The 59,303-nt window shown below is 68.1% G+C and overlaps 4 protein-coding genes and 1 long non-coding RNA gene across 18 annotated transcripts; 1 reads left to right on the top strand and 4 right to left on the bottom strand.

The window, feature by feature from the left end:
* Window positions 1–1,544: 1,544 nt before the first annotated feature.
* TARBP2 (TARBP2 subunit of RISC loading complex) lies at window positions 1,545–7,547 on the bottom strand. The gene is made up of 9 exons (XM_077788576.1): window positions 7,485–7,547; window positions 5,522–5,709; window positions 5,047–5,146; window positions 4,406–4,487; window positions 4,237–4,308; window positions 3,107–3,224; window positions 2,912–3,039; window positions 1,927–2,116; window positions 1,545–1,858 (listed from the first exon to the last, which is right to left on the bottom strand). The coding sequence occupies exons 1-9, from the start codon at window positions 7,535–7,537 to the stop codon at window positions 1,545–1,547; spliced, it is 1,245 nt and encodes a 414-aa protein (XP_077644702.1). The 5' UTR covers window positions 7,538–7,547.
* A 2,845-nt stretch (window positions 7,548–10,392) lies between these two features.
* Window positions 10,393–18,538, top strand: MAP3K12 (mitogen-activated protein kinase kinase kinase 12). The gene is made up of 13 exons (XM_077788678.1): window positions 10,393–10,977; window positions 12,093–12,276; window positions 12,751–12,942; window positions 13,695–13,853; window positions 14,086–14,244; window positions 14,370–14,478; window positions 15,016–15,125; window positions 15,888–16,004; window positions 16,242–16,379; window positions 16,817–17,255; window positions 17,432–17,502; window positions 17,590–17,842; window positions 18,364–18,538. Exons 1-13 carry the CDS (start codon window positions 10,650–10,652, stop codon window positions 18,454–18,456), a joined length of 2,352 nt encoding a protein of 783 aa, XP_077644804.1. The 5' UTR covers window positions 10,393–10,649; the 3' UTR covers window positions 18,457–18,538.
* A 494-nt stretch (window positions 18,539–19,032) lies between these two features.
* Window positions 19,033–32,442, bottom strand: PCBP2 (poly(rC) binding protein 2). Of its 11 annotated transcripts, none has more exons than XM_077788675.1 (16): window positions 32,371–32,442; window positions 30,514–30,631; window positions 30,162–30,185; window positions 30,017–30,049; window positions 29,674–29,790; window positions 28,360–28,491; window positions 27,690–27,818; window positions 27,229–27,303; window positions 25,820–25,906; window positions 25,580–25,645; window positions 24,689–24,730; window positions 23,690–23,762; window positions 23,218–23,256; window positions 22,310–22,362; window positions 21,631–21,800; window positions 19,033–19,588 (listed from the first exon to the last, which is right to left on the bottom strand). In XM_077788675.1, the coding sequence occupies exons 2-16, from the start codon at window positions 30,580–30,582 to the stop codon at window positions 19,552–19,554; spliced, it is 1,146 nt and encodes a 381-aa protein (XP_077644801.1). In that variant the 5' UTR covers window positions 30,583–30,631; window positions 32,371–32,442; the 3' UTR covers window positions 19,033–19,551. The 11 variants fall into 11 exon arrangements, with proteins under 11 accessions (XP_077644801.1, XP_077644802.1, XP_077644803.1 ...); XM_077788667.1 differs by lacking the exon at window positions 19,033–19,588 and adding an exon at window positions 20,098–20,887; XM_077788676.1 differs by lacking the exon at window positions 25,580–25,645.
* Window positions 32,443–33,224: 782 nt separating this feature from the next.
* On the bottom strand, window positions 33,225–33,640 carry LOC110480523 (uncharacterized). Its single transcript, XR_002467122.1, has 2 exons — window positions 33,537–33,640; window positions 33,225–33,460 (listed from the first exon to the last, which is right to left on the bottom strand). It is a non-coding gene; the product is annotated as an uncharacterized LOC110480523 (long non-coding RNA).
* A 9,745-nt stretch (window positions 33,641–43,385) lies between these two features.
* SP1 (Sp1 transcription factor) lies at window positions 43,386–59,082 on the bottom strand. 4 transcript variants are annotated; one of them, XM_077788663.1, is made up of 6 exons: window positions 59,038–59,082; window positions 57,960–58,054; window positions 55,866–57,390; window positions 48,842–49,010; window positions 47,464–47,663; window positions 43,386–46,585 (listed from the first exon to the last, which is right to left on the bottom strand). In XM_077788663.1, exons 1-6 carry the CDS (start codon window positions 59,042–59,044, stop codon window positions 46,269–46,271), a joined length of 2,313 nt encoding a protein of 770 aa, XP_077644789.1. In that variant the 5' UTR covers window positions 59,045–59,082; the 3' UTR covers window positions 43,386–46,268. The 4 variants fall into 4 exon arrangements, with proteins under 4 accessions (XP_077644789.1, XP_077644790.1, XP_077644791.1 ...); XM_077788664.1 differs by having other exon boundaries at window positions 55,866–57,363; XM_077788665.1 differs by lacking the exon at window positions 59,038–59,082 and adding an exon at window positions 58,364–58,602.
* Between the last annotated feature and the right edge of the window lie 221 nt (window positions 59,083–59,303).

Here is a 59,303-nt window from a genome sequence, read left to right as displayed (position 1 = left end):
GTTGGGGGTCCCGGTGTGGGGATGGGCTGTTGGGGGTCACGGGAGGGGTCCCCGGCTCCGGGGGTCCTCTCGGTGCAGGACGGGGGTCCCGGGGGTCTCGCTCCGCAGCCCCGGCGGTGCCGGTTGCGGGGCCCGGGCGGGGCGGGAGGTGCGGGGCTTCCCCGTCCGTCCATCCGTCTGTCCGTCCCCGGGGGCGGCTGTCGCGGCTGCGAAATGGTTTTCATTAACGGCGGCGGGGCCGGGGCAGCTCCCGCCGCCGCCCGCTCCCCCGGGACCCCCGGCCCGGCCCGGCCCGGCTATAAGAGGCGGCGGCGGCGGGCGGCGGCGATGGCGGGGGCGATGGCGGGGCGCCCGGTGCTGCTCCTGCTGCTGCTGCTGCTGGCGGCGACCCCGCGCTCCGCCCGCGCCTGTCCCGGGAGCCCCGGCCCGGCCCCGGTGAGCCCCGGCCCGGCGGAGCGGGGGCTCCGCCTTGTGGGGGGACTCTCGGGGTGGGCTCGGGGGTCGCTCTCCGGTTCCAGGACCGCTGTGAGCCCCGGTCCTCCCCCGCCTCAGGCCGCCGCCGCCGCCCTGGGAGCGCTGCTCCGGTCCCTGCGGCGCCCCGGCCGCGCCCCCGGGAGGTGAGCGGGGACGGGGGCCCGGCCGCGGGTCTGGGGGCACCGAGGGACGGGGTGGGGGGCTTAGGGGACAGCGGGGGGACGCGGGTGCTTCGGGGGGCCGAGAGAAGGGTCAGCGGTGTGGGGCTGGGGGTCCCGTTAAGTGTCCGTGTTCAGCCCATTCCCGTCCATCCCACCCACCCCTGTCCCTCTGTCTGTCCCCAGCGCTGCCCTGTCCCCCCGCAGGTGGGGCTGGGGGCCGCAGGGGAGCCCCCAGGCCCGGCTCAGCCCCCGCAGCTGGGACCCCCCGGTGGCCCCGTTCTGGACCATGGCGACCCCGCAGCGCTTCGGCCGCCGCCGCTGACCCCGAGCCCGGCCCGCGGCTCGGGGCGGCTCCGTGCGCCCCCAATAAACCGGAGACCCCGGCCCGCGGCTCGGGGCGGCTCCGTGCGCCCCCAATAAAGCGGAGACCCCGGCCCGCGGCTCGGGGCGGCTCCGTGCGCCCCCAATAAACCGGAGACCCCGGCCCGCGGCTCGCTCTGCTTCCGCGGCTCCCGCCCCTCGTCCGCCCCCGGCCCAGGAGACGCCGACACCGGGACTAGAAACCCCCCAGCTTTATTCCGTGGGCCGACGGCTCCCGGGACCCTCCGGAGCGGCTCCAGGCCGGGGGGCACCCCGGGCCCTGCGGTCCGTCTGTCCGTCCGCCCGCGGCGGGGGCCGCGTCCAGAGGTCCGAGCGCTGCCCGCGGGCCAAGGGGCACGGGCCGGACGGGGCTCGGTGCCCCGGGGCGGGCTCGGTGGTCCCGGACGGGGCTCGGTGCCCCGGGGCGGGGCTCGGTGTCCCGGGGCGGGCTCGGTGCCCCGGGGTGGAACTCGATGGTCCCGGACGGGGCTCGGTGCCCGGGGCGGGGCTCGGTGGTCCCGGACGGGGCTCGGTGGTCCCGGGCGGGGCTCACCGGTCCCGGACTGGGCTCGGTGGTCCCGGGCGGGGCTCGCCGGTCCCGGACTGGGCTCGGTGGCCGGGGCGGGGCTTGTTGGTCCCGGACGGGGCTCGCCGGTCCCGGGCGGGGCTCGCCGGTCCCGGGCGGGGCTCGGTGCCCCGGGCGGGCTCACTTGCCCCGGCCATGATGCGCAGGTACTGCAGCGCGTTGCGGGCCGCCTGGGCGCGGGCGCCGTCGCGGGACGGGGCGGATCCGTGGCACACCGTGGTCGGCTGCGTGGACAGCTCCACCAGGCACTGGTGCAGCCCGCTGAGGCTCAGCGCGTCTGGGGGCACAGCGCGGTCACCCCACGGCAGCCCGGGCCGAGCGGGGCCGGGGGGCGCAGGGGCTCACCGATGTCCAGGTAGCTGATGGCGAAGCTCTGCTCCTCCGAGAGCTCCTGCAGCAGGGCGCAGGCCCCGCCGGGCGCGGGGTTGCCGCCCCGGCTCCGCAGCTGGCCCAGCTTCTCGCCCGCCGAGTTGCGCAGCGAGTCCCACGTGCAGCCGGGGGCGCGGCCCCGCAGCCCCTCCAGCCGCGGGCACGTCTGGGGAGGGGGCGCGGGGCTCGGGGTCCGGCCCGGCCCCCGCCAGGGGTGGGACCCCCGGGAACGGCGGGGGGCACGGGGCTCGGGGTCCGGCCCGGCCCCCGCCAGGGGTGGGACCCCCGGGAACGGCGGGGGGCACGGGGCTCGGGGTCCGGCCCGGCCCCCGCCAGGGGTGGGACCCCCGGGAACGGCGGGGGGCACGGGGCTCGGGGTCCGGCCCGGCCCCCGCCAGGGGTGGGACCCCCGGGAACGGCGGGGGGCACGGGGCTCGGGGTCCGGCCCGGCCCCCGCCAGGGGTGGGACCCCCGGGAACGGCGGGGGGCACGGGGCTCGGGGTCCGGCCCGGCCCCCGCCAGGCGTGGGACCCCCGGGAACGGCGGGACCCCCGGCACCACCCACAGCCCCAAACGCAGAGGGTGCCCTGGAGCAGGGGGGACGTGGGTGACTCTGGGGGTGACTCTGGGGTGGCTCGGGGGTGACTTTGGCTGACTCTGGGTGGCTCTGGGTGATTCAGGGGTGGCTCTGGAGTGAGTCAGGGTGACTCTGGGTGACTCTGGGGTGACTGGGTGGCTCTGGGGTGAGTCTGGCTGACTCTGGGTGACTCTGGGGTGACTCTGCGGTGGCTCTGGGGTGAGTCTGGGTGGCTCTGGGGTGACTTTGGCTGACTCTGGGTGGCTCTGGGTGATTCAGGGGTGGCTCTGGGGTGACTCTGGCTGGCTCTGGGTGACTCTGGGTGGCTCTGGGTGACTCAGCGGTGGCTCGGGGGTGCCGTGTCCCCCCCAGTGCCCCCAGTACCATGTTGAACTGGTCCTCCTCGCCCTCGGCCTCGCTGCCGTCGCGCGGCTCCATGGGCACGTTGTGGATGCGCACCAGCATCTTGGCGGCCGCGTTGCGCTTGGCCAGCTTCTTGGAGGTGCCGCTGCCTGCGGAGGGCCGGGGGTCAGCCGGGACCCCCGGGACCCCCCGGGACCCCCCGGGCCGGCCCCTCACCGATCTCCACGAATCTCTCCACGCGGCACGTCATGGTGAACTCCTTGCGGTGCGCCGGCCCCGACTCCTGCGTCACCGTGTACTCGGGCAGGCGCCAGCCCTTCTGCACCACCAGCTCCTGCCGGGGACACGCCACCCCCGTGGGGACACGGCCACCGCGAGGGGACACGGACACCACGAGGGGACACGCCACCCCCGTGGGGACACGGCCACCGCGAGGGGACACGCCACCCCCGTGGGGACACGGCCACCGCGAGGGGACACGGACACCACGAGGGGACACGCCACCCCCGTGGGGACACGGCCACCGCGAGGGGACACGGACACCACGAGGGGACACGCCACCCCCGTGGGGACACGGACACCATGAGGGGACACGCCACCCCCGTGGGGACACGGCCACCGCGAGGGGACACGGACACCACGAGGGGACACGCCACCCCCGTGGGGACACGGACACCATGAGGGGACATGGACACCACGAGGGGACACGGCCACCCCCGTGGGGACACGCCACCCCCATGGGGACACGGCCACCGCGAGGGGACACACCACCCCCGTGGGGACACGGACACCACGAGGGGACACAGCCACCCCCATGGGGACACCCCCAAGCTGCCATCAGCGGCCCCACAAAGGGGTAACGGGCTCCAAATGGAGACAGCTGGCCCAAAACGGGGATAACCAGGCCCAAACTAGGGATAACAGGCCCCAAGATGGGATAATGGCTCCAAGATGGGAATAACTGTACTCAAAATGGGGATAATTGTCCTCAACATATGGATAACCACCCCAAAATGGGCATAACTGTCCCCAAAAGTGGGATAAGCAGCCCAAAGCAGGAATAACTGTCCCTAAACAGGGATAAGCAGCCCCAAAATGGGAATAACTGTCCCTAAAACAGGAATTGTCAGGCCAAAGCAGGAATAACTCCCTAAATTGAGATAAGCAGCCCCAGAATGGAGGCAGCTGACCCCAGAACTGTCCCAAGAAGGAGGAAGGACCCCCCCCACAAATGCCATCGTGTTCCCCCACCCCACAAAGGGGTAAGGTCCCCCCACGGTGGGCAGGCCATCCCCCCAGCCCGGGTGGGGGATCGGTGTCCCCGTGTCCTCCCTGGTGCCACCCACCTGCAGAGCCCCCACGGGGTTACACTCGGACTGGGGGGGGGACACCGGCGTCTTCATCTCCAGGGGGGGCCCCTGTGGGGCACAGGGGTCAGGGGGCGCCCGGGGCCCCTCGGGAGGGGCCCAGAGGGGCCGGGGGGTTTGGGGGTGGGGGCACGGTGACCCCCCTTACCTGGGCGAGGCGGGGGGCGCGGCGGGGCCGGGGGGGCACGGCAGGACCGGGCTCTGCCGGGGGCTCCGGGGAGAAAGGAGAGCTGGGGGAAGCGGAGGGGTCAGAGCCGCCCCCTCCCCAAAACCCCCAGGCCCCCCAAACCCCCAGACTCCTCAAACCCCCAGACCCCCCAAACCCCCCAGACCCCCCAAACCCCCCAGGCCCCCCAGACCCCCCAAACCCCCAGGCCCCCAGACCCCCAAATCCCCCAGACTCCTCAAACCCCCCAGACCCCCAAACCCCCCAGACCCCCCAGGACCCCCCAAATCCCCAGACCCCTCAAACCCCCCAGGCCCCCCCAGACTCCTCAAACCCCCAGACCCCCCAAAGCCCCCAGGCCCCCCAGGACTCCCCAAACCCCCCAGGCCCCCCAAACCCCCCAGACCCCTCAAAACCCCCAGGCCCCCCAAACCCCCAGGCTCCCCCCAGACCCCTCCCAGAACCCCCAGACCCACCGGAGCTCAGCAGAGCCCTCACATCGCGCAGGATCCCCAAGCCCCCTCTGGGTATCCCCACCCTCCCTCCCCCCATAGCACCCCAAATCCGGTGCCCCCCAGCCCTGGGCACCCCCCGGTCACCCTCCGTGCCCCCCCAGCCCCCACCTGTGCTCCAGGGGCTCCAGCATGGCCCCCCCCCCTCTCAGCAGCCTCAGGGCCACCTCGGCCGCCTTGTGCTTCGCCGCCTTCTTGCTGGGACCCTGCCCTGGGGGACAGGGGGGTCAGGGACAGCGGGGACAGTGGGGACACCGGGGACCCCTCCCCACCACCCCCCCATCACCCCCAGCACTGGGGGTCCCCAGGTTTTCCCCTCAGTGTCCCCGTCCCAAAGCACGGGGACAAAGAGGGGGGACAGACAGGGCTCTGGGGGGTCCCCTGTGCAGGGGATGTCCCCAGGGGGGCTTTGGGGTCCCCCCAGTGCCCAAGGGGACACGAGGGTCCCTGAGGGGACACAGGGGGGCCCGGGGAGTTTTGGGGTCCCAGCAGTGCTGGGGATGTCCCCATGGGCACAGGAGGGCCAGGGGGGGCCCAGGCCGCTGTGGGGCTGCCCAGGGCGTCCCGGGCAGTTTTGGGGTCCCACCGGTGCAGCTGATGTCCCCGAGGGTGACGCGGAAGGTGAAGTTGGGCTGGTGGGCCTGGCCCTCGGCCTTGAGCAGGTCGTAGCCCGGGGTCCGTCCTAGGCGCGTGCCATACTCCTGCAGCAGGCTGATGGGCGTCTTCCCGGGGCTGGCGGCCACCATCTGCTCCAGGCTGGCAAGCGGGACACGGCTGGCACGCGGGGACAGTGAAGGGACAGGGCTGGGACAGGGCTGGGACAGGGCTGGGACAGGGCTGGGACAGGACGGGACAGGGCTGGGACAGGGACAGGGACAGGGATGGGGACAGGGACGGGGACAGGGCTGGGACAGGGCTGGGACAGGGACGGGGCTGGGACAGGGACAGGGATGGGACAGGGATGGGGACAGGGACGGGGATGGGACAGGGACAGGGACAGGGACGGGACAGGGACAGGGACAGGGACAGGGACGGGGACGGGGATGGGACAGGGACAGGGACAGGGACAGGGACAGGGACAGGGACGGGACAGGGACAGGGACAGGGACAGGGACGGGGACGGGACAGGGACAAGGATGGGACAGGGATGGGGACAGGGACGGGGGATGGGACAGGGACAGGGACAGGGACGGGGATGGGACAGGGACAGGGACAGGGACAGGGACGGGGATGGGACAGGGACAGGGACAGGGACGGGACAGGGACAGGACAGGGACAGGGACGGGGATGGGACAGGGATGGGGACAGGGACAGGGACAGGGACAGGGACAGGGATGGGGACAGGGACGGGGACAGGGACAGGGACAGGGATGGGACAGGGCTGGGACAGGGACAGGGACAGGGATGGGACAGGGACCGGGACAGGGATGGGACAAGAATGGGGCTGGGACAGGGCTGGCACCCACAGGGACACGGGAGTGTGGGGACACGGCCCTAGGTCAGGGGACATGGCACTGCAGTGACACGGGGACAGGGGTGGCATCTGCTGCAGGCTGGGGACACGGCTGTCACCAGGGCACGGGTGGCAGTGCCACAGGGCACTGGGATACGGGCACGGGGGTGGCAGCACGGGGACACCGGGGAAGGGGTGGCATCACCGCACGGCACAGGGACACGGGGACAGGGATGGCACTGCCACACATGACAGGGACACGGGGACGGGGTGGCACTGCCACACAGCGTGGGGACAGGAATGGCAGTGCCACAGAGCGCAGGGACAGGGATGGCAGTGCCACACATAACAGGGACAGGGGTGGCAGTGCCAGGCTCACGGGGACACGGGGACAGGAATGGCACTGCCACACATCACAGGACAGGGGTGCAGTGCCACACATCACAGGGACACGGGGACAGGGATGGCAGTGCCACAGAGCGCAGGGACAGGGGTGCAGTGCCACACATCACAGGGACGGGGGTGGCAGTGCCAGCTCACGGGGACACGGGGACAGGAATGGCACTGCCACACATAACAGGGACAGGGGTGCAGTGCCAGCTCACGGGGACACGGGGACAGGGATGGCAGTGCCACACATAACAGGGACATGGGGACAGGAATGGCACTGCCACACATCACAGGGACGGGGATGGCAGTGCCACACATCACAGGGACGGGGATGGCAGTGCCACACATCACGGGGACACGGGGACAGGGATGGCAGTGCCACACATCACAGGGACGGGGATGGCAGTGCCACACATCACAGGGACATGGGGACAGGAATGGCACTGCCACACATCACAGGGACGGGGGTGGCAGTGCCAGCTCACGGGGACACGGGACCGCGGTGCCACCGCCCCGTGCCCACAGAGCGGCCCCGGGACCGGCGCTCTGCCCCTCCCCCCGCCCCTCACGGATCCCCCGGGCCCGCCCCGCGCCCGGCCCGGGCCGCCCCTCCCCCCGCCCGCCGCCGCCGGGCTCGGGCGGCGCCGGGAGCCCCGGGCAGCCCCGGCAGCCCCGGGCAGCCCCGGGGGCGGCGGGGTGCCGGTACCTGGGGAAGGCGCCGCCGCTCCGCCGGGCCCCGCCCGCCCCCTCCTCGCTCATCCCCGCCGCTCCGGCCGCCGCCCGCGCCGCCAGGGGGCGCGCGGCAGCACGGCCGCGCCGCGCCGCGCGGGGGCTTCTGGGAGCCGTAGTTCCGCCCCCGCGCGGCCTGCAGCGCGCGCAGCCGCCGCCCGCCCCACGGCGGACTACGTTTCCCACAAGCCCCCGCGCCAACGGGAGGGCGGGAGCGCGGAGGAGGCGGAAGCGGGGGTCACGTGGTGCCGGAGGGGCGGGGACGGGGTCCTGCCTCAGTTTCCCCCGAGGGGGGTTAGGGGACAATGGGGACAGTGGGGCGGAGGTGGCACTGGTCAGAGTGGGAGCGCTGGGCTCGCAGCGGGAGCGCTGGGGGCGGAGGGACACCCGTACTGGGAACGCTGGAATAAGAGTGGGAGCACTGGGATCAATGGGACCCCCGAACTGGGAGCACTGGGAATTAAGGGACCCCGGCACTGGGAGCACTGGGAGCACTGGGAGAACTCTAACAGCCGTACTGGGAGCACTGGGATCGCACTGGTGGCCCGTGTGCTGCTGGGGCCGGCCGGTGCCGGTGCCGGCGGGGTCACGGGGGCACCGGTGGTGGGGCCGGTGCTGGAGTCCCGGTGCCGGTCCCGGTGTCAGAGCGGTCCCGGTGCCCGTGCCGGCCTCTCCGGTACCGGGGGTGGTCCCGGTGCAGTATCGGGGTCCAGGTGTCGCAGAGGCCGCCCGGTGCTGGTCTCTGCCGGTGCCCGTGGAAGTCCCGGTGCAGTGTTGGGGTCCCGGTCCCGGTCTCTCTGGTGCGGTATTTGGGCCCCGGTCACTCCAGTCGGTATCGGGGGTTCCCGGTCCCGGTTTCTCCGGTGCGGTATTTGGGTCCCGGTGCCGGTCTCTCCCGGTGCAGTATCTGGGTCCCGATCTCGGTCACTCCAGTCGGTATAGGGGGGTCCCGGTCCCGTCTCTCCGGTGCGGTATTTGGGTCCCGGTGTCTCCGGTGCGGTATTTGGGTCCCGGTCTCTCCCGGTGCGGTATCTCGGTCCCGGTGCCGGTCCCTCCGGTGCGGCGGTTCCCGGTGCGGCACCGACGTTCCGGTGCGGAATCGGGGGTGTCGCGGTGCAGCATCGGGGTCCCGGGGCGCTGCCGGGGGGGCTCCCGGTGCCCGTGCCGGTCTCTCCGGTGCGCGGGGCGGGGCCGGGGCGGGGCCGTTCCCGTCGGGCGGGGCCGTTCTCGCCGCTCGCCCCGACCGCGGCCCCGGCCCCGGTACCGGCCCCGCCCGCCGGGCCCAGCCCCGCCAGCACCGGCACCGCCGGGACCCCCCGGCACCGGGACCCCCCGGGACCCCCCCGGCATCAGCGGCATCCCCGGGCGGGCGGCCCGGAGCCCCCCCAGGTACCGGCACCGGCTCGGGGGGGATGCGCCGGGATGGGGGGGAGGGGGCAGGACCGGGGATGCGCCGGGATGGGGGAGGGGGCGGCGGGGCCGGGGGGCTCCCGGTGCCCCCCCGCCGCCGGGACCCCCGGGCCCGGGGGGCCGCGCCCTCCCCTCCCCCCTCGGCCGCGGGGGGACCGGGGGATGAGGGGGGGGGGGGAGGGGACGCGCGCGGCCGCGTGCACGCGCGGGACCCCCCCCTCCCCCCGGCCGTGCACGCGCCCGTGACCTCGTACGCGCGTGTCCCTGCGCGCGCCCGCGCGTGTCCCCGCGCGTGTCCCCGCGCGTGTCCCTGCGCGTGCCCGCGCGTGTTCCCCCCCCCCCCGCGGGCGCGCGCCCCGTGTCCCCCCCCCGCTCCTCCCCGCCCCCGTCACGCCGCGCCCCCCGCACCCCACGCGTGTCGCGACAGCGCTCCGTGTCCCGACCGGCCGCGCCGCCGGGGGGCGCTGCTTGCCCCGCTGCGCTCCTCCCGCACTGCGCTGTCGCGACACGCGCCCGGCGCTGTCGCCTGTCGCCAGCGGCGCCCGACCCCCGCCTCTTCCCGACCCCCCCCACCCCGGGTCGCGTCCCCCGCTCCTGCCTCAGTTTCCCCGGGGGTGGGGAGGGGGGGAGGCTCCATCCCGTGCCGGGATGACGTCACCGCGTGACGTGATGTCCCCGCGGGGGGACACGCGCGACACCTGGAGGGGCGGGCGCGTCCCCGTCCCCCGCGGGTCCCTCGGGGTGAGCGCAGCCCCTCCCCCGCCACCGACCCCCCCCAATTTTAGCGGTGACATCATCACCGCCGGGCGCGCTGTTGCCATGGCAACCGGCCCGGGGGACCCCTCGTGCCTCAGTTTACCCCGAGCCGCGCGTGACCCGGCTCGCGCACGCGGGGGCGCACGCGCGTCTGCAGAGGGGTCACACGCGAGTTTGGGGGGGTGCCGTGGACAAGGGAGGGGGCTCAACCCCAGTTCAGGGGTGTCCGTGGCCCTGCTGACCACTCGCCCCCAATTCTGTGGCCCACTGACCCCTCGCCCCGTTCCGGGGTGTCCCTGTCCCCGGTCCCCATTTCGGGGTGTCCGTGACCCTGCTGACCGCTGCCCCATTCCGGGGTGTCCCTGTCCCGCTGACCCCTCGCCCCGTTCTGGGGTGTCCCTGACCGTTCCCCTGTTCCGGGGTGTCCCTGTCCCGGGTCCCCGTTCCGGGGTGTCCCTGTCCGCTGACCGCTCCCCCATTCCGGGGTGTCCCTGTCCCCTCGCCCCATTTCGGGGTGTCCCTGTCCCGCTGACCGCTGCCCCGTTCCGGGGTGTCCCTGTCCCGCTGACCCTCGCCCCGTTCCGGGGTGTCCCTGTCCCCGGTCCCCATTTCGGGGTGTCCCTGACCCCTCGCCCCATTCCGGGGTGTCCCTGTCCCCGGTCCCCGTTCCGGGGTGTCCCTGACCCCGGTCCCCATTCCGGGGTGTCCCTGACCGCTCCCCTATTCCGGGGTGTCCCTGTCCCGCTGACCGCTCCCCCGTTCCGGGGTGTCCCTGTCCCCTCTCCCCATTCCGGGGTGTCCCTGACCGCTCCCCTATTCCGGGGTGTCCCTGACCCCTCTCCCCATTCCGGGGTGTCCCTGTCCCCTCTCCCCATTCCGGGGTGTCCCTGTCCCGCTGACCGCTCCCCCGTTCCGGGGTGTCCCTGTCCCCTCTCCCCATTCCGGGGTGTCCCTGGCCGCTCCCCAGGCCCCGGCCATGGCCTGCCTGCACGAGACCCGCACCCCGTCGCCGTCGCTGGCGCTGCCGTCGGACGGGACCCCCGAGCAGGAGCTGACCCCCACGCAGTGCGTGCTGCGGGACGTGCTGCCCGCGCCCAGCGCGCCCGCCGAGCCCTGGCCCCGCCGGGGCGGCCCCCGCGGCCCCGAGCTCGGCCCCGAGCCCGCGGGGCCGCTGGCGGCCGATGCCGCCCACCTGCGCTGCCAGGCCGGGGGCGGCTTCCTGGAGGGGCTCTTCGGCTGCCTGAAGCCCGTGTGGACCATGATCGGCAAAGCCTACGCGGCCGAGCACAAGCACCCCCCCGAGGGTCAGGGACGGGGCGCGGGGCACGGGGGAATGGGGGCACGGGGGAATGGGGGGCACGGGGGAATGGGGGGAATGGAGGGCACGGGGGAATGGGGGGAATGAGGGGAATGGGGGGAATGGGGGAATGGGGGGAATAGGGGGAATGGGGGAATGGGGGGAATGGGGGGAATGGGGGAATGGGGGGAATGGGGGGAATGGGGGAATGAGGGGAATGGGGGGAATGGGGGAATGGGGGGAATAGGGGGAATGGGGGAATGGGGGGAATGGGGGGAATGGGGGAATGGGGGGAATGGGGTGAATGGGGGAATGAGGGGAATGGGGGGAATGAGGGGAATGGGGGCACGGGGGAATGGGGGGAATGGGGGAATGGGGGGAATGGGGGAATGGGGGGAATGGGGGGAATGGGGGGCACGGGGGAATGGGGGGAATGGGGGGAATGGGGGAATGGGGGGAATGGGGGAATGGGGGGAATGGGGGGCACGGGGGAATGGGGGCACGGGGGAATGGGGGGAATGGGGGGAGTGGGGGGCACGGGGGAATGGGGGCACGGGGGAATGGGGGGAATGGGGGAATGGGGGCACGTGGGAATGGGGGGCACGGGGGAATGGGGGCACGGGGGTAAAGGGGGGTGAGGGGTAAAAGGGGGAAGGGGTAAGGGAGCTTCAAAGCAGGGTCCAAATTGGGGTCCAGGGGGGTAGAGGGGGGTGGGAGGGACAAAGGAGGACTTGGGGAGAAAAGAGGGGGTGAAGGGCAAAGGCAGGGCTGAGGGGGGAGAAGGAGGGGTGGGGTGAGTGTGTGCCATGGCTGGGGGTACACCGGGGTACCATGGGGCTGGGGGTGCTCTGGGGGTCCCTGGCTGCTCTCGGGCTGGGAGTGCCATGGGTGGGGGTCCTGGTGGCTGTGGGTGCTGTGGGTGGGGGTCCTGGTGGCTGTGGGTGCCGTGGGTGGGGGTCCTCCTGGGCTGGGGGTGCCGTGGGTGGGGTCCTGCTGGTCTGGGGGTGCCGTGGGTGGGGGTCCTGGTGGCTGTGGGTGCCGTGGGTGGGGGTCCTGCTGGGCTGGGGTGCCGGGGGTGGGGGTCCTGCTGGGCTGGGGGCCCATGCCCACGCGTGCCCGCAGACCCCTGGGAGGTGCCGTTCGAGGAGATCCTGGACCTGCAGTGGGTGGGCAGCGGGGCGCAGGGCGCCGTGTTCCTGGGCCGCTTCCACGGCGAGGAGGTGGCCGTGAAGAAGGTGCGGGACCTCAAGGAGACCGACATCAAACACCTGCGCAAGCTGAAGCACCCCAACATCATCACCTTCAAGTGAGCGGGGGCTGCGGGCACCGGGGCACGGGGACAGCTCGGGCAGGGTTATGGACATGGTATGGGGCATGGAGCATGCTGGAACATGGACACAGCATGGGCATGACACGAACATGGCATGGACGTGGCATGGACGTGGCACAGGCATGGCATGGACAGAGCATGGGAATGAAATCAACACAGTATGGACACGGCATGGACACAGCATGGGCATGACACTGACATGGCATGAGCATGGAATCGACACTGCATGGACACGGCATGGACACGGCATGGACACGGCACGGGCACGGCCACAGAGGTCATGGACACGCCACGGGCATGGGGACCCCCGGCACAGCACGGCCCGGCCCGAGGCGGGCAGGACGCGGCGAGCACTCCGGGCATGGACACCGGGGCCCGGGGCAGCCTGGCGGGGTGGCCCCGGGGGCCCCGGGGGCCCCGGCGGGCGCTGAGGTGCCGCTGTGCCCGCAGGGGCGTGTGCACCCAGGCCCCCTGTTACTGCATCATCATGGAGTTCTGCGCCCAGGGGCAGCTCTACGAGGTGCTGCGCGCCGGCCGCAAGGTCACCCCGTCCCTGCTGGTCGACTGGTCCATGGGCATCGCCGGCGGCATGAACTACCTGCACCTGCACAAGATCATCCACCGGGACCTCAAGTCGCCCAAGTGAGCGGGGACGGGGCTCGGAGCAGCCCGGGTGCCCCTGGGCGTGGGGCCGTGTGTGGGGTGGGTGCACGGCGCCGCGGTGCCGTGTCCTCGGTGGTGCCGTGTCCTCGGTGGTGCCGTGTCCCTCCTGGTGCCGTGTCCCTCCTGGCACTGTGTACTGTGCCCGTGGTGGTGCGTGTCCATGAGCTGTGTGACCCTGGCAGTGCCACTCCTGGTGGCTTCGTGCCCGTGGCAGTGCCGTGCTCGTGGTGGCCATGCTGCGCACATGGTGGTGGCGTCCCCTCAGCAGCACCATGCTCGGGGCACTGCGTGCCCGTGGTGGGGCCACGTCCTCCGTGGCGTCCCACGGGGGCCGTGCCATGGCAGCGTTGTGCCCATGGCAGCGCCACGTCCATTTCGGAATTGTGTCCACGCTGGTGCCATGTCCATGGTGGTGTCCCATGGCAGGGCAATGTCCATGTTGGCATTGTCCCATCTAATCAGTGTCCCACGCAATTCCATGCCCATGTTGGTGTTCCATTCTGTGTCCCTGTCAGTGCTGTCCCCTGTCCCTACTGGCTGTCTCCTGCCCTGTCCGTGTCACCACTGTCCCCTGTCTGTGCTGGCCATCCCCTGTCCCTGCCCGCTGTCCCCTGTCCGTGCCGTGCCGTGCCGTGCCGTGCCGTGGTGCTCGCAGCGGTTGCGTGCCCGCGGCGCCGCCGTGCCCGTGCCGCTGGCGCGTCCTCGGCGCGGCGCTGAGCGCGTGTCCCCAGCATGCTCATCACCTACGACGACGTGGTGAAGATCTCAGACTTCGGCACCTCCAAGGAGCTCATCGACAAGAGCACCAAGATGTCCTTTGCCGGCACCGTGGCCTGGATGGCCCCCGAGGTGATCCGCAACGAGCCCGTCTCCGAGAAGGTGGACATCTGGTGAGGCTCGGGGACAGCGGGGACGCTGCCAGGGGCGCTGGCCCTGGGGACAGGAGACGTTGTGGGGACACCACGGACACGGGGGGGTGGGATGGGGACACTGGGGATACTGGGAGTGACGTGCAGGGCCAGGGGACGTCAGGGAGCACAGGAGCGGGGGACACGGGACACCAGAGCGGTGAGGGGACGGCAGGAGGCCACCGTGGGTGACGGGGGCCGCGGGTGCCCGCAGGTCCTTCGGGGTGGTGCTGTGGGAGCTGCTGACGGGTGAGATCCCCTACAAGGACGTGGACTCGTCGGCCATAATCTGGGGCGTGGGCAGCAACAGCCTCCACCTGCCCGTGCCCTCCAGCTGCCCCGACGGCTTCAAGGTGCTGCTGCGCCAGTGCTGGTGAGTGCCACGGGGACACCGCAGGGGACACCCTGGGGACGCTCTGTGGGCCCCCGTGGCATGAGGGACCCCCCAGACCCGCAGGACTCCCCGAGCCCACCCTGGGCGCCGTGTCCTTCCCCCAGGAACAGCAAACCCCGGAACCGGCCGTCCTTCCGCCAGATCCTGCTGCACCTCGACATCGCCTCGGCCGACGTCCTCTCCACGCCGCAGGAGACCTATTTCAAATCCCAGGTACCCCCCAGCACCCAGGACCCCCTTCCTGCGGTACCAGCACCGGGCCCCAGCCGGGCAGTACCCGCAGTGCCCGGCACCGCCGGTGCCCTGGACGGGCGGGGTGGCCGGAGCCCGGCGGTGGCCGGAGCCTGTAGTGGACACAGCCCGCGGTGGCCGGAGCCGGCGGTGGCCGGAGCCTGTAGTGGACACAGCCCGCGGTGGCCGGAGCCCGGCGGTGGCTGGAGCCCGCGGTGGCCGGAGCCCGGTGGCTGAATCCCGTAGTGGACACAGCCCGCGGTGGCCGGAGCCGGCGGTGGCCGGAGCCCGGCGGTGGCCGGAGCCTGTAGTGGACACAGCCTGGCGGTGGCCGGAGCCCGGCGGTGGCCGGAGCCTGTAGTGGACACAGCCTGATGGTGGCCGGAGCCCGGTGGCTGAATCCCGTAGTGGACACAGCCCGCGGTGGCCGGAGCCCGGCGGTGGCCGGAGCCTGTAGTGGACACAGCCTGGTGGTGGCTGGAGCCCGGTGGCAGCGGCGGCGCTGTCCCTGTGCCGCAGGCCGAGTGGCGGGAGGAGGTGAAGCTGCACTTCGAGAAGATCAAGTCGGAGGGGACGTGTCTGCACCGGCTGGAGGAGGAGCTGATCAACCGCCGGCGAGAGGAGCTGCGGTGGGGCCGTGCTGGGGGCGCTGGGAGCACTGGGGAGGGACCGGGGCACCGCACCAGGGGCTGGTGGGGCATTGAGAGCACTGGGAAGGGACAGGGGCAGGGCACCAGGGGCTGGTGGGACACTGGGGAGGGACCGGGACCGGGCACCAGGGGCTGGTGGGGCACTGGGAGCACTGGGGAGGGACCCGGGCAGGGCACCAGGGGCTGGTGGGGCACTGGGAGCAGTGGGAAGGGACAGGGGCAGGGCACCAGGGGCTGGTGGGGCACTGGGGAGGGACCGGGACCGGGCACCAGGGGCTGGTGGGGCACTGGGAGCAGTGGGGAGGGACCCGGGCAGGGCACCAGGGGCTGGTGGGGCACTGGGAGCAGTGGGAAGGGACAGGGGCAGGGCACCAGGGGCTGGTGGGGCACTGGGAGCAGTGGGAAGGGACAGGGGCAGGGCACCAGGGGCTGGTGGGGCACTGGGGAGGGACCCGGGCAGGGCACCAGGGGCTGGTGGGGCACTGGGAATGGACCGGGGCAGGGCACCAGGGGCTGGTGGGGCACTGGGAGCAGTGGAAATGGATCGGGGCAGGGCACCAGGGGCTGGTGGGGCACTGGGAGCACTGGGAAGGGACCGGGGCAGGGCACCAGGGGCTGGTGGGGCACCGGAGGGCTGCGGGTCACTGTCCGTGCTGCGGGGCCAGGAGATCGCTGTCCCTGCCCCTGGCCGGTGCCGCGGGGTCCCCGGGCTCCGTGTCCTGAGGCCACGCGTGTCCCCAGGCACGCGCTGGACATCCGGGAGCACTACGAGCGGAAACTGGAGCGCGCCAACAACCTCTACATGGAGCTGAGCGCCCTCATGCTGCAGCTGGAGCTCAAGGAGAAGGAATTGCTCAGGTGGGTGGGCGGCCCCCCCAACGGGACCCCCAAAAACAGCCCCCCCAAATAACACCCCCACACAGCCCCGCCGGCACCCTCTGTGCCCATCCCATGGTCACCCCCGGCCGTGGCCAGCCCTTTGTCCCCGCCCCGGTCATCCCTGAGCCCGTGGCCGCTCCGCCCCGGCCGTGGCCGCTCCCCAGGCCCCGCCTGCCGCGGGCAGGGGCGCGGGTGCCCACGCGTGGCCCGTGGCAGGCGGGAGCAGGCGCTGGAGAAGCGCTACCCCGGGCTCTTCAAGCCGCGGGTGCCGCGGGGGCTCCTGCACGGCAACGCCGTCGAGACCCTCATCAAGAAGCGCAACGTCCCCCAGAAGCTCTCGCCCCACGGCAAGCGGTGAGCGGGGCCGGGGGTCCCCTGGGGGGGCACCTTGGGGCGTTTGGGGTGGGGGGAGAATGGGGGGTGCTGGGGGTTTGGGGGGGGGGCACGGACGTGTGGGTGCAGCAGTTTGGGGGGGTCTGGGGACCTGGGTGTGGGGTCCTTCAGGGGACGGGAGGACGGCGTTCTTGGGGGTGGGGGAGTCTGGGCTCTTTGGGGAGGGGGTGCTCTGGGTGTGCAGATGTTGGGGGATCTGGTTTGGGGTCGTTTAGGGGCCGGGGGGTGCCTGGGTTCCTGAGGGGAGAAATGCCTGGGGACCTGGGAGTGGGGGTTCGGGGTGCTCTGCGGACCGGGGTCCCTGCGAGGGACGGCGGCTCCTCGGGGCTGTGGCTGTCCCGGGGTCGCGCTGCCGCGATCCGCACCCACAGCCCGTGCCGTGTCCCTCCCGTGCCCAGCCCCGACATCCTGAAGCCGGAGGTGCTGCTGCCCAAGCTGGACGCGGCCATGGCGCAGGTGGCCCTGCCGGGGTGTCCCAAGGGTCCCCCGTCCCCCGGGCGCAGCCGCCGGGCCAAGGGCCGCCACCGCAAGGCGGGGCCCCGGGGGGGCTGCGCGGAGCCGGGACCCGAGGCCGGGACCCCCCGGGGTCCCCCCGCCACCGCCGCCAGCCCCGACATCCTCGGGGGCACCCTGGAGGCCGCGGGTGCCCCCCCGGCCGCGGTGCCCGATGCGGGACCCGAGGGGGCGACGGGCACCCAAGGGTCCCCCCCGCCGCAGCCCCCCACTCCCGGGGAGCCCGAACGGGAGAGCGGGGCCGGCCGGGGGGGCAAAGGGGGCGCCGGGCAGCACCTCACCCCCGCGGCCCTGCTGTACCGGGCGGCCGTCACCCGCGGGCAGGTGAGACCCCAGACCCCCGCGGCCCTTTGGGGGGGGGCGAGGACACGGGGGGAGACCCCAGGAGCGGGAGGGGGGATGGATTGGATGGATTCCTCCCGGGTCCCGGGCGGGCCAGGACCGGGGCTCCTTCCCGAGGGGCGTCAGCAGGAGCCCCCCACCCCTCCCTGTGCCCCCAGAAACGGGGGGTCTCGTCGGAGGAGGAGGAGGGCGAAGTGGACAGCGAGGTGGAGCTGCCGCTGCGGCAGAGGTGGGTGCGAGCCCCCGCGGGTGCCGGGGGACACGGGAGGGGTCCCGGGGCGCTCGGACCCCCGCGCTCACGCCGCGCCCCTCGCAGGTGGCCGCCGGGGATGAGCAAGCGGCAGTCGCTGTCGACCTTCAGCTCGGAGAACTTCTCGGACGGGGACGGCGACGAGGGCCACACGAGCGAGCCGTCGCACAGTGCCACGCCCGACGTGGGCAGCACCAACACGGACGAGCGCCCCGACGACCGCTCCGAGGACCTGCTGTCCCAGGGCTCCGAGATCCCGCTGGACGCGGCCCCGCCCGAGGGGCCCGGCCGCCGGCTCGGGGGGCTCAGCCCCACCAAGGTGATGCCCCCCGGCCAGGGGCGCCCCCCGGGATGGTCACCGTGGGGTGGGGGGTCCCCCGAGCCCCCCAGATGGGGTCAGCAAGTGGAAGAGGGTCCACAGGGCCCCCCAGATGGGGTCAGCAAGTGGAAGAGGGTCCCCCCGAGCCCCCCAGATGGGGTCAGCAAGTGGAAGAGGGTCCCCCCGAGCCCCCCAGATGGGGTCAGCAAGTGGAAGAGGGTCCACAGGGCCCCCCAGATGGGGTCAGCAAGTGGAAGAGGGTCCACAGGGCCCCCCAGATGGGGTCAGCAAGTGGAAGAGGGTCCACAGGGCCCCCCAGATGGGGTCAGCAAGTGGAAGAGGGTCCACAGGGCCCCCCAGATGGGGTCAGCAAGTGGAAGAGGGTCCCCCCGAGCCCCCCAGATGGGGTCCCCACGGGATGGGGGGGTCCCCGCGGCCCCAGATGGGAGTGGCCAAGGGAAGGGGGTCCCTTCCCCCAGGGTGGGGGGCCGGGGATGTGCCACCCCCGTTTGTGTCCCCAGGTCTCCGAGGACTCGGACTGTGACAGCGCAGAGCTGGACCACTCAGGCAGCGGCGAGGGGCCCCCCCGGCCCACAGCCCCCCCGGGCCTGTGACCTGTGTGCCCCCACGCCCCCCACCCTGCACTCCCCCACTTGTACAGCCCCGAATATTTATATAAATATCTATCGCTCTCTACTGCGCTGCTGCCTTGGGGGGCTCTGGGGGGAAAAGGGGCAGGGGGCTCGGGGCCCCCCCTGGTTTGTGCAGGTGCTGCTGAAACCCCCCCAGGGCAGAGGGAGCTGCCCCCCAGCTCAGAGGGGGGAAATGGGGGGACAGGGAGGGGATTTTGTCACTCCTGTAGGTGCCAGGGGGAGGTAGGGGGAGGGCAGAGGGGGAACAGAACCAACAGCCGGTTCCCATTTCAGACCAGTTTGGAGGGAAAGGGGAAAGATCCCCCAAAAATTCACCTGGAGGGGCAAAGTTCCCTGCCCAGGACTGGTTCATCCCATTCCAGTGGGACTCCAAGACCCAACTGGGCCATACTGGGAGCACTGGGTTGGTCCTCCACCCTCTGGCAGGATACCAAACACCAGCTGCGGTGGTTTGTTCCTCTCCAGAACCAAACTGGACCATACTGGGAGCACTGGGAAGAGCCAGGGGGGTTTCAAATAAAGACTGAGACAGGCAGATCCATTAACCAAAATATCCTGCAGGTTCTATTCACAAGGAAAAGCTCCAGTCCATCTTTTTATTCAGTTTTTTTTTTGAAAAATTTCCTGACGTTACAGAACTAAACTGAAATGGTTTTTTTTTAGTTTTTTTTTTGCTTTTTTTCGTTTTTCTTCCACTCTTACATTTCATGACAAAAACAGAACTTCATGAGCCGAAAAAACTGGGAGAGGAGGGGAGAAGGTGCTGGGGGGGGTGGGGAGAGGAGAGAGAGAAGCTTTATAAAACTAAGATTTGGGGTTCAGCAATTTTAAGAGCTGAACAGAGGAATTAAAATGCTTTTAATTTGAGAGGAGAAAAAAAAAATATAACCCCGAAAAACAGAACAAAAACGAAAAACAAAAAAAAAAAAAAAAATCAAAACAACCTGGTGAGTGGCGCGAGGCTGGAGGAACCGAAAATGTACAAACTAGTTTAAAACCTGGGTCGGTGCTAAGGGGCCGCAGATGGATGGCGAGGCGGGGGGGTCCGGGGCCCCCCTAACTGCTGCCCATGCCCCCGGTCTCCGAGGAGAGCCTGCAACGAGAAAAGGGCGTCAGAGAGACCCCCCAGCACCGAGAGGGGCGGGAGGGACGCCCTGGGCGGGGGCAGGGGAGCCCCTCGGGGCGGGCAGGACGGGGACCCCCCCTCAGCAGGGCGTGGGGGGTTTGCACAAGCAGCCAGGGAAGGGAGGTGCCCTTCCCCACCTGGAACAGCGCTGGGAGGGTCCTGGGGGGGTCCTGGGGGGGTCCCGGGGGTCTGGGCTGAGCGTGGCGGGCTCTGCTCCGAGGGTTTGGGGAGGGGGAGATCCACGGGACCCCCAGGCGGGGGGGAGGAGGCAGCGGAGGAGGGAGCGCAGGGGAGGGGGGCACCTCCAGCAGGGACCCCCGGGGACACACAGACACTGCACAGGGGCCCTGGGCCAGCAGGGACCCCCGGGGCAGCCCACCCCCCGGCCACGCTGCGGTTTGGGGGTGAGGAGACCCCCCCAGGCAGAGGGGACCCCCGGGCCGGGCCCCGCTGCGGCACAGATCTACCAGAGCAGATTCTCACCGTGGCAACTTTATTACAGGTACAGACAGTTAAGAGAGGACAGGTGAGGCCCCCCAGGGCACCGGGGATGCAGTTCCCCCTCCCCCAGAAAAAAATCACAGAGTCCCCTCCCTCCCTCCACCCCCCTAATCCCACCCCAAACCCCACAGCTGCACCCAAACTACTCAAAAAAAATGGGAAAAGGAGGAGAAATGGAAAAATAAAAATTAAAAAAACCAAAAACCTAACGAGCAACAACTACAGGCAGGCAGAGAGGGAGTTGTGACCGCTCACAGGACAAAGGGACACAGTCTCTCGGCCGGCAAGAAAAGCTCTGCTGCTGCAGCGGCAGCGCGAGCGCGGTACGGAGGAAAAGTTACCAAAAATGATAAAAAAAGAGGAAAAAAAAAACCCAAAAAATCTGCTGTTCCAAGTCTCCTCTCCGGGGTCCTGGTGCTGCCACCCCTGGAGCAGCCTCAGTACGGGGAAAACCTTTGCTTCTCCGCTTTGAGTTTGTTAGTGACACAGGGCACGGCGGGCGCCGCGGCGCCTTTGGCCGCAGACACGACATTTAGCGCCAGGAGAGGGACAGGTTTCATGCCAAGCAGACTGGAGACACAAGGGGCGGTCGGAAGAGGGTTGGGGAGGCTGGAGGGTGCGTCGGAGGCCCCCGCGGTGGCGAGCGAGGGGGTGGTGGTGGAGGAGGAAGAAGAAGAAGGGGTGGAGGGTTGAGAGAGGTTGATGCTGAGGTGGTCAGGGATCGTGACGGAGGCTGCCTGGGAGGAGGGTTTAGCGCTTTCTAAACTGTAACAGAGGAGAAAAGGAAAACAACAACAAAAAAAAAAAAAAAAAAAGAAAAAAAAAAGAAAAAAAAATACACGGGTGTGGGTGGGAGGGAAGGAACAGCACAAAATGCGAAAAAAAAGCACAGGACAAACAGCGAAAACGGCGCAGGAGCCGAGCTGGGGGAGGGAAGGAGGGAGGGAAGGAGGGAGGGACTGAGGGAGGGAAGGGATGGTGCTGCCAGGCCTGGCCCAGCTGCACACGGGACCCCCACACCCCCCAGAGGAGCCCGGCCTGGCCCCAAGGGTTCCCCGTGCGCCGGGAAGGAGCCAAAATCCAGAGAGAACCAGCAGCAGCCGCTGCTCCGCGGCAGCAGGGACAGCCCGGGGACCCCCCAGCCCCTCTCAGCCAGGAGAGGGGACTGCCAGCTCCAGGCAGGGATCAGGGGACACCGACGGGGACACCGACGGGGCAGCCCTGGCCGTGCCAGGCTCCCCACGGCCCCCGAGCACAGCCAGGTGCTGCGGCAGCACCGGCAGCTCGCCGGGACGGGGTCCCACCAGGACGGGGCTGGGCAGCCCCTCCTGCCACCCCTCAGGGCGGCACAGCCGAGGGGCAGCTCCCCCCAGCCCCAGCCTCGCCCTGCAGGGGTGGCAGCGGGGACAGGGACAGCAGGCACGGGAGGGGACGGGACAGGGGACAGGGGACAGCCCTTCCCTCATGCGGGGCGCGGGAGGGAGGGCGCGCCAGGCCAGGGCACTCACCTGACATTGATTAGATACTGGGCCAGGCTGATGCTCGCTGCAGATCCAGTTATGGTCACCTGCCTGTCAGTAGAGCCTTCCACGGGGTTGGCAATCTTGATCTGAGCCCCGGACATCTGGCGGATCTCGTTGATCTTGGCGCCCTGACGCCCGATGATGCAGCCAATCAGCTGGGAAGGGAGAGAAGGGGTTAACTCGGGGTTAACTCGGGGTTAACTCGGGGTTAACTCGGCCTCAGCCCGCCCTGCCACCTCCTTGGGGACACGGGGAATTCCTGCAGGGAGAGGGCTGGCCCAGCCCCACAGGCTGCCCACCGGCCTTGGAGGTGTCTGAAATAAATGGGGAGGATGAGGCCCTTGGGGACACAGCTCAGGGCTGGGGACAGCTGCACTTGGTGGCCTTGAAGGCCTCCTCCAGCCTCCACAGTTCCACAAAACCATGGGATTCCTGGGAGTGGGGTTTTCGTTGGAAAGGGGGGGTTCAGGGATTGAAAAAGGGCTTTTCTGCCTTGAAGATCACTGGAATGGGGACAAGGGACGTGCTGGCAGCCAGAGTGGCCTGAAGAGGCCGTTTGGGATGCAGCCACGAGCCCAGCACAGCCTCAAAGGCAAGGCCAGGCACCCCCAGCCCCCGTGAGAGGGGCAGCCACCCCCCAGCCCCAGACCCCCGGGATACTCACATCGTTTGGAATGGTGAGTTCATGGGAGGTGGTTTGGGCAGAAGCATCCAAACCTGCTCGGAGACAGAGAGAGGGGCCCAGGTGAGGGCGGGGGCAGCCGGGGGGTGCAGCAGCCCAAGTGCTGCCAGGCTCAGGCTGCCTGCGAGGGCTCCGAGCACAGGGGAGGGCACAGCAGGCAGGGAGGTTACGCCAGAGCCCGCTGCTCCCCAGCCCTGCCTCCCTGCTCCCCCTCTCAGCCCCGGGGCTCTCCCCTCTGCGTCCCCTCCCCGTGGGGATTCTCCATCAAGGCGGGACAATCCCGGAGCAGGGGCTGGCACTGAGGGGCTCCAGCCGGGCACTCGGCTCCAATCTCGCTTTCAAAGGCCAGCCTTCCCCTCCTCCCTGCCATCCCTGCGTGCTAGGCAGGTGCTGGGAGGCTGCTCACACCCCACACGGGGCTGAGCTCGTGTGCCTGGGGCGTTTTGAACACTTCTCCACTTTTCTCCCCTTCCCCTGCTCGCTCCCTGCGAGAGGGAGCAGCGGTGGCCTCCAGCCCTCGCAGCGGGGCTGTGGCAGGGGGACACAGCAGGTGACACAGGTGACACTCGGTGCTGTCCCCGACTCCCGGGGCAGCTCCAGCCCCTCCTCGGCCGGGGGCTGCTCCCCTCCGTGTGTTTTTTGGGGTGAGGGGTTAAAGCTCGGGGCCCACAGCTCGCTGGCACAGCCGAGCCTCCACCCAGCCCTGCTGCTCTCCACTATCCAGCTGTGCTCCAGGGCCCAGGCAGCCGAGCCAGGCTGCACCTCCAGCCCCTCTGGGCTCCCCTCAACCCCCGTTCCCCCCATCCAGGCAGCATCTATCAGGCAGAATGAGACCCCGGCAGCATCAATACACAAGAGAGCAACTACAGATCGTGTGTTTGGATCATTACCCCAATAGCCTTTCACCTCGGGAGAGCTGGAGTCAACGCCTGTTAAGATACAAGTCACAATGAGTTTGGCTGTCTCAAGTTTAGAGCCCCAAACGGGTAATTTTGATTTTTTTTTTTCTTTTTTAGATGGCTTGGTTTTATCTCAGCCATCTTAGCAAATCTACAGCGAATTTGGTACAAGTCAGCAGTCGCCTGCTTTAGGCCTGGAGCAGCCGGAGGGCAGAGAGCGGGTGCTGCGGGCCGGGGCCTCCCAGAGCGCTGGCAGAGCTGCGAGGACGGCGGGCACGAGGGGGGAGCAGCGTGGGTGGGTGGGTGGGTGGGTGGGTGCAGGCCCTGTCCCTGCGGCCCCAGGCACGCCACACGAGCAGCAGCCCCTGGCTGGGTGCGCGGGGCCGGGCGTGGGCGAGCACGGCCCCCACGCGGGAGCCACCGGCCGGGCACGAACGCACACGGAGAGAAGGAGTTTCCGTACCACTGAATCCAGTGTTGCCATGAGACATTGGAAAGTGTGACTGTTGCATTGCCAACTGGTGCAGCTTGGTCAGCTAGAGGAGGGAGAAGGGAAGAGAGGGAGAGAGAGAGAGAGAGAGAGGCTGGCGTTAGCCATTTCCCGAGGCCGGGGGCCAGCACTCGCCGCGCGCACCCGCACGGACGCGGCCCCGCCGCCCGCCCCGGCCCCTCCGCGCTGCCCCGGCCCCGCCGGGCGGGCTGGGGGCCGTGCCCACCCCCCCTCGGTGCAGCAAGGGCTGGAGGAGCGCAGCAACAGAAGCAGAGAGGGGCGGGAGGAGGGAGCAGGTGCCCGCGGCGCGGCGGGGAGCGGGCACGGAGCCGCTCGGCTCTGCCGCGCCGGCCCGGCTCCCTCGGGGGAGCCCCCGGCCCACCAGACCCCCCTCGCTGCCCTACAGGTGCCAGGAGCAGAGAGCAGCCCCTACGGGATGAGGATGGGTGCCAGAGGATGGAGGTGTCCGGCCGCCGCCGGGATGGGCCCTCCGCTCCCGGCCGGGCTGGGCCGGGTCCAGCCCCCCTCCCCGCCTGCCACCTGCGCCCATCGCCGGGCCAGCTGTCCCCTGCCCCGGGAGAGCCACCGAGTGCCGGCTGGGGGGGCCGTTCTCGTGCCAAATTGAGGGGGGGGCGGGGGGCAAAGGAAAAGCCAGAGCTGGTGTGAAATGCCAAGCCAGGGAGAGGTGGGTTTGGAAAAAAAATATAATAAGGAGGAGGGAAGTGTCAGAGAGGAGGTGGGGGAGGATCCAAGGAGAGATCTGAGGCCAGCTGAAGCTGGCTGCAGCAGGGCCAGCTGGGGGGTGGGGGGGGGTGTTTTTTGGGGGGGAGGATCTGGGGAGCTCAGATCAGATCGAGCATTCAGCCCCCAAGCTGAGCCAGCTCGAGTGGAGAAAGCACGGAGAAAATTTTTGGAAGGTGGGGGAGGAAAAGGGTGGATTTTCAAGACAAGAAGTTGTAAATAAAAACTTACATCTGGCTGTGGAATGGCATACTGTCCTTGAATGGTATAGGCCTACAAAAGGAGGAAAACAGTCCTATTAACAACCATCGGACAGCCACCCAGGGACAGACAGATTTCAACTAGCCAGGAAGTCAGAGAGCCAAGGTGGAGAGTTCTCCGGGGCGAGGGAAGTGGGGCAGGAGAGGCGGGGACGGATAAATGCTGTCACAAGCAGTTTCTAGGCTGGCGGTTACTCGAATTGGCCTGACGTGGCGGGTACCGGGAGGGGGTGGGCAGAATCGGTGCCGTCCCCCCCCAAAAAAAAGGTGGCAGACAAAAAAATAAGGAGAAAAAAAAAAAAAAAAAGAAAAAAGGAAAAAAAGAAAAAAAAAACCAAAACCAACAAGAGAACGGCTGGGATCTTGATGAAGATGTTATGGTGTGGTGAGTCCGACAATGCTGCTATCCCTGCGCCCCCGCGCAGGCAGGGAGGATCCAACGCCCCCGCCGGCCCTGCTGCTGCTCCTGGCCCCTCTCTGCCCCGGCCCGGCAGCTCCCCCGCCTCCCCTCCCACCCCAAAAAAAAGGTTTGCCCCGTTCCGAGTCCTCTCGTCACTCCACACGCCTAGGACAACGTCGCCGGGCAAGCTAGAGGTCAGTGCTGGCGCTGGCTACCACTGCTCACACGGCCCAGTGCTCGGAGGGGAACGAGGCGAGGGCCTGACCTGCCACAACTCCGTGTCCCCCCGGTTACAGGGGACAGCCACAGACTTCAGATTCCTCCTGAAGCTACCCAGAAAGGGCGAGGCACTGGCTGGGGCCTGGCTGGCTAAGGTTTGGGGAGGTCTGGGGGGGCCGGGCAGGTGGGGGCGGGTGGGAGAGGAGGGGGAGAGGGGGGTACACAGCCTCACTTCCAGGTCACCGGAAGAACTGCAGCCCAGGCTGGAATTGGCCCAAGTTCGTTGCCATGCAGTGGCTGCCGGGTGGCCTGCGTGAGGAGAGGTTGGTGGGCTCAGAGTCCAGTTCCCAGTGGACAGGAGTCCACAGCACAAAAAGCCACCGTTGTCGGTTTTGGGGGACGGGGACAGGGATGCCACCCTTGTTGGCAGTCTCAGAGAGGCCAAGGATTGAACGGGCCGTGGAGACTGAACTCCCCTCTCACCTCCTGAGGTGGTCCCTCCAAGTCAGAGTTGAGGCACATGGATGGGGCGGTGTGGGGGTAGCTCGCACTGCCGCTGCTGTACCTGTCCTGTGGATAAATTAGAGGACTTCAGTCTCCAGGGCTGTCAATCCGAAACCTTTCGCTAACACCAAACTCAACATCCACATTAGCTCAGTGCTGATCGAGGGCTCGCCCTGCTCTACGCACGACTCTGAGCTGCGAAGACAGAGAGCGCAAGGCCCACCGGGAGCGGGGCCCGGGGGCTGCTGCGGGCCTGGGCCGGGGACGGGGGCGGAAAGAAGGAAGGGGGAGAAGAGGGGCAAGGGGAGGGAAGAGATGCGTGGCTGTGGGAAGCCTGCTCCTCACTGCTCTAACGGGGAAGGCGGCCGGCTCCCGCCCCGGGGGTCCGCTCGCCGCGGCCCCGCCGCTGGCCCCGGCGTGCAGAGCGGCGGGAGAAGCTGTCGGGGAGGCGGGAGGGCTGACCGGGTTCAGGTGGGGAGGAAGAGGCAAGGAGAGGGGCAGGGGTGGGGAGGAAGGGGACGGCGGCAGGTCCGTGCCCAGAACAAGCGTGGCGGGGCTGGGAGGGAGGAGAGCAGAGTCAGGCCCGGCTCTCGGGGAGGCCGGCGGCAGCTACAGCCCTTCCCTGAGCCCTTCCCTGCCTACGGAGGTGGCACTGAGAGAGCCAGGCCCTGCCCACCCGAGGGGTCCCTGGCAGCAGGAAGGCAGCGGCTGTCGCCGTGGTTTCTCCGAGCGCTGGGGCAGCCCCGGGGCGCGGGGTGGGAGCAGCTGAGCGCACCTGGGCCCCGCCAGCCCGGGGTGTTACAGCGGACAGGACCCAAGGGACTCCTGTCCCCTGTAAGGGGCGCAGGGCTCGGGCACCCCCCAGCTCAGCGCAGGAGGGACTAAAGCCCAGCCACCTGACACTACTCCTATCTGACACCCTGCCCTCCTGAGAGACGAAGCCTTTGCGCACCCCAACCCTACCCACGGCACAGGCTGAGCCGTTGTACCCCGAAAACCAGTGGCAGAGAGCAGAGAACCCCCAGCCTCCGGGCCAGCCACCCACAGGAGGTCACAGCGAGTCCTTGGAGCCAGCCCGAGGCAGAGGGGCAGAGCCTGGCTTAGGCAGCTCGGCCCCACTCAAACCCCCACTGCCACCACCACACTGGCAGGCAAAAGGTTTTTTTTTTTTTTGGCCGGGTAATTCCAGGAGCGTTTTCCAGCACCCTCTCCTCCCAAACCGGCCCTTTTCCCTGCTGCCCTCCCTCAGCAGGGCAGGGGGCCGAGGCCCAGCCCAGCCGCCTGGGGCCGAGGGCACGGCGTGGGTGACGGGCGCGCGGGGCGCGCTGGCTGCTCGGACCGACCCCCCCGCCCCACCCCGCACCCCAGGAGCAGAGGAGAGGCCTTACCTGGCCGCCTGCAAAGATGACGGGAGAGCTGGATGGCTTGGGCCGGTACGGGATGGTGACACCCTTCGGGGGAGACTGCGCGACAGGCAGAGAGGACAGGTCAGGCACCGAGCGCCCGGCACCGACAGCCCGCTCCCCGCGCCCCAGGGCTCTGCCCTGCACTGCCAGCTGGCCCTCCGGCCACCCAGGGCACCGTGACTCCTTCCCACCCTGGGCTCGGGGCCGACGGAGGACAGCCAGGAGCACAGCAGGGCCGTGGGTGATGCCACGAGCTCCTCGAGGCCCTGCTCGACCCCGTTTTAAGCAGCTCCGAGCCTCACCTGGATGAGGCTGTAATCCCCAGCTATCCCTTTATCCCCCAGCAGCTGTTTTCTTCTCCCCCTCAGCACCTCCACCCCTCCGAGGGCAGCGGGGTGCCCGCAGCACCAGCCCCCCTGGGCAGGCCCGAGGAGGGGCCCTACCTCAAGCATGACGACGCAGATCTGTTTGACGCACTCGATGATGGACTGTGGGATCCCAGCGATGGTGATGGCTCGCTCAGTCGAGTTGGGCAGCATGTCTCCTGCCACCTGGACCTGTGCCCCCGTGCTCTGCCAAGTCAGGGGTAAAAATAGCCTGTCAGACCCCGGGCAGGGCTGAGACCTCAGCGGCCAACCCCGTGCATGGTTATACATAGCCAAAACTGCCCCCCAGCTCCTCCTTTCCCCCAAAATAAAGTCCTTTAATCCCAGCTGGATACAATTCGGTCACCAGGAGCCTGAGGCAGCAGAGGGGACCTGGCCCCAGCCTGTCCCTGTAACCCAAGCCAAGCCAGTCTCCACGGCAGCAGAGTTAACCCAGCAGCACCCAGTGCTAAATGGCACGGCCAAGGGCAGCGCTGGCCTGGAGCCCAGCTCCCTCTCCAAAATCTGGGAAAAGCCTGGGGAGAGGGCAGTCAGGAGCCATGGGAAGGGGGCAGCAGGAAGCCAGGCTGTGAGAACAGTACCAGGCAGAGAAGTCTCTCTGAGTTTGCCAAGCACTAAAATACAGGGAGCACCAAAAACCCCCGTGATGCCACATCCCTTGGGCAGGGACAGCGCAGGGATTCACCCTTGGGGGCACCTGGGCCCTCCCCGGGCTGGCCACACGCACCTCTCGGATCTCCTTGATCTTGCAGCCTCCTTTGCCAATCAGGGACCCGCACTGGCTGGCGGGGACCACAAGCCGGAGGGTGACCGGGGGCCGGCTGGCAGCTGTGCTGTTGGTCATGGAGCTGCTGATGTCCTGCGAGGAAGAGGAGGTGTTGAGGGCTCAGCCCGGCTGGAACGGCACGCGCTGGGGACGTGCCCGGCACAGGGACAGGGAGGTGACGCTGGCACCAGTGGCCGAGGCCAAGGTGACCTCGGGGCTTTCCCAGGACTTCCTCCGCAGCCCAGAAAAAAACACGGATGTATTTTGGGGAAGCAGCAGCCAAACTCTGCTGCCTCAGTGGAAATGGGTTTAGGCACTGGCCCAGGCTGGGTCCCACCTCAGCCAAGCAGGAACCGGTGCTGGAGGGGGACAAGGGACCGGGGGGGCTCGGGGACTCCGCGGCTCCAGGGTCAGCACGCAGCCTCCCGCCGCACCAGGGATCAAGGCAGCGGCTCCGGGAAAAACAATCCCGGCGCCGATTACAGCGGTCATGTGCTGGCAGGGGGAGGGGAGGCACAAGGCCAGGGCTCAACTGACCTACTAAAAGCAAAGCTTCAGCTCCAAGGCCGGTGCCCAGAGCGCTGCAGAGCCGTGCAGCCCGTGGAGGACTCTGGCTCCCCGCATTCAGCACAAACAGCTCCAAACCCTGCAGCCTTTAACGCTGCAGTGAGAGCAGGGGGGTTTGGGGACAGGGCTGCCAGCTCAGGCTTGTTTCTCCCTGGGTAGCGTCCCAAATCTAAAGGGCAATGGAATTTGTACCCCCACAGGCAAGGCGAGGGCCACAGAGCTCTGCCCCACACCAAGTGAGGAGCACTCCCAACTCCTGATCCCTCCAATGTGGAAATCTCGACATCGCAGCCCTGAGCAGGCTCTAACACCTGCAAGGCTCATGTTATCTAGCAGCAAAATCCCCCCTGGAAGTCACTGATTTGACAGGACCAGGGACACGATGCAGCTCCTTCAGCCCCACAGAGCTGCAGCCCCAGCTCCTCCTTGGCAGGGCTGGGGACAGAACTGAGCCCTGGGGTGGGCTGGGGGAAGAAGTGGCACTAGCACGAGCAGAGCCAGGGGGATTCCAAAGCTGTGGGCAGAAGTCCCTGCGGGGCTCTGGCTGCAGCACTGCCTGGACCTTGCCCCAGCGCAGCGCCGGACAAAGATCGGGGCCAGGCAGGGAAGCTGCCCGTGCGGAACAGCGGCGCCGGGCCCCCGGGGGCTCGGCTGGGGTCAGCCCTTCCGGAGAGCGGGGCAGAACGGGGCGGTGACTGCAGGACACACCTCTTCCAGTTTGTCAATGATCATCGCAAAAGCTTTGAAGATGGCGTTGGTGGGTCCCGCGAGGGTGATGATCCGCTCGGGGCAGTTCCCTTCCGAGATGTTGATGCGAGCTCCGCTCTGCGGGGAGGCAAACGCCACCTCAGTGCTCCGGGATTGCTCCGGATCGCCCGCTGGGCAGAGCCCTCCCTCCTCCTCCTCCTCCTCCCCTCCCTCGGCTCGGGCAGCCATCTTCTCCTCCTCGGCTTCCTGCCGCGCCTGCCCACACCTCCCGGCATTCCGCGCGCCGCCGCGCTGCCTGCGGAGCGCGGCCGGGCCGCCATCGCGCCCGCAGCCCGCCACTCACCTCCTCTCGCATCTTCTTCACCGACTCGCCTTTCTGTGAGGGACAGAGAAGGGAGACAGCGTCAGCGCGGCGCCGGGGAGCCACGGAGGGAGGGGGACGGGGAGAAGGGGAAAGGGAGGGCTGGGAGAGTTTGTTCCTCACTTACCTTCCCAATGATGCTTCCCACCTCCTGGGATGGAAACAAAAGCACCATTAGTCAGCGTTTTAAAAACTCCTGGAGCCCCAAGCCTAAACTCGGCTCTTTTCACAGTCAAAACAAGCTCCTGAGCACTTGAGATCTGCCCCTCAGATGACTGGGGTTTATCCCAGTTGTGTTGATCTCGCTCCCACCCGGTCGATCTGTCAACCCCAATAGTTATTTCCTTCGCTGGCTGCACCCCGGGATCTGCCCGGGCGCCCACAGCACATTCCTGGCCCCGCAGCAGCTCCAGGAGATCCCACGGACGCACCCAGCCCACCCGTGCCAGGCCCGGGCTCCCCGCAGAGGGGACACGAACCTTTCCGTGCATGAGTAGCCGGATGGTGAGTGTGACATTGAGACCCCCTTCGATGACTCCGGTGTCCATGGTGGGCAGCGCGGGGTCGGCTCAGGCTGTGGCAATGCTCGGGCCTCGGCTGGGGGGAGAGGGGCTGGATGAGAGAGGGGCTCTGCCAATCCCCCCAAGCCTGTCCAGGCAGGATTCCAGCCTCCCTGGGCTGCTTCTCCCCTCAAATCGCCCCCTCAAGTGCTGGGACGGTCCGTGGTGCTTTAGCTCCTCCTCCTACGAATTTCCAGAGCTGAACTGGCCCGATCCCAACTGGACCCAGCAACTCTTGGGGTCATGAGGGTCCTGCTCAGCCCCTGCCTCCTGCCAGCCCTGTTCTGTGCAGGGGCTTCTCTGAGGGACACCTGAATACTTGAGGGTGACCCCCGGCAGCACTGGGGACTCAAACGGTTCCTGGACACGACCAGGGACGCCGAGGGGGCACTGAGGGCTAATCGTGGTCCCTCCGGGTCCGGGGAAGCTGCCGCTCCCTCCGAGCCCCACGCTTTTCCCAGCCCATGCCTTCCCGCAGCTGCCCGATGGGAGCGGGCACCCCGGTCCCGGGGGTTTGGCCCGCTGGGCAGCCGGGATTACGGAGAAAAGAAAGTCCACCGGCTGCCCCCGAGCCCGCGCGGGGCCCCTCGGAGCAGGTTCCGAGGCGATTCCCTCGGACCCAGATAAGGGCACATGAGCGCACGATCAGGTTTCAAACCACCTGAGTCGGCAGCGCTTGCAAAACAGCCCGGCCGGCCCCAGCCGAGCGTTTCACGGCAATCCGGTAAATAATCTCCCATTTCGGCCTCCGCTTCTGCCCCATCAAAGTTTACCCGCGGCCCAGCCCGGCCCGGGGCCGCGCTGCCTCGCTGGCACCGGAGGGTTTGGCCGCGGCTCCGTGAGCCCGGCCCGGGATCCGGCCCCGGCAGCGGGGCGAGGGCGGCCCGGGCCCGGCCGGGGACAAAAGGGGCCCGGGCCGGGCTCCCGGCGAGGCCTTTCCGCAGGGAAACTTCCCCGATGGCGCCGCGCCCGGAGCTCCGGCCCGAACCGGGGACGCGGCCCCGGAGCCAGCCCGGCCCTGCGCGGGGCAGAACCGGGCCGGGGTCCCGGGCCGGGAGCGGGTGAGGGGATCCCGGGCCCGGGCTCCGGCCGGCGGCTCGGAGCGCACTCGGGAGCGGGGATCGCCGCCCCGCCGCGGGCAGCCCCGCGGGGCCGATCCCGGGGCCGATCCCGATCCCGGGGCCGATCCCGGGGCCGGCGGGGCGGCGGCGCACCGCGCGGGCCCGGCCGAGCGCCGCCTTCCCGCTCCGGCGGGGGAAAACAACAGCGCGGGATGGCGGAAAGACCGGGCCCGGGCGCGAAAAACTCCCAAAATACAGCCAAAAAAACTGAAAGGGAAGGAAAAAAAATCAAAAAATCCAACTCCAAAAAGACGGAGCGGAAAGAAAGAAAAAAAAAAAAAAAAGTCCCCCCGCCCCTCGGGCCCCCCCGCCGCCGGGCCGAGCCGGGCGGGGGGCGGCGGCGCCGGGTGACGCAGGCGGGGCCCGGCCGGGCCCCCCCGGCCCGGGGCCGGCGGGGGGGCCGGGGCGGCGGCGCGCGGGCCCCGGGGCCGTTGCGGGCCCGGCCGGCGGCGCGGGCCGCACAGGCCGCGCGGGCCGCGCAGGCCGCGGGCGCCGTGAGGGCGCGGCCGGCGGGGGGGGCCCGGCCCGGGGGGGGGATCGGACCCGGATGGCGGCCGGGGGGGGCGCGGGGGGCCCGCGGGGAGAACCGGGGGGCGGCGGGGGGGGGGGCGGGGGGGGGCGATGGGGGGTGGGGGGGGCGGGTGGTCGGGCCTACCTGTGTCGGCGCCGGTAACGGCGTTGGGCGAGGGGCGCTCCGGGCGGAGCGGGAGGAGGGAGGGCGGGAGGGAGGGGGGGGGAGGCGGGGAGGGAGCGCGGCGGGCGGGCGCGCGGGATGGCGGCGGCGGCGGCGCGGGCGCGGCTGCTCCGGCTGCGGCGGCCGCGGGTCTGGGAGGGGGCGGCGGGCGCGGCCCGATTTACACCCGCCCCGACCCGGAAACGCACCGCGCGCGCGGGGCGGGACGGAGCGGCCGCCGCCCCGCGCAGCGCCCCCCGGCGGCCGGGAGGTCCGCGCCGCACCGGCGGGCACGGGGCGATGGGGAGGGGATGGGGGGCAATGGGGAATAATGGGGGCACTGGGGAATAATGGGGGCACTGGGGAATAATGGGGGTAATGGGGGCACTGGGGAATAATGGGGGCAATGGGGAATAATGGGGGCAATGGGGGCACTGGGAGTAATGGGGGCACTGAGGAATAATGGGGGCAATGGGGAATAATGGGGGCAATGGGGGAAATGGGGAATAATGGGGGCAATGGGGGCACTGGGGGCACTGGGGGCACTGGGGAATAATGGGGGCAATGGGGGCACTGGGGGCACTGGGGAATAATGGGGGCAATGGGGGCAATGGGGGCACTGGGGGTAAAAGGGGCAATGGGCGTAAAGGGCAGTGGATAAAGCTGTGGTAGAATTGAGTACGGGGAGCTATGGGGTGATGGGGGGGCAAAAGGGGCACTGGGGGGCACTGGGGGGCACTGGGGGCAGACGGGCAGTCCCCCCTCCCCAGCAGCATTGGGGCTCGTGTCCCCCCCGAGCCCAGCCCCCACCGGCGCGAGGGAGACGCTGACACACATTGGGGTGTCCCAGAGTTTATTGGGGGACAGCAGGGACACCCCGGCACCCCCCGGGAGCAGGGCGTCGGGGCCGTGGGGACAGGAGGGGGGTCCGGGGCTGTCCCGGGTGGTCACAAGGGTCCCACGAGGTCTCGGGTGGCTCCCGGTGGTCCCAGGTGATGCCGCGGGGTCCTGGGGGGTCCCAGGAGCCTCAGTCGGAGCTGCTGGAGGAGGAGGAGGAGGAGGACGAAGAGCGCTGGGAGGGGACAGCAGAGCCGTGAGCCCCTGAGGGGGCCGGGGTGACCCCCTGTGCCCCCCCCGGGCCCCCCCACCTTGTGCCTCTTGTGAGCCTTCTTCATCCTCTTCTTCATCTTCTTGGCCGCCTTCTTGTCCAGCCCGGGGGGGAACGGGGGGAGCACCCCGGGGTGGGGGAGCACCCCGGGGTGGGGGAGCACCCCCGGCTGGGGGAGCACCCCGGGGTGGGGGAGCACCCCGGGGTGGGGGGGGCCCAAGGGGGGGCCCGAGGGGGCCAGGGGCGGCCCCGGGGGGTACGGGGGGGGCCCCGCGGGGTACGGGGGCTGCCCTGGCCCCCCCAGCGGGTTGGGGGGCGCCGCGGGCGGGGGGTACACGGGGTTGGGGGGTGGGACCTGGGGGGGGTACGTGGGGTTCGGGGGGTACGCGGGGTTGGGGGGGGGCGGCTGTCCTGGGGGGGGAGAAAAGAGGAATTGAGGGGGGGTCTGCCCCCGGGGGGGGTCAAGGCAGCCCCCCCAGTTTGGGGTGTCCCCCTGTACCTGCACCAGGGTTCCACATGGTGGGAGGCTCCAGGACCTGGGGGGGGCACGGGGGGTGAGCGGGGACCCCCCAAACCCCCCCCGCTGCTGTGGGGACCCCGCCGGCACCCAGAGGAAACTGAGTCAGGGGGTTTGGGGGGTCCCCGCCGGGCCTGGGTCGAGGCGGGCGGCGGGGGGCTCTGGGGGAGTCGGAGGGTTTGGGGTGCAGGGCGGGTTTGGGGCGCACAGGGGGATTTTGGGGTCCTGGGACTTCGCTCCCACCTTCGCTCCGGCCGCGGCCCCTCCCGGCAGGAAGCGGGGGCGGGGCTTGGCCGGGCCCCGCCCACCCGGGTCCTGGTCCCTCCCCCGCCGGCCCCGTGCCTCAGTTTCCCCACAGTCCCCAGTATGTTCCCACTGTCTCCCTGCCGGCCCCGTGCCTCAGTTTCCCCACAGTCCCCAGTATGTTCCCAGTGTCTCCCCGCCGGCCCCGTGCCTCAGTTTCCCCACAGTCCCCAGTATGTTCCCACTGTCTCCCTGCCGGCCCCGTGCCTCAGTTTCCCCGCAAGTCCCCGGTGGGCTCCCGGTGCCCCTCTGCCGGCCCCGTGCCTCAGTTTCCCCACAGTCCCCAGTAGGTTCCCAGTGTCTCCCCGCCGGCCCCGTGCCTCAGTTTCCCCACAGTCCCCAGTATGTTCCCAGTGTCTCCCCGCCGGCCTCGTGCCTCAGTTTCCCCACAGTCCCCAGTAGGTTCCCAGTGTCTCCCTGCCGGCCCCGTGCCTCAGTTTCCCCACAGTCCCCAGTATGTTCCCAGTGTCTCCCCGCCGGCCCCGTGCCTCAGTTTCCCCACAGTCCCCAGTAGGTTCCCAGTGTCTCCCCGCCGGCCCCGTGCCTCAGTTTCCCCACAGTCCCCAGTAGGTTCCCGGTGCCCCTCTGCCGGCCCCGTGCCTCAGTTTCCCCACAGTCCCCAGTAGGTTCCCAGTGTCTCCCTGCCGGCCCCGTGCCTCAGTTTCCCCACAGTCCCCAGTAGGTTCCCAGTGTCTCCCTGCCGGCCCCGTGCCTCAGTTTCCCCACAGTCCCCAGTAGGTTCCCAGTGTCTCCCCTGCCGGCCCCGTGCCTCAGTTTCCCCACAGTCCCCAGTACTCCCTGCCGGCCCCGTGCCTCAGTTTCCCCACAGTCCCCAGTAGGTTCCCGGTGCCCCTCTGCCGGCCCCGTGCCTCAGTTTCCCCACAGTCCCAGTAGGTTCCCAGTGTCTCCCTGCCGGCCCCGTGCCTCAGTTTCCCCACAGTCCCCAGTAGGTTCCCAGTGTCTCCCCGCCGGCCCCGTGCCTCAGTTTCCCCACAAGTCCCCGGTGGGCTCCCGGTGCCCCTCTGCCGGCCCCGTGCCTCAGTTTCCCCACAGTCCCCAGTATGTTCCCAGTGTCTCCCTGCCGGCCCCGTGCCTCAGTTTCCCCACAGTCCCCAGTAGGTTCCCAGTGTCTCCCTGCCGGCCCCGTGCCTCAGTTTCCCCACAAGTCCCCAGTAGGTTCCCGGTGCCCCTCTGCCGGCCCCGTGCCTCAGTTTCCCCGCAAGTCCCCAGTAGGTTCCCAGTGTCTCCCCGCCGGCCCCGTGCCTCAGTTTCCCCACAGTCCCCAGTAGGTTCCCAGTGTCTCCCCGCCGGCCCCGTGCCTCAGTTTCCCCACAGTCCCCAGTAGGTTCCCGGTGCCCCTCTGCCGGCCCCGTGCCTCAGTTTCCCCACAGTCCCCAGTAGGTTCCCAGTGTCTCCCTGCCGGCCCCGTGCCTCAGTTTCCCGCACGCACCTGGCGGGGGGCGGCCCCCGGGCCGGGGTCCGCCGGGGCCGGTGCGGGCCCCGCGGCCAAGCGCTGGAGCCGCTGCAGCGCCCGCTCGGCCGAGAGCCGCGCCTCGGGGTCCGGGTCCCAGCAATCCTCCAGCAGCTCCGGCAGCGCCCCCCGGGCTGTGGGACCCCCACACGCGGGGATGTCCCCCCCGAACGGGGACAGCCCCCGGCGCCCTCAGCATCATCGCTGGGCAGCGGGGAGGGGACCCCTGGGCAGCGACCCCCCCAAACGCTCGGCAGAGACCCCCCGACCCCCCCCTTGGGTGTCCTGAGCCACCCACACCCCCGAAACCCTCTGGGGACCCGCGGGGTGGCACCCCAAAACACGGGCAGGGCACCCCCGCTACCCTCGGCATCCTTGGGCAGCCGGGCGGGGACACCGGGGGGACCCCGAACACCCCTGGGTGCCCCAGCCCTGGGCACCCCAAACACCCCTGGGTGCCCCAACCCTGGGCACCTCAAACACCCCTGGGTGCCCCAAACACACCCCTGGGCACCCCGAACACCCCTGGGTGCCCCAAACACACCCCTAGACATCCCGAACACCCCTGGGTGCCCCAACCCTGGGCACCCCGAACATCCCTGGACACCCCGAACACCCCTGGGTGCCCGGAACACCCCTGGGTGCCCCAAACAGCCCCCTGGACACCCCGAACACCCCTGGGTGCCCCAAACACCCTTGGGTGCCCCAAACACCCCTGGGTGCCCCAAACAGCCCCCTGGACACCCCGAACACCCCTGGGTGCCCCAAACAGCCCCCTGGGCACCCCGAACACCCCTGGGTGCCCGGAACACCCCTGGGTGCCCCAAACACCCCCCTTGGCACCCCGAACACCCCCGGGCGCCCAGGCAGGGACCCCCCTCGGGCCCCCTGTCCCCCCGGGACCCCGCGGGTCGCCCCCGGCCCGGGCTCTGACCTGCGGGGCGCGGTGCCAGGCCGGGGGGATCAGCGGCCGCCGCCTCTCGTCCGCGGCCAAGCGGCGGAGCTGAGCCCCGGTGGGGCTGGAGCCCAGCTCGGCCTCGTACGCCAGCCGGAACGGCGGCACCGGGGCTCCTGCGGGCGGCGGGCGCTCAGCGGCGCCGGGGCAGCGCAGCCGAGCGGGGGCACCGCGGGGCTCACGGGGCTCACCGGGGCTCAGGGCCTGGCAGCGGGACAGGATCTCCCAGAGCAGCAGCGCCAGCGCGTAGACATCGGCCTGGCGCAGCGCCCGGCCCCAGGCCCGCAGGTCCAGGCTCTCGTCCAGGATCTCGGGTGCCAGGTACCGCTGGGTGCCCGCCTGCGTCCCGCCGGGCCGTGAGCTGGGGCCGCGGGGCCACCGGGAACACCGGGGCCACTGAGGCCACCGGGGCCAGCAGGGCCACTGGGGCCACCGGGGCCACTGAGGCCACCGGGGCCAGCAGGGCCACCAGGGCCACCGGGAACACCGGGGCTACTGGGGCCAGCAGGGCCACTGGGGCCACTGGGACCACCAGGAACACCGGGGCTACTGAGGCCACCGGGGCCAGCAGGGCCAGCAGGGCCACTGGGAACACCGGGGCCACCGGGGCCACCGAGGCCACCGGGGCCACCAGGGCCACTGGGGCCAGCAGGGCCACCAGGGCCACCGGGAACACCGGGGCCACCGGGGCCAGCAGGGCCACTGGGGCCACCGGGGCCACTGAGGCCACCGGGGCCACTGGGACCACCGGGATCACTGGGGCCACCGGGGCCACCGGAGCTACTGGGGCCACCGGGGCCACCAGGGCCACCAGGGCTACCGGGACCAGCAGGGCCACTGGGAACACTGGGACCACTGGGGCCAGCAGGGCCACTGGGACCACCAGGGCCACCAGGGCCACTGGGACCACCAGTGCCACCGGGACCCCGCGCCGGGCTCACGAGGGTGCGTGAGCTCAGCTGGCACCCACAGCCCGCGCTGCCGGTGACATCTGGGGTGCCATCCCCAGCCCAGGGCTGTCCCCTCCCCGGGCCACCCCACGCCACCCGTGTCACCTTCCGGATGGTCACGGCGTGGCGGCTGCCGGCGCTGTCCTGGGCCCGCGGCGGCAGCGCCAGCGCCAGCCCGAAGTCGCCGATGGCGCAGGTGCCGTCCTCCCGCACCAGCACGTTCTGGCTGCTCAGGTCCCGGTGCACCACGCTGGGCTTGTACAGCCCTGCGGGCACCGCGGGTCACGGCGGGCAGCGCCACGGGAGCCCGGGGCAGAGCCGGAGCGGGCACGGGGCACGGACACGGGGCACGGACACGGCGCCGCCTCGCTCACCGTCACGCCACAGCTCCTGGTGCAGGAAGGCCAAGCCGCGGGCCAGGGACAGCGCCAGGCGCACGCTGCCCGCCCACGTCCCCACGTGCTGCCCCAGGAAGTGGCGCAGGGAGCCCTGGGGACACGCGGGGGACACGGGTGGGACGCGGGGCACCCCCCAGGATCTCCCACACATCTCCCTCCATCAGGCTGGCATCCCCACCCCGGTGCTCCCCACTGTCCCGCACCCCCAAGCTCCCTCAACACCTTGCACAGCCCCGAGACCCCCAAACCCCCGTTACCCCAAAGCCCCCCGAGCCCCCGTTACTCCCGTACCCCCTGAGCCCCCCAAACTCCTGTTACATCCATTCCCGTACCCCCGAGCCCCCCAAACTCCTGTTACACCCACTCCTGGTATCCCCGAGCCCCCCAAACTCCTGTTACACCCACTCCTGGTACCCCCGAGCCCCCCAGACTCCTGTTACACCCATTCCCGTACCCCCCAGCCCCCCAAACTCCTGTTACACCCACTCCTGGTACCCCCCAGCCCCCCAAACTCCTGTTACACCCACTCCTGGTACCCCCCAGCCCCCCAGACTCCTGTTACACCCACTCCCGTACCCCCTGAGCCCCCCAAACTCCTGTTACACCCATTCCCGTACCCCCTGAGCCCCCCAAACTCCTGTTACACCCATTCCCGTACCCCCGAACCCCCCAAACTCCTGTTACACCCAGCCCTGGTACCCCCCGAGCCCCCCAGACTCCTGTTACACCCATTCCCGTACCCCCCAGCCCCCCAAACTCCTGTTACACCCAGCCCTGGTACCCCCCAGCCCCCCAAACTCCTGTTACACCCACTCCTGGTACCCCCCAGCCCCCCGCGCCCCCGGGTGACCCACGGCCGGGTAGAGCTGCAGGACCAGGAGCCCCCCTCGGCCGCGGGGTCCGGCCGCGCGGGTGTCCAGCAGCCTGGCCACGTTCTCGTGCTCCATCAGCGGCAGAGCGTGCACGGCGCGCTCGGCCGCGAACCTCCGGCCGGCCCCGGCCGCGAACGCCTTGATGGCCACGGGCCGCTGGCGCAGCGTGCCCCGCCACACCGCCGAGAAGCGCCCGGACTGCAGCACCTGCCCCGCGGGGCCGGGGACACGGCTGGCACCGCGCGTCCCCGGCCCCGCGGCACCCCGACACAGGGACCCCCGTATCCCGCCACCCCTGGGGGTCCCCGGGCACCCTCCGCGCTGCTGTGACCCCCCCGGACTGATGTCCCCTCTGCCGTGGGTGTCCCCACGTCCCGTCCCCATATGGGGGTCCCCTCCCAGCATCACGTCCTTCCCTGCCCTCCCACGTGGATCCCCCGTGGGTGTCCCTCCCCCGTGGGTGTCCCTCCCCCGCGGGTGTCCCTCGCCCCGCGGGTGTCCCGCACCTGCAGGAAGTGCAGCGCAGGCAGGTCCGGGCTGGGGGGCTCCGGGGGGACCCCGATTCTCCGCCCCCCCCGCGGCGGCTGCCCCGTGCGGGCCCTTGTCCAGCGCAGTCCTGGATGGGGGACACCAGGGACACCCCCACCCGGGGACCCCCCCAAATCAGGGACACGGGACCTGGGGACAGCAGGGACCAACAGCCCACCTCGCCAGGCAGGGGACACGGGGAATGTGGCATCCCGGGATCCCCGGGACACCGGGGACACCCCACCCCAGGGGGTCACAAGCACACCAGGGACCCCCCGCCCCAGGGACAGGGTGACACAACTCTTGGGGACCCCCCCCGCCTCCACCCGGGAGACCCACGCTCCGGGAACACCAGAGATGTGGCATTTGGGGACACCCAGGGGACATCGGGTAGGGGCTGGCTGTGCCCGGGGGTCCCCCCGTCCCCGCCGTGTCCCCGTCCCTACCGAGGACGCCCAGGCAGATGAGGAGGATGAGGAGGGGGCTGGCACCCAGCAGCCACAGGGTCCCCGCGGACCCCCCCCGGCCGGGCACTGGGGACAGAGACTGCGGTGACACGGAGCCCCCCGACCCCCGGGTGGCCGGGGGGTGCTGGGGGACCCTTTGGGGGGTCCTGTGGCTTCCCCAGACCCCCGCGAGTCCCAGCCCCCCTCATGGACCCCCCTCCCCGGTCCCCCACGGGTCCCCCGTGGGTCCAAGGCCCACCCAGCCTCCCCCGGGTCCCCTGAAGGTCTCCGGATCCCCCGTGGGTCCCCTGTGTGTCCCCAGGGCCGCGAGCCCCCCGAACGCCCCGGGCCCCGTACCTGGGCCCTGGCGGGGCCCCCCCAGCCCCCCGGCCGTGCCGGTGGCCGCCGCTGTCCCGGTGGCGTTGCCGTTGCAGAGGTGGCCGTGGCACAGGCACAGCAGCACGGAGCTGCCGGGGTGTCCCGCGGGGCTGGGGGCGCAGGTGGCCGAGGGACACGCGTCCCCCCGGCCTCCCCAGCAGCCTGGGGACAGCGGCACGGTCACCGCGGGGTGCGGTGAGCGGAGGGGACAGGCGGGACCCGGGGTTCCCCCCGAGCTGCTCCTCCCCAGCGCCGCCGCAGCCGCTGCCCAAGGCCAAGGCCGAGCGCGGCCGCTGGGGAGGGAGAAGGTCCCCAACGGCCCCGGCCCGGCCCGGCCCGGCCCGGCCCCCGGCCCGGATCAGCCCCCGCTCCCTGCCCCCGGCCCGGACCAGCCCCCGCTCCCTGCCCCCGGCCTGGATCAGACCCCTTTTGCCTCCAAAATCCCCCCGGGACAGGACCAAACCCCTCCATCCTACCCCAAAATCCACCCGGCGCAGGACCAAACCCCTCCATCCTACCCCAAAATCCCCCCGGGACAGGACCAAACCCCTCCATCCTACCCCAAAATCCACCCGGGGCAGGACCAAACCCCTCCATCCTACCCCAAAATCCACCCGGCGCAGGACCAAACCCCTCCATCCTACCCCAAAATCCCCCCGGGACAGGACCAAACCCCTCCATCCTACCCCAAAATCCACCCGGGGCAGGACCAAACCCCTCCATCCTACCCCAAAATCCACCCGGCGCAGGACCAAACCCCTCCATCCTACCCCAAAATCCACCCGGGACAGGACCAAACCCCTCCATCCTACCCCAAAATCCACCCGGGGCAGGACCAAACCCCTCCATCCTACCCCAAAATCCACCCGGGGCAGGACCAAACCCCTCCATCCTACCCCAAAATCCACCCGGGGCAGGACCAAACCCCTCCATCCTACCCCAAAATCCACCCGGGGCAGGACCAAACCCCTCCATCCTACCCCAAAATCCACCCGGGGCAGGACCAAACCCCTCCATCCTACCCCAAAATCCCCCCGGGGCAGGACCAAACCCCTCCATCCTACCCCAAAATCCCCCCGGGGCAGGACCAAACCCCTCCATCCTACCCCAAAATCCCCCCGGGGCAGGACCAAACCCCTCCATCCTGCCCCAGCACCTTCTGTCCCTCCAAAACCCCCCCGGGGCAGGACCAAACCCCTCCATCCTACCCCAAAATCCACCCGGGGCAGGACCAAACCCCTCCATCCTACCCCAAAATCCACCCGGCGCAGGACCAAACCCCTCCCCATGCCCTTCTGCCCCTCCAGCCCGGCCGGGGCAGGCTCAGGCCGCAGCCCCCCTCTCGCCCTGCCCCGGGGGTCTCACCCTGCCCCGGGGGTCTCACCCTGCACCCCTCTCACCCTGCCCCGGGGGTCTCGCCCTGCACCCCTCTCGCCCTGCCCCGGGGGTCTCACCCTGCCCCGGGGGTCTCACCCTGCACCCCTCTCACCCTGCCCCAGGGGTCTCACCCTGCCCCAGGGGTCTCACCCTGCCCCAGGGGTCTCACCCTGCCCCGGGGGTCTCGCCCTGCACCCCTCTCGCCCTGCCCCGGGGGTCTCACCCTGCCCCGGGGGTCTCACCCTGCACCCCTCTCACCCTGCCCCAGGGGTCTCACCCTGCCCCGGGGGTCTCGCCCTGCACCCCTCTCGCCGTGCCCCGGGGGTCTCGCCCTGCCGCGGGGGTCTCGCCCTGCCCCGGGGGTCTCGCCGTGCCCCGGGGGTCTCACCCTGCCCCGGGGGTCTCGCCGTGCCCCGGGGGTCTCACCCTGCCCCGGGGGTCTCACCCTGCACCCCTCTCGCCCTGCCCCGGGGGTCTCGCCGTGCCCCGGGGGTCTCGCCCTGCCCCGGGGGTCTCACCCTGCACCAGAGCGTGGCTGCGGTTCCAGATGCCGACGCAGCACTGGCCGGGGGGGCAGCGCACGGCGCCCGCCGCGCCCCCCGCGCCCCCCAGCGCGCCCCGCACGCTCGGGTGCTTGTAGGACACGCAGGTCAGGTTGTGGGGGCCTGGGAGGGGACACGCTCGCACCAGGGGGGCTCGAACCCCCCAGAAAAGCCCCCCCAGCCCCGCCTGTGCCCCCCCAGCACCCACCTGGGTGCCCCATGGGAGCCTCCGGGGGTCCGTGGGAAGAGGAGCCGAGCAGGAGCAGGAGGAGGAAGAAAAGGAGCAGGAGGAGGAGGAGGAGGAGGAGGAGGAGGAAGGTGCTGCCCCCGCATCAGGGAGGAGAGAGCCGGGTGCCTGGGGGGGCAGCCAGGCCTGGCCCCTGCCCTGCATCGTCACCCAAAGGCAGCTCAGTGCCCCTGTCCCCGCCGGCGCCACTCTGGCAGCGATGCACCCCTGCCACCCCCCAAAAACCGGCCGTGCCCCCCCAAGGGACCCCCCCGCAGACTTCCAGACAACGCCAGCGACTCGTGTTTATTACAAAAAGAACTCGTCGTTCCCCATTTACAAAGGAGCCCCCCAAAACTAACAGTTTCATCTAACTCTTTTTGTACAAAAAAATAGCACTTTGGGACCCAGAAAAAAAAAATCATCCACCATCCTCACCCTCCCCCCAAAAAAAAATCGCCTCTGGGGGGGAGGTTTATGCATCAGCCACCGGATTTGTAAAAACCAACCCCCCTCCCCTTCCCCAAATTAAAACAACAGAGACAGAACGAGATCAAACAGGGAGAGAATTATTGCCAGTTTGGGGGGGCTGGACCCCCCAGGACCCCCCCGCTGCATAGAGAACCGGCCCCGGCCCCCCGGAATGAAGGGGTGACAGTGGATTAAAGCTGGGAGATGGGGGCAGCCTGGGGGACAGCCCCCGAGCCCCCCAGACCCTCGGGGGGCTCACCCCCAGCCTGTCACCCCCTTGTCAAGGCACGTTTGTGTTTTGTGTCCCGGGCATGGCTGGGGGGGTTGGGGGCCGCTGGGGGGGCTTGGGGCGGGTGGGGGGTGCCAGGAGCAGGGTGGAACCCCGGTGCCAACAGAGCCAAAATGGGGCGGGGGGATCCAGCCGCCCCCCACCCCCGGCACTGGGAGCAGCGCTGGTGGTGTGGACCCCCCCCAAAATGCTCTGATCCCCCCAAAAAACCGCAGGGGAGCAGCGCAGGCTCTGAGCAGAGACCCCCGGGGGGCCCTGGGGTCCCCTGGCTCGCGGCTGCGTTTCCATAGGAAAGCCAAGCTCCTTCGGGACAATCCACGGGGAAGGGACAGCGGGGACAGCCCCGGGAGGGGACACGCCGGGGACATCCCAGCACCGGGTCGGGATCGGGTTTGGCACTTGATCCCCTCTGGGGACAGAGCTGGGCTCGGGGGGCGGCGGCGTGGGGATAAAATCACCAAATTGAGCATTAAATTAAGAAACCTCCTGTTTTTTGTCCCAATCCTTTGTGGGTTTTGGGCTGGGGGGGTTGAGGGCGGGGGGAGCTCATAGTGCTTCACAGGGTTATTAAAATACAAATGCTTAAAGTTTCCTATATAAAAATATACAAATGCAAAAATAGATATCGAGAGAGAGAGCCGGGGGAGGGTCTGGGGGGGCCGGGCCCTGCGCCCCCTCCTCGGGGAGCTTCTGCTGCCTTTGCTTTTTTTTACAAAATAAAAACCCAAATCAAGATTCCTGCTGGTTCCCGGAGCTCGGGGATGGAGACGGGGCAGCGGGGTCAGCTCCTCTCCAGAGGCTGTCCCGAGGGACTCCGGCACCTTCCTGGTGCCTGCCCCGTGCTCCTGGCTCTGCCAGAGCTTCTCCCGGGAAAGGGGAGCAGGAGGGTGGGAAGCACGGGCAGGAACATCACCCCAACGGCCCGGGGCAGGCGGGATGAACTCCTGGGCCAGGTGGGATGAATGCCCAGGGCAGGAGGGATTAATACCCAGGCAGGTGGGAACAGCCCGGAGCAGGTGGGAATAATGCCTGGGGCAGGTGGGATGAATCCCCCGGGCAAGAGGGATTAATTCCCAGGTAGGTGGGAATAATGCCCCGGGCAAGAGGGATTAATTCCTCGGGTAGGTGGGAATAATGCCCCGGGCAAGAGGGATTAATTCCCAGGTAGGTGGGAATAATGCCCTGGGCAGGAGGGATTAATTCCCGGGGTAGGTGGGAATAATGCCCAGGGCAAGAGGGATTAATTCCCGGGGTAGGTGGGAATAATGCCCCTGGCAGGAGGGATTAATTCCCGGGGTAGGTGGGAATAATGCCCCGGGCAAGAGGGATTAATTCCCGGGGTAGGTGGGAATAACGCCCAGGCAGTGGGATTAATTCCCGGGGTAGGTGGGAATAATGCCCCGGGCAAGAGGGATTAATTCCCGGGGTAGGTGGGAATAATGCCCAGGCAGTGGGATTAATTCCCTGGGTAGGTGGGAATAATCCCCCGGGCAAGAGGGATTAATTCCCAGGTAGGTGGGAATAACGCCCAGGCAGTGGGATTAATTCCCGGGGTAGGTGGGAATAATGCCCCGGGCAAGAGGGATTAATTCCCGGGGTAGGTGGGAATAATGCCCAGGGCAGGAGGGATTAATTCCCGGGGTAGGTGGGAATAACGCCCAGGCAGTGGGATTAATCCCTGGGCAGGTGGGATTCATGGATCTGCCGTGATCCCGGGGGTTCTCCCCTCTGCACCCCCTGAGCCCGGGATGGGAGCGGGGAGCTCCCGCTCAGCTCCGTGCCCTCCTCCTCCTCCTCCTCCTCCTCGGCTCACAGCCCGGGGTCATTCCAGGGCCCCCCAGCCTCACCCCAAAGCTGCTGCTCGGGAACAATCCCAATTTCCCCTTCTGGGGATCCCCACCCCCAGAGCCCCTCTGGGACGTGCCTGGGGCAGGAAGAGGAGGGTGTGGGAGGAAGAGCGGAAGGGACCGAGCCCTCCCACGGCGGGAAGAGCAGGATCCTGGAAAACCCTTTCTGGGTTGTTTTTAACAAGCTCTCCTTAGTTCCAGCACCCTTTTTTTTTTTTGTTTTTTTTTGTTGGTGCCACAGCAAAACCCTCGAGTGTCCCTCGTGTCCCTGCGGCGCTTCCCCCTCGCTCCAGACCGGCTGAGCTCCGCAGATTCTCCTTTTTCCCAATTATTACTATTATTATTATTAATTCCAATGCTGGCTGTAATTAATAAAATCAACTTTTCCCCCCCGAGCAGGCTCCAGTTGTCCCCCCAGGGCTGCGTGCCAGCCCCTCTGTCCAAGACCTTCCCAGGAGCAGCTCCACTCCCACGGGACGGGGAGCCTCGCCAAGAAAACGGCTGGAAAAACCCAAGATCCGAGAAAAAAAATAAAAACAACACCTGCCAAGGCAGGGGAGGGCAGTGGGAGTCCAAGGGTGAAAAATCCAGCGGGATCTCCCCCGAGAATGCCAAAGGGATGACAGAGTCACCCCAGAGCAAAGCGCCCGACCGCCCGGGAGGGGTGAGGGGTTCTGGTGGGATCCGGGCAGGGAGGGAGAGCTCGGGCATCATCCCAGAGGGGCCGACCTGCTCCAGGATAAGGCATCAAAGGGACCACGCCATGGTCACAGCAACATCTCTCCTCTCTCAAACGAACACATTTTATATTTTTATATATATAATAATAATATAGAATCTTTTCTCTTCTTTTTTTTTTTTTTTTTCCTTTTTTGGTTTTTTTTTGTGTTTGCTTTTTTTTTGTGTTGTTTTGTTGGTATTTGTTGTTTGGGGTTTCTTTTTTTTTTTTTTCTTTTTTTTCTTTTTTTTTGCTAAAAGGACCAAGGCGTGATGACGCCAAGGGACCTCGGGTGGGGAGGCAGGAGGGGTGGGGAGGAAAAAAGGGACAAAAAAACAGGGGGGGGGGGGGGGGGGGGGAAATCAAGCCGAAATTAAAAAATATATATATATAGCTCTGGCCTTCGAGTGGAGGAGGCGGCGGTGCCGGGCCGGCGTAGTGCTGCAGGCGCCGACGCCGCGGCTCCGTGGGTGCCCGCGCCGCCTCAGAAGCCGTTGCCGCTGATGTTGATGGACTGCAGGTCGGCCACCTGCATGACGTTGATGCCGCTGCTGGCCAGGCGGGCGATGCCCTCGGGGCAGATGGCCTCCATGGCCACCATGTTGGTGGCGATGAGGGCCGAGGGCGTGGCGCCGCCGTTGCCCTCGGCCGAGGCCGCCGTGTCCATGGGGACGGCCGAGACGTTCATGGCCACGCTGGCGGCGCCTCCCTTCTTGTTCTGGTGGGTCTTGATGTGCTTGGAGAGGTGGTCGCTGCGCATGAAGCGTTTGGGGCACTCCGGGCAGGCGAACTTCTTCTCTCCTGGGGGGACGGGAGAGGGCCGTGAGGGACGGCGGGAGCGGGGAGAAGGATTTGGGAAGAGCTTCCTGCCCTTGAGAGGGGCCAGACCCCGGAGCGAAGACCCGAGGGCCAATTCCCCTGAATTTTGGGAAAAGGTTCCTCCCCACCAGAACGCCCAGGCTCCGGAGGGGCTCCCTGCCCTGAGAGAGGCCAGCGCTGTGGGACGTTGGAATTGGGGTGTGGAATTTCAGGGTGGCCGTCCCACAGAGCTCCCGGAGCCCAGGGACGTTGGAATTGGGCTGTGGAATTTTGGGGTGGCTGTCCCACAGAGCTCCGTGTTGGAATTGGGGTGTGGAATTTCGGGGTGGCCCTCCCACAGAGCTCCGTGTCAGAATTGGGGTGTGGAATTTCGGGGTGGCCCTCCCACAGAGCTCCGTGTCGGAATTGGGGTGTGGAATTTCGGGGTGGCCCTCCCACAGAGCTCCGTGTCGGAATTGGGGTGTGGAATTTTGGGGTGGCCGTCCCACAGAGCTCCGTGTTGGAATTGGGCTGTGGAATTTCGGGGTGGCCGTCGCACAGAGCTCTGTGTTGGAATTGGGGTGTGGAATTTCGGGGTGGCCCTCCCACAGAGCTCCGTGTTGGAATTGGGCTGTGGAATTTCGGGGTGGCCGTCCCACAGAGCTCTGTGTCGGAATTGGGCTGTGGAATTTCGGGCTGGCCCTCCCACAGAGCTCCGTGTTGGAATTGGGGTGTGGAATTTTGGGTGGCCATCCCACAGAGCTCCGTGTCGGAATTGGGGTGTGGAATTTCGGGGTGGCCGTCCCACAGAGCTCTGTGTTGGAATTGGGGTGTGGAATTTCGGGGTGGCCGTCCCACAGAGCCCCCGGGCCCAGCCCCACCTGTGTGCGTGCGCTTGTGCCGCTGCAGCTCGTCGGAGCGGGTGAAGCGCTTCCCGCACAGCACCCAGGTGCAGATGAAGGGCCTCTCCCCCGTGTGCCACCGCAGGTGCGCCCGCAGGTGCGAGGTCTTCCCGTACACCTTCCCGCAGCCCGGCACGTGGCAGATGTGCTGCTTTTTTTTCCCTGGATCCCCAGAGCTCCTGCAACAAGGGAAGGGTTAAACCCGAGGGAATTTCGGGTGGTGCGGATCTGCTGGATGAGGATGGGTGGCCCCGTGGGATCTGGGATCGATGGGTTTGGGGTGAGGATCAGCTGGGTCTGGGATCTGGGATCGATGGGTTGGGGTGAGGATCAGCTGGGTCTGGGATCTATGGGTTTGGGGTGAGGATCAGCTGGGTCTGGGATCTGGGATCGATGGGTTTGGGGTGAGGATCAGCTGGGTCTGGGATCTGGGATCGATGGGTTGGGGTGAGGATCAGCTGGGTCTGGGATCGATGGGTTTGGGGTGAGGATCAGCTGGGTCTGGGATCTGGGATCGATGGGTTGGGGTGAGGATCAGCTGGGTCTGGGATCGATGGGTTTGGGGTGAGGTTCAGCTGGGTCTGGGATTGATGGGTTTGGGGTGAGGATCAGCTGGGTCTGGGATCGATGGGTTTGGGGTGAGGATCAGCTGGGTCTGGGACCTGGGATCTATGGGTTTGGGGTGAGGTTCAGCTGGATCTGTGATCGATGGGTTTGGGGTGAGGATCAGCTGGGTCTGGGATCGATGGGTTTGGGTGAGGATCAGCTGGGTCTGGGATCAATGGGTTTGGGGTGAGGATCAGCTGGGTCTGGGATCGATGGGTTTGGGTGAGGATCAGCTGGGTCTGGGATCGATGGGTTTGGGGTGAGGATCAGCTGGGTCTGGGATCGATGGGTTTGGGGTGAGGATCAGCTGGGTCTGGGATCGATGGGTTTGGGGTGAGGACCAGCTGGGTCTGGGATCGATGGGTTTGGGTGAGGATCAGCTGGGTCTGGGATCGATGGGTTTGGGTGAGGATCAGCTGGGTCTGGGATCGATGGGTTTGGGGTGAGGCTCAGCTGGGTCTGGGATTGATGGGTTTGGGGTGAGGCTCAGCTGGGTCCACAGCCAGGTCCTGCCCTTGGGTCACAGCAGCCCCATGGGACACTCCAGGCATGGGGAATTGGGGCTGGAAGCTGGGAAAGGACCTGGGGGGGTCCACGTGGATGTGGCACCTGGGGACACGGGTGGCCTTGGCAGGGCTGGGGAGCAGCTGGGTGACCGGAGGGACCCTTTCCAGCCCAAAAAACTCCTTAAGGGGCGGCACTCTGGGGGCGCCGGGGCGCTCTGGAGCCAAGCCGCGGGCAGCAGCCTCACCTGCCCTCTCCTTCCTTGCAGTAGGGACAGGTGCAGGCTTCCCTCCGCGTTTTCCGGCCCTGCTGGGGCTGCGGGTCGGGGCTGGTCTCCCCCTCCTCCACGGCCGCGCTCTCGTCGCCCAGCCCGTCCCCGCTGCCGCCGTGCAGCCCCAGCTGGGCGCCGTGCTCACCTGCAAGGCAAAACACGGGAGCTCAGGCGGCTCCTCGCCTGGGAAGGGGGTCTCCTCTGCCCGAAGCCCACCCTCCTCCCTCGGCTTCCCGGCCCTGCCCAGCCCTGGGCCTCCCACATTTCCCCCGTTCTGGTCCAGGTCTTTAATTTATTTCCAGGGGCTGTGATTGCAGCCCCAAATCTGCCTTTTTCACACCGATTTCCTCACAGGAAGGACATGCTGTCACCTGAACCTGGAAGTTTTGAGACAAATTCACCTTTTTCCCCACAATTTCCCCACGAGGAATCTGATTTCTGTGCCCCGAGTGTGGCAGGTTTGAGACAAGCACACCTGGGGTTTTATCTCATTCCAGAGATGCTCTCCCAAGGCTGGAAAATCAAGCTCCAGGCGGGAATTATTTCCAAAAAACCCATCTGGGGCTCTTCCTGGCGCTGTTTCCAGCAGCCCCAGTGAGGATGAGGCGACAGCAAGGTCCGTGGGGGTGTCCTGGGGCTGCTGGTCACTCACTGCATCCCCTCTGCACTTTCCAAGGCTGGCATTCCCAAACCCCCGCCCACGATCCTTCCGGGAAGCCCTGCTGAGACCAGACCTCGGCCGAGCAGGGAAATTTCCTTTACAATCCCAGTTCTCCACATAGGAGCCCCGAGGCAGGAGCTGGGGGGGGTTGGAGAAGGACAAATTTCAAATCCCCTGTGAGGCGCAGGCCGGGCGCTCCTGGAGGTGCCAGGAGGGGGTTTCACAACCCAGAGACAGAGCTGGGAACGAGGAAGAATTCCTGGCAGGAACAATTCCCCAATCCCTGGTTGTGCTGGCTCCAGCAGGCGTCAGTGGTGCCTGGGCAAAGCTCCACGGAGGGACAGGAGCCACCAGGACGGGTCCCTGGGGCTCAGGAGCCACTAGAACGGGTCCCTGGGGTTCAGGAGCCACCAGAACGGGTCCCCAGGGCTCAGAAGGGACAGGAGCCACCAGAAGAGGTCCTTGGCACCCCCAGGAGCAGAGCCTGGCCCTGTCACAGCGGTGGCAGCCAGGATGTCACCAGGGCTGTCACCTGGGGCTGCCACCTGGCACACAACCCCAGCTGTCCCGAGTCCCTTCATCCAGCCTGGGACCACCACCCGGGCTCTGCCCTCACCCTGGGAGCAGGGGAATGCTCCAGCCAGGCCTGGAGAAGGAAACTGTCCCCTCCAAAGGTGACACCGTTTGAAGCCCGAGCTCCCTGCCAAGCTGAGGATCCCAGGAGCATCCCAGGAGCTTCCCAGTCCCTCCCTGCAGCTCCCCTGACGTGTCTGCAGTCACAGCCCCACGCAGAGGGAGCCTGGGAGGGGTTTTTAAGCTTCCTAAGCCAGCAGTGACAGCTTTGCGCTCCAGCCACGGATTAGAGATTTCCCCGGATGGGAAGAGCTGCTGGGGAAAAAAAACAACAACAACAACAACAACAACAAAAAAAAACCAACCCAAAAAAGAAAGAGGCAAGAGAAAACACAACTCTCCCCCAGAAAACCCCAAACACAAGTTCTTTCCCCAAAATTACAGCAGGGAGGGGGAGAATCCTGCCAGGACGCCTTGGAATGGCTTCAATCCTCCAAGAGGCAAAAGCCTACGCAGCGTTTGCTGGCCTTGTGGCGCTGGGGGAACAAACCCAAATCCTGCTGCAGGAGATCTGAAGCCACCTCTCAGCAAGGTACAAATGCAGGGCAGCAGATCCTGGAGCTGCAGGGATCATCCCACCCCAAGCAGCAGCTCTGAAATCTCTGGGATAGGGCAGGTTCAGGGGAAAGGTGGGCAGAGAGGATAATTCACATTTATTATCCCCGCTAATGCACCTCCCTGCTAAGACTAAAGCTTCCCTGGAGGCTCCACACTCAGGTCAGCAGAGCCCTAGAAAAATATATTATTAATAGAGCAAGAGGAGGTTTAATCCTGGGAGAAAGAGAGATTTTGGGAAGGCAGGAGAGGGGAGCTGCCCCTGGCCCAGCTCCACCAGCGACCTCTGAGACCCCTCAGGAACGGGGCAGTTTCTGGTGTCCCACTAAAAAACCCCAAACTCCGGAATCTTGGCTTGGGCATTCTCTGCAGACAAGGTGCTCCTTGTGCAGGAAAAAGCTGGGGTTTGTTTGCTTTATTTAGCAAACTACCAGGAGGTGAGAAATGCCCGGCGGGGAGGAGAGAGCAGCTCTCACACCCACCCTGGCCAACCTCAGGCAGGGGAACAGACCCCGTGTTCATTTTTAGGGGAAGAGCTGGAAATAAAACCCAAAACCAACAAAGCAGGGCTGATTGTGCAAACTCTGCACCTCTGGCAGCCGTGCCTGGGCAGAGGGTGAGGGAGGAGCTGGCACCAGCACAACGTGGCTTCCATGCACCAGGAAGTTTTCAGGTGGAAAGAAAGAAATGCAAAACCTGGGGACACGCAGCCCCAACCTCTCAGGTGTGTTCCTGAAAATAGCTCCAAGATCCACATTTTCTAGCTCACGACTCGAGTTCTCCCCATTTCCTGCCGGGTTTTTGGGGTCACTGCCCTGCCCAGAACAAACCCTGGCTGCTCCAGACACACCAAAGAGCTGCACAAAGGGACAAAGTGGCTTTGGAACGATGACCCCTTGTTTTTTTCCCCATCTGATTCCCTCCCTGGTTTGCAAAACAAGTTAATCTGCACCAGGAGCTCATCCATGTAAATGAGCCAAGCTCTGGCTCAGCAATTCCTTGGAGATCGGGGCCGTGGAGAGGGAACCAAGGGATGGGACAGGCTGGAAGCCTGCAGCCCAGTGAGTAATTGGGCTTTAGTTTGGACTCTGATGACTCCAGAAGCCACTCCTTGGGCAGCTCCTGTAATTGCTGGAGGTTTCTGTGCATCAGGATGAGAGACACTTCCTTTGGAGAGGGGATTTGCCCTTCAACTTCCCACCTGAATTGTCACAACACCTGAGGAAGCTCCGGTCCTGCCTTGCCTTGGCTGGGGTGAGAGCACCCCGAGCAGCACAGGCAGGTCCCACCACAGCACCCCTGCCATCCAGGCAGAAATCCCTGTGCTGGGCTGTGGAAGGAGGAAAATGCCTGGTTGAGACAGGGAAGGGCAATTCCCAAGGTGGGGAACCCCCACAGGCACCTCCCACCTCACCCAAAGCTCTCCCTCGCTGCAATCAGGAGTGGACGCTTTCCTGAGCCACAAATCCCAGGTTTTTAATCCCAAGGAGGAAGTGATGCCCGTATCACCCCCAGGATCTAAGCCAGGCTGGGGAGGGAGGGGATCAGGAGCCGTCTGGACGCTGCCGAAGGTGGGAGCCGCCGCTCTGGAGAGGAGCCACACGGGAACTCCCCCAAACCCGGGAGCCAGGAGCGTCTCCTGTGCGGGGCGATAAGTCGGGGCTCCAGCAGGGCTGGGGCTGGCCCAGATAAAAGGAGAGGCAGATGGGGCCTGGCAGACGGGCCTGGAGCCGGGACCTCTCCCGGGAGGAGTCACGGGGTGGGTGCCGCGCGCCCGACCCGTCCGACCGGCGCGGCCGCCAGCCCTTCCCAGCGCCGCCGAGCCTGGCCCGGAGCAGCAGCAGGGAGAGGAGGAGCAGGAGCAGGAGCAGGAGGTGCAGGGCTGCCCCGTGGAGTCCAGCACCCACAGGGTGTCCCCCACAGGGACCCTGTGTGGGGCACAAGCTCACCCGGACAAAGCTGCCACGACACGGGCTCTGCCGGGACCGCTGCCCTTCTTCCCAAGCCATCCCCGGGCTCTGGGGGGGACGTGTCAGTCCCCAGGGAACGACAGGGACGGAGGTCAGCCCAAAAATCCAGAGGGGACGTAGAGCCCTGGCTGGGATTCAGAGCAGGAAGTTTCACAATACGCTGGATTGTGCCGTGATGTCACGGCTGCCGTGAGACAAACAAGGGCCGCGCTCCACCCGGGGCTCGGGTCCCCTGTCCCCTCCCCATGTGGATGCCTCATCCAGGCCCTGCTACAAAGCTGCCCTTAAAACCCAGCAAACGGGACACAATCAGGGCTTTGTGCCACCGGCCCGGCTCCGGGCAGGGCCCTGGAAGGACCAAGAGGGAGCAGGGAGGGACTCACTGCCCAGGGCTCCTGCCCCCGCTGCTCCATTCCCCCACGTCCTCCATCCAAGGAGCTCGTGCTGCCCAGAAAACCCCAATGCCACCCAACAGCTCCATCCAGCCCTGGAATCAAACATCTCAAAACGGGGGATAGCCCTTGAGTGCCCCCAAAACAAGGGGGCTTGATTCCAGCGCTGACCTCGCTGGTGGTCACCTGTTTACCCAGCACGTTCCTCAGCCAGGTAGGGCTGGGACGGGGACGTGGGGACAGCAGGACTCTGCAGGGACAAAGCCACTAAAAGGACACTGAGCTCAGAACAGTCCCTGTCCTCCCTACGGCAAAAGAGGAAGAGAAACCCCGATGTCACAAAATCCCCCTCACACAGGATGTCCCCTCCCTGTGTGGGCTGGGGTGACACTGAGGTGGCTCTCAGACCCCACTGCGGTGTCACAGCCCCCACCTGAGCCCCAGACGTGGGCACGCTGGCAGCAGCCCCGGGAGGGGTTTTGGGCACTGCCAGCTGAGGCAATCCCCCCTCCCTGGCTCTGGGGGTGCCTTCCCAGGGGCAGAGCCAGGGGAAGGGCCTGTTTGCCCACATGCCACCTCTGGTGGCCTGGCCCTGCCTCTGCTCCTTCCCAGCCTGGCCAGGGAGGAGGAAGAAACAGCCTCTGAGCCACCCTATGAACACAGACTCCAAGTCAGACCTGCACAGAGCTGGGCTCTGTGTCCCACCCAGGAGCAAAAACGTCCCAGTTTTAAAGACCTTTCCAGGTGTTGTTTTCTCCCTGAGGGATGTTTCCCCTGTCAAAAAACAGGAAAAAAACTTCTTCGGCAACAGACCCGAGGGGCTGGGAGCCACAGCCCCCCATCCACGGGGCTCAGGAGGGGACACGGAACCCCCGTGAGGCCGAGCTGAGCTCTGGAAGGGGCAGGACACGCAGCGCTGCCAGCCCAGGTGGCAGCTGGGGCCACCACGCCCCTGGCTGGGCACTCCTCCTTCCCCAGCAGCATCCAAGGAAAAGCAGCCACAGTCTCCTCCTCAGCCAGGGCTCATTTTCCATCTGTCTCCCCTCCCCGGAAGCAGAGGAGCTTTTCCTGCTCCAGAATCCCTTCCCAACTCCTTGCCTGGAGCAGAAAATTCCAGCACACGTGGAGCCTTGGAAAACGCTCAGGGAAGCGTTGGGAACAAACCCCTCCCTCAAATTCCCATTGGAGAGCTCAGATCCGGAGGGATGCGGGTCTGGGGGGGCTCAGCACCCCTTGGAGAGGGGCTGGAGGGACAAAGGGACCCATTGCCACGTCTGAGGGACACAGCCAGAGAAAAACTCCTCCGGCCTGGAATCAAACCCTGCCCCTGGATTGGTGCCAGGAAGCTCAAACCTTCCCCCATTTCATCCCAGGAGCCTCCCGGACCATTCCTCGGAGCTGGGGCTCCCCAAAAAAACGCCCTGAACCCTGCTCTGGCTTTTCTCTTAAAATGTCCCCGTGTCGCAGTGACAGTGCCAGCGTCACGTCCTCGGGGCTGGGGACAGAGCCAGGAGGCCCCGCTGCTGCTGCTGCTGCTACTGGCGGGGAATTCTCCACGGCAGATCAAGGGCTGAGAGCTGCTGAGCTAAAAAAAAGGAGAGGAGGAGGAGGAGAAAGAGGAGGAGGAGAAAGAGGAGGAGGCGGTTGCATGGGTGGTCTCTAGAACGTTCCTCCCTGCCCCACCTCCGAGGGCAGAGCCAGGCACGGATACAGGAACTGGGCTCTCCCATGCCTTTCTCCAGCGCCTTCAAAACAAGGAAGGAGCCCGGGAGCAGCCCAGGAAGGAGCCCCAGGCAGGGACCCCCCGCACCCCGCGGGTCACACCGGCTAAGCCGTGTCCCCCCGGTGCCAGCCCCGCTTGTGGGAGCCCCCCGCGGGTCCCTGCGCTCGGGGCAATCCAAGGATCAGGCTAATCCCGCGGCTGGAGCGACCCGTGGCTTGCCTGCGAGCCAAGCTGCTGTAGCAACAGCCCAAAATAATGCTGCAAAACAAGCCCGGGGGAGCAGCCGCCGCCGCCTCTCGCGAGAGGGAGCTCGGGCTGGATTGAGCAACATTTTCTGCTGCCTCTCAGCTGTGACTAAATCCAGCAACAGCGCCTTTCAGCCAGAGCCAGAGCACAATAAAAAAAAGCCCAAGGAAAACAGTGGAAAAGCAAGAGGAGAGCGTTCCCAGAACCAATCCCTTCCGCGGCAGGAGCTGAGCAGGCTCCAGCTCACTTCCCACATTCTCGTATCCCGCTTTTCCCAGGCTGTGGGAGATGAGGGATGGATCCCGGGGGCTCTGAGCAGGGTGCCCCGTGCCCACGGGGGCGCCTGGGCCAGGCTGAGCTCACGCTGTCCCACGCCAGCACCCAGACACTTAATGAGCCCTTTCTTCCGCCCCTGTGAGGAAATTCCCCGCGGCTCCGTGACTGTGTTTGTTTTCGTGGGCTCTTCAGTTAATCCCTGTGTTTTATGGCCGTGATTCCTCACAGGCTCAGCCAAGGAGCCGAGCTGGACTCGGGTCCTCAGCCCAGCCCTGACCCGAGACTCCTCCAGGGCAGGACAGCGGCACAAAACCAGCTGTCCTCCTTCTCCTCCACTTTCCCCCCACAGCCACCTCCTCCCTTTCTTTCCAAGACTTAAACTCCCCAAGAACACCTTCAGCAGCACACTCGGTGCCCAGGGCCGGCACAAGCCCCACCCCGGCCACCAACACCATTTGACACAGACCACGCCCGGCCCGGCCGGGCCGGCGCTTGTCCTTCCCGTGCCTGGCCGCCGAAGGGACCCGGGGAGCCGAGCACTCACCGGGGGCGTTGGCGATGGCCAGGGGCAGCCCCTGCAGCTGGTGCACCTGGATCCCGGACGCTCCCAAGGCACTGAGGTTAATAGTCTGGAGGCCCGGCACGGAGGAGAGCTGGGCGGCGTTGACGGTGACGGTGCCGCTGGGCAGGGAGGCGATGGGGGTCAGCGTGGTGCTGGTGCTGCCCGTCTGGCCCAGCGACACTCCCTGCATGGGGGCCAGCGTGATTGTCTGCGCCTGGGGGTTCTGCACCTGCAGGTTCTGCAGCTGGATGGTCTGCCAGCTCACCTGCCCGTTGGGACCCACCGTGGGCGTGCGGATGATGATGGGGCCGGAGTTGGGCACGGCTTGGAGCTGCAGGTTCTGCAAGGTGTCTTGGGAGATGGCTTGAGTGGCAAAGGTCTGCCCAGACAGCGGGGTGGTCTGGAGGGCTTGGATCGTCTGCCCTCCTTGGACCAGCTGTGGCTGGATCAGGAGCTGCTGCTGCTGCTGCTGCGACTGCTGACTCTGATCCCCCTCCTTCTGCTGCCCCGGCTGCAGGGCCACCCCGGACACCGGGGTCTGCAGAGAGTCCGAGCTGGGGACGCTGCTGGCCCTCTGGGGGGTCTGTGACTGCACGTTGGTGCCCACCGTGGCGCTGGTGGAGAAATTCATGACGCCCACGTTACTGGTGGTGGTGGTGGTGGAGTAGCTGTTGGCGTTGGTGAAGAAAGCGCCCGAGCTGGCCTGGGATGTGGCCGTGCTGCCCGAGCTGCTGGCAGCCCCCGAGGTGGCCGGCTGGGAGCTGCTGTCCGGCGAGCCCGAGCTGCTGAGGGTGCCCGTCTGGGACGTGGGGGCCAGGCTGGCGGCCACGCTGTTGACCGGCAGCAGGGTGATGTTGCCGTTCAGGGCCACGGGCACGTTGGCCACGTACTGGGTCTGCCCGGAGAGGCTGTTGTTGGCCAGCCCCACGCCCTGGATGGGCACGGCCTGCTGCAGCAGGTTGGGCATGGCGATGAGGTTGCTGCCGCCCGCACGGCTCGTGATGATCTGCTGGTTGGAGCCGGGGATGATCTGCAGCTGCCCCGAGGCATCCTGCTGCACGTTCACCTGCGCCGGGGTGGTGGCAAACTGCAGCTGCTGCCCGTCGATGGTCTGGAACTGGGGGATCACCTGGTACTGGATGTTGGGGATGACGCCCGGCAGGCCCGTCAGCACCTGCTGGTTCTGCAGGCCGGACGCCGAGGTGACCACGTAGGGCCCGGTGCTGACCGGGCGGCTCTTGGAGGCGTCGCCGCCGTTGCTGCCGTTGCTGCCCGGCTCCTTGGAGCCCGTGGGGGTGCTGGAGCCTGCCGAGATGATCTGCCAGCCGTTGGACGACTGGGTGAGCTGGGCGGCGGCCGCGTTCAGGTCCAGCTCGCCGCTCCCACCCTGCTGGCCCTGGGAGCTGTTGGAGTTCTCATTGGGAGACTCGATGCGGCTGCAGGTGGCTGCCAGCAGGGCCAGCGGGGACGGCTGTGACTCCTGGGGACGAGAGGAGGAGTTACGGGGCTGGGAGGCGGCCCGAGGGGCAGGCCCGGAGTGAAAAAAAAAAAAAACAACGGGGAAACAAAAAAAAATAATTAAAAAACCAACTTAAGAAAACAGGGAGGAGCATACTCGGAAAAGATAAACACTCCTTCCTGAACAAACCCACCCACAGCCGGAAAAATACAACTGCCAGGCACAAGGCTGACAGGCCGGGACAGCCTGAACCCACACGGAAAAGCCTTTTGGGAGGGAGCCTGCCCGGGAAAGCCAAGAGAGGAGAGGGCTCCTCCACTGCCGAGCCGGGCAATCCCCCTGAGGCACGACGAACCCCCAGGAAGGAGGGTCATTCCCGGGCTCCCCGAGCTGGAGACGGGCCAGCGGGGGCCGTGGTGTCACCGGGAGCAGGGGAACTGCGTGTTTCCGAGGAGAGCCGGGGAGGAGGGGAAGGCACCGGCGCTGCTTGGCAGCGCTCACCCTCCTCTTCCTGCCCGGGCTGAAACGCTTGCCCGGGCCCGGCAGACAGCTCAGCCCGGGCCTGGACTTTGCCACGGGCTCCCCGGGGCCAGCGGGGCCGATCCTCCCCCACTCACCTGCGTGTCCCCACCGCCGGCGCTGCTCGTGCTGCTGGCGTCGCCTTCGCCCTTGTCGGGCTTCACAGCCGACATCTCCTCGGTGCTCTCTTGGTCTGCGCAGGAGGGAAGGGACAGCCCCGGTTAGGGACATTTTGGGGCAGGGCAGCGGCACGAGGCTCGGCAGGGCCAGGCAGGGCCCGGAGGGGACACGGCGGGCTGGCTGCGGGGGGACCACGCGCTGCCGGCGCCGCCGGGAAGGGGCTGCGGAGCGCGGGGAGCTGCCAAAGAGGAGCTGGCAGCGGGACAGGGGGGGAGGTCCCGGCCGCGCTCCAGGGCCCGGCTCCTCCCCGGCCGCCCGGGACACTCCCTGGCCCCCGCCGAGGAGCTCCCCGGCGCTCCCGTCGCCCGGCCGGGGCACGCACCTCCCGCCGCGGGATCCCCGGCCCGGGGCTGCCCGCCCGCGGCGCCCCCAGCGCGGGGGGCTCCTCTCCCACCAAGTCCTCGCTCTGCCGGCGCTCAGCCGCCTCCTCATCCTCCGCCGGGCACCGGGGCTGCGCCCCGCTGCTGCCGTCACCCCAGCACCCCTCACCGGGGTCTGCACCGGGGACGGGGCGCGCAACGCCCCCGGCCGCTCGCTCCTTCCCGCGGCTCCCGCACGGCCCCCCCGCCCCCGGCTCCCGCATCCGCCCCCGCAGGGCGCCGTGCCCGGCTCCGGGGGAAAGCCCCCGGGCCGCTGCGCCCGCAGCCGCCCACCCCCGCGGCCTCCCCCGCCGTCCCCGCGCCCCCTCCCCCGGGATCTCGGCCGCCCCCCCCCGCCCCCAGCCCCGCTCCCCGGGGCCTCCCCATCACTCCCCGCCGCCCCCTCCTCCGCTCCAGCCCTGCCCGGCGCGGCCGCCGGTCCCTCCCCCGAGGCCTTCCCCCCTCCCCCGGGTCCCTCCCCCGGCAGGTCCCCCCGGCGCGGCGCGGCGAGGCCCGGCCCGGCGGGGCCCGGCCCGGCGGGGCGGGGCCGCCTCTGGCCCCTCCGAGCGGGCGGGCGCCGCCGCCTGTGCGTGTGCCCGGGGCCCCGCGCGGCGCTCGGCCCCGGCCCCGTCCTTACCGCTCATGGTGCCGGGGCCGGGCCGGGCGCGCGGGGCGGGGCGGGGGCGCGGGCGGGCGAGCGGCCGAACCCGCCGGTGCCGCCGAGGGGCTGCCGAGGGAGGGGCCGCGCGCCGCGGCCGCAGCCCCGCGCCCCGCCCCCGCCGCCCCCGCAGCCAATGGGCGCCGCGCGAGCGGCGGAGCGACGGGCAGCGCGGCCAATGGGAAGAGAGGGCGGTGCGGCGCGGGGGGAGAGGAGGGCGGGCGGTCCCCGCCCCCGGCACCCCG

This window comes from Lonchura striata, chromosome 27 (genome assembly GCF_046129695.1).
Source record: "Lonchura striata isolate bLonStr1 chromosome 27, bLonStr1.mat, whole genome shotgun sequence".
NCBI classification, from domain to species: Eukaryota; Metazoa; Chordata; class Aves; order Passeriformes; family Estrildidae; genus Lonchura; species Lonchura striata.
Note: the sequence above shows the minus strand (reverse complement) of the source record. Positions and strands in the feature narration are given on the sequence as shown.

Bases quoted from the DNA above. Each gene is read 5' to 3' on its own strand.
- PCBP2 (XM_077788667.1), bottom strand. From the start codon at position 30,582: ATGGACACCGGAGTCATCGAAGGGGGTCTCAATGTCACACTCACCATC. The intron at 28,492-29,673 runs GTGTGTCCTGCA...TCTTCCTCGCAG, and splicing joins TCATTGACAAACTGGAAGAG to GACATCAGCAGCTCCATGAC. The intron at 20,888-21,630 runs GTGAGTGCCCTG...CCTCTGTTACAG, and splicing joins CAGTATCTAATCAATGTCAG to TTTAGAAAGCGCTAAACCCT.
- MAP3K12 (XM_077788678.1), top strand. From the start codon at position 10,650: ATGGCCTGCCTGCACGAGACCCGCACCCCGTCGCCGTCGCTGGCGCTG. The intron at 15,126-15,887 runs GTGGGGCCGTGC...GCGTGTCCCCAG, and splicing joins CGCCGGCGAGAGGAGCTGCG to GCACGCGCTGGACATCCGGG. The intron at 16,005-16,241 runs GTGGGTGGGCGG...GGCCCGTGGCAG, and splicing joins AAGGAGAAGGAATTGCTCAG to GCGGGAGCAGGCGCTGGAGA.
- SP1 (XM_077788663.1), bottom strand. The intron at 57,391-57,959 runs GTGAGTGGGGGA...GCCGCCTCCCAG, and splicing joins CCGGCGGTGGGGACACGCAG to CCCCGTAACTCCTCCTCTCG. The intron at 46,586-47,463 runs GTGGGGCTGGGC...CCGTCCCCCCAG, and splicing joins GCACAAGCGCACGCACACAG to GAGAGAAGAAGTTCGCCTGC.
- TARBP2 (XM_077788576.1), bottom strand. From the start codon at position 7,537: ATGAGCGAGGAGGGGGCGGGCGGGGCCCGGCGGAGCGGCGGCGCCTTC. The intron at 3,040-3,106 runs GTGAGGGGCCGG...GGCCCTCCGCAG, and splicing joins GGAGAGATTCGTGGAGATCG to GCAGCGGCACCTCCAAGAAG. The intron at 2,117-2,911 runs GTACTGGGGGCA...CCCCCTCCCCAG, and splicing joins AGGAGGACCAGTTCAACATG to ACGTGCCCGCGGCTGGAGGG.